General features: G+C 44.3%; 2 protein-coding genes across 4 annotated transcripts; both read right to left on the bottom strand.

The window, feature by feature from the left end:
• Window positions 1-24,154: 24,154 nt before the first annotated feature.
• Window positions 24,155-41,591, bottom strand: HTATSF1 (HIV-1 Tat specific factor 1). Of its 3 annotated transcripts, XM_045883161.1 has the most exons (10): window positions 41,355-41,591; window positions 40,893-41,150; window positions 38,987-39,167; window positions 38,290-38,337; window positions 37,330-37,484; window positions 34,800-34,963; window positions 33,766-33,865; window positions 28,257-28,346; window positions 27,017-27,154; window positions 24,155-26,424 (listed from the first exon to the last, which is right to left on the bottom strand). In XM_045883161.1, exons 2-10 carry the CDS (start codon window positions 41,076-41,078, stop codon window positions 25,183-25,185), a joined length of 2,304 nt encoding a protein of 767 aa, XP_045739117.1. In that variant the 5' UTR covers window positions 41,079-41,150; window positions 41,355-41,591; the 3' UTR covers window positions 24,155-25,182. The 3 variants fall into 3 exon arrangements, with proteins under 3 accessions (XP_045739117.1, XP_045739135.1, XP_045739126.1); XM_045883179.3 differs by lacking the exon at window positions 28,257-28,346 and having other exon boundaries at window positions 41,355-41,579; XM_045883170.2 differs by lacking the exon at window positions 41,355-41,591 and having other exon boundaries at window positions 40,893-41,218.
• Window positions 41,592-46,618: 5,027 nt separating this feature from the next.
• Window positions 46,619-51,281, bottom strand: BRS3 (bombesin receptor subtype 3). Its single transcript, XM_045869349.1, has 3 exons — window positions 50,848-51,281; window positions 48,627-48,978; window positions 46,619-47,032 (listed from the first exon to the last, which is right to left on the bottom strand). The coding sequence occupies exons 1-3, from the start codon at window positions 51,279-51,281 to the stop codon at window positions 46,619-46,621; spliced, it is 1,200 nt and encodes a 399-aa protein (XP_045725305.1).
• Between the last annotated feature and the right edge of the window lie 8,584 nt (window positions 51,282-59,865).

The following is a 59,865-nucleotide window of genomic DNA, read 5'->3' as shown; positions in this document are numbered from 1 at the left end:
ACCCTTCCTAAAAGGTCTCCTTTCAGACTCGTTCTGGCCGCAGCCATAACTGGGTCCTGCTGTCTACAGAAGCCTTCCACTGAGCACATCACTGTTTCCCCCGGTTGACAGCCATGCTAAGCATAACCAGGCACCACCTGAAAAACGAATCCATTGTATCCTTGTTCCAAAAGACATGCAAACAACCACTCTGTTGGGCAGGTTCTTATCAGGTGAAACACACGCTTACTCTGTGGCCCAGCAATCCCTACTTCTAGGCACAACCAAGAGAAACGAAAACGTACGTCCGCACAAAGACTCGTGCATGTGGTTCACAGCAACTTTATTTAAAATAGCCAAAAAGTGGAAACGAGCCAAATGCCCAGCATCGAGAGGAAGAATACACTAACTGTGACACTGTCATTCAGCAACAAAAAGGAACAAACTACCAATCTACACAGCAGCATGGATGATTCACAAAGACATTATTGTGGGTGGGAAAAAAAAGCCAGACACAAAAGACCACATATTATAGGATTCCACTTACACGGGACAGGCACAGATAACCTGTGGGGACAGAAATCAGAACAGTGGCTGGCTGTGGGCTGGAGATTGGGAAGGGGCGTGGGGAACCCCGGTGGTGTTGGAAATGTCCTGCACCTTGAGGAGGGTGAAGGTTATACGTGGATGGACACGTCTGCCAAAACTCATCAAATTGTACACTTAAGATCTGTGCATTTCGCTAAAGGTAAGTTATTCCTCGATTTTTAAAAAAAAGCACATGCTATATATTCAGATTCTCGGAGTTGTAGAAATAAATAAAGCAAAAGTATCCTTGAGCACATTATGAGGAGTCAGAGAAAGACAAGTACAGTTGGCCTTGAACACAGTCAAAAATCTGCATATAACTTGACTCCCCCAAAATTTAACCTACTAATAGCCTACTGTTGACCGGAAGTCTTCCCAACAACATAGTCAATTAACACATATTTTGTATATGTATGATATGCTGTATTCTTACAATAATGTAAGCTAGAGAAAAGAAATGCAAAGAAAATCCTAAGGAAGAGAAAATACATTTACAGCACCGCACTGTAAAAAATTCGCGTGAGTGGACCCGCGCAGTTCAAACCCACGGAGTTCGAGTCAACTGTACTTATAATATCAGTTAGGCGCAGAATTTTAAAAAGTCCAACTCCTAGAAACAGAGTAAAATGATGGTTACCAGGGGCTGGGGGGTGAGGGGACCGGGCCGGTGTTGTTCAGGGCACAAAGTTAGAAGCGGTAAATACGCCCTCGAGATCTAAGGCACAATATCATTAGCAGTCCTCCAACTTGAAGGAGACTAGGACTAAATTATTCCAGCTACTGAAAAGAAAGGATAATTGTGCGAGGTGATAGAGGTGCTAATTATCACCATAATGGCAATCATGTTACCATATATAAACATGTAACACCTTAAATTTACCCAGTCATCCGTCAAATCTATTTCCCAAACACAGCAAAAAAGAAAAAAGAAAGTGGAGGTGTTACAAATTATAAAGTCATGATAAATGTTGGAGCTAGCCCTTTTCCTAAGGCTTCGGTTTACAAAATACCGCCTCTGTGCCAGAAGCTCTGTGCATATTTTCTCTAGTCTTTGCAACTCTCAACAGAGGTCCTATGGTCCCCATTTTAGAGATGAGCAAATCGGGGCCCAGAAAGTGAAATGAACTGCCCATGCCACACAGCTAGGTGGGGGGCGAGTTGGGATTTGAACTCAGGGCTTCAATGTCTGTCCCTTCCCCACCGTCCCTTGCTGTCTACCCGGTGGGACTCACAGAACCCCTCTATGAACTTCAGTCTCCCCATTTATCAAATGTGAGGCCTTGACTTCTGATCTCTAGGGAGCCTTGAGCCGGGCCATAAGCCGGCCATCTGGTTTCCTTTAGGCAGCGCAGACAGAACATTTGTCCACTCCCTCCAGGCTTCTCCTGAGAGCCTCTACTTGCAAGAGCTGCTTAGCACCTTTGTAAGAGTCACGGCTTCAGCCCTGGAGATGCCAGCGGCCACTGCTCTAGGCTCAGGCTTGACACAGCTTGCAAATCTAGCTTTGCGGAGTCTCGCTGAAGCTATAAGGAAGGCAGCCGGCCAGACCCTCGGGACATCAGGGCCATGGAGCATGCTCCTAGTCTCCTCGGGTAAGGACCACAGAGCCCACAGGCCACTGGCCACAGCCAGGAAAGGTTCGAGAGGGAGAAAGTCAGAGGCCAGGTCTCATCCCCATCACCTTGGAGGGATCAGACCTTAGGCAAGCGGGATCCTGACTGGGGTACAAGTGCTACCTCTCCCCAAACACACGGACACACCTTTCAAAGGAGAACCATGGCTTACTTCTCTGGATCTAGCTCGCAAGCAATTCTCCGGGCTGCACTCAGACCTCAGCGGAGAGGACGTGCCTCTCGGGGATACTGAGATTCTGAGAACCGTTATTGGCTACAGCCTTTGCAGAGCTGCATCTCACTGCACCTCTGCAGAAACGTGGACAGTTCCCATCCCCAAGTGAGCCCTCTGCGAGGGGTCTCCTGATGCAGGCGTGAATTGGCTGAGGTCTGGCTTAGGAGAAGGGGCGCTGCAAAGCTGGAGCCCAGGGGACAGCCGTGAGGCGGAGGTGGGGGGGGGGGACTTTCCGGGAGAAGATGATCCCGTCCCAGTGCCTGGCTTGTAGTTAAAGCCTCTTGCAGACAAAACCCTAAGGTCAAGGTGTACCAGCTGTGCAGTTAGAATAGCAGAATTACAGAAGTACACTGCACCTTGCAACCTTTCCCCAATGCACAAACAATAAAAACACCTAGCGTTCCAATTCGACCTCAAAATGATGCCCAGACTTCTGCACAAATGTTCTAACACGGAATCCAATGCCCGCAGTTGGGCCTCAACTCTACCACAGTCTGCTTGTAAGGACACGGTTACCACCCTGCTGCAGAATGTTATCCAGCACCTCGGGAGAGGTTGTCACAGTGATCACTTGGAACGAAAGCCCCAAAAGGACCAGATTGTAGCGCGGTGAGCAAAGCATGTGATGCTCACCGCTCCCCCCTGCCCCGATTCCTGCCCAGTTGACTCTCCATCCCTCCTCGCCCCCCAGAAATCGCCAGCTTCTCCTACCTTAATTCCTGACCATCAACTGAGACAGCAAGATGCCAGAGCTGAGCAAAGGTGCGAAGTGATGGTCAGAGTTGCCTGGCCCACCTAGGAGCAGCTCAGTGCTTGCGGAAGCTGGGGCTGGGGATTTTGTACCCTCCCCTCGCTACGTTCTACCCCTCCAGCCCGGGCTATAAGAGGCATTTCCTGCTGGCTATCTATTAAGAATGCAGAAAATGCGCTCCAACAAGTCATTCGGGTTGGGCACCTGCAGGAATGAGGAAAATAGGTAGCTCTTTTTCATTTCTTTCTTTTTTGCATTAAAAAAAAAGCACTTAGTGATATTGTCTCTTAAAGTAGGCGGTCAGTTGTTTGCCGGAAACCACACACAGAGTCAATAATGTCTGAAACGTTGATGACACCTTCACTCTCAGGAACTGGGCAAGTCTGTTCGGCTCATCACAACTTTCTCCCTCTCTCGGCGTGGGAAGAGAAAGGGAGGGCAGACTCCTAGATTTCTGGACGTGTCGCGGCCTTCCGTGGGCCCCAGAGGGAGGGCGTGCGTCTCTGACCTGGGACAGAACGAAGCAGCTCAGGGACTGCAGCTGGAGGCTCGGAGCCCGCGGTCCCGACGCTCACCTGGAAAAATCTTCCCGATGGCCTCGGGCGGCGGCACCGTCATTCAGGTCCCAGACCTTGGGGCCATTCTTTGCTCCATTCATTTCTCCGTTTCAACAATATTTCACAAACTTTTTAGTAAACCCCTACTGTGTGCCGGGCACTGTTCTGGGAGTTCTGTTCTAGAGTGAATGAAACAGACCAAGTCTCTGCCTTCATGGAATAAACACGCACACCGCTTATATGCCTGGGTGTTCATATTACGGGTGTTCAGTGAATGCGTGGGTCAGATGGTAGTAAGTACGACAAAGAGGAACTGACCGGGAAAGTGAAGCAGGGAAGGGGGACATAGAGGACCACCGAGAAAGGCTTTTCTGGTAACGTGACATTTGAGCAAACCATGTTGGTATCTGCTTTCCTGATATCCGAAGGAATGCCAAATGCAGAAGGGGTCTCGGGCTTGGTCTGTTCCCACAGAAGGGCAAGGAAGCCAACATGGACAAAGGGGAAGGAGGGAGGGAGGGGAGACAGGCCTCACGGGCCCTGCCGAGGCTTCTGACTTTTGCTTGAAGTGAAAAGGAAACCCACTGGAGGGTCTGGAGAAACCCATCAACAAATCCCAAAAGTTCTACCTTCAAAATGCATTCCATCCTGTGCTTTCTCGCCACCTCCCCCGGGCTCGCCCTAGTCTGAGCGCCCATCATTTCTCCTCAGCACCACTCCAGAGCCTAATGGGGCTCCCTGCTTCAATCCGTTCACCTCAAGACAGCACCAGTGATCATTTTAAACATGCAGAGAATCCAGTCACTCCTTGTTTAAAAGCTTCTAATGGCTCCACTTCCCATGTCTGGGCTACAAGGCCCCAAAGGAATGACCTGCACCCACCCACCCCCCACCCGCCATCCTGATCTCACCACCCTCCCCTTCGCTCCACTCCAGCCCCACAGGGTTCCCGGCTGTTCCTTGAATAGGGTCAACATCCTCTAGTCTTGACCCTCCCATTTCCTCTCCCTGGGATGCCCATCCCCCACACGCCCTCTGGACTTGCCCTCTCGTTGCATTTACATCTGTGCTCCGCCCGCCGCTCCCAAAAGCCTTCTCTAACCGTCCCACCCAAGTCAGCAGCCTCCCATATAGTCTCTGCCCTATTACCCCGCTTCCCCTTCTTCACAGCACTTTTCACTGCTTGCCGTCATATTGCGTATTTATTTCTTTACAGTGTGTCGCCCCTTCTAAAACAATGCCTGGTATACAGTAGGGGGCTCAGTAAACATTTGTTGAGTGAATGAATGCATGAGTGGCGGGGAGAGAGAAATTATTCAGTCACACAAATAAACGTACAACGGCAATGGTACTAAGTCAGTGTCTGGTATTAGAAGAGCCTCTGATAAGAAGCTCTGACTTCCTCGGGGAAGACTGTCTTCCCTGCGGAAATAATGCTGAGCCTGAGGTCGGAGAGGCTGAGAAAGGGTTAACCACACAAAGAGGGGAAATAGCTAGTGCAAAGGCCCTGTGGTGGGAGGGGCCTGGCAAACAGGGTTGGGGAAAAAGAAGCAGTGCCGGAGTTGCAGACGCTAGAGGGAGCACTACATGAGGAATGAGCTAGAAAGCTGAGCCGGGGCCAGAGCCAGCCGGGCTTTGCAGGCCATATTGAGGCATTTTGTCTTTTTCCTAGGAATAAAAAGAAGCTACTAGAGGGCTTGCTGGGGTTCTGTGTGGAGGGGCGTGGGGAAGAGGAAGGGGAGGGAAGTGACCTAAGCAGATGTGTGCTGAAGCCATCAGTCTGGCTGTGGTGTAGAGAACGGATTGCGGGATCAAGGCCACGGCCACGTGCACAGACCAGTCCGAGTGCCGCTCCAGTAGTCTAGGGGAGAGATGAAGCTAGCTGCCTCCGGGGGCTGGCAGGGGAAGGGGGTGGATGTAGAGGGAAGCAGATGGATTCAAGACATATTCAGAAAATAAAGTACAAAGGTTTGGTGCTGAATCAGACCTAGGGGATGAGGGGTACCAAGGATAATGCTGGTTTGGGGGTTGCATAACTTGATCGATCAGTGAGTGTGCCTTTCACGGAGCTATGAAACTTTGCGAGGAGAGAAAATAACGTGTTGATTTTGAGGCATCCTCGAGCCATCTAAGAAGACGTGACAGCAGTCAGTGAGTAGAGAGAGAGGTCTGAGTTGGAGATCTAAATTCGGGAGCTGACAGTATATAGGGCTATCGAAGCCTTGAGCTCTAACTCACCCAGGGAGTGTAGAGAGTGAGACATAAAGAATTGAGCTACTTTTAAAAATGGGGGAAAAGAGAACTAAGACCAAGCCTTGTGTGACCACAACATTGACTGGCCAGGTAGACGTGACGAGCCAGCAAACCTTACCGAGAAGGAATGGGCAAGGAGGTGGGATAAAAGAGGGGAGGGTGTTAGCGTCCCAAAGCCCAAAGAAGAACAGGTTTCGCGAAGGAGGAGCTGGTCACCTGGGTCCAGTGCTGCTGAGAATTGGGAGAATCTGGTGCCTGAAAATGTTCTGTTGGATTGAGGGGCATGGAGGTCACACATGATCTTAATGAGGGATGTATCCTGGAGTGATGAGGCCAGAGGCAGATTCAGGTGGGGGTGGGGGGGGGGGAGGAAAGCACAATGGGGAGGGTACTTTGCAGGAGTTTGGAGGTGAAAAGGAGTAGAACATGGAACAGAGTCTGGGAGTGGGGGGAGGGGTCCAATAGTTTTGTTGTTCTTTTTTCTTTTCTTAAAGATTTTTTTTTTTTTTTAAGTAATCTCTACACCCAACATGGGGCTCGAACTTACAGCCCTGAGATCAAGAGTCACAGGCTCCGCAGACTGAGCCAGCCGGGTGCCCCTGTTGTTCCTTTTTCTTAAAGGGATAGATTTTGACATGATTAAAGGATCTAGTTAAAAGCAAGAGGTTGAATATGCTACAAAAAGAAGGTATTACTAATAATAGAAAATGCTGAGGAAAGCAGGAGAGGATGGGGTGAAGTCCGGGTGAAAAGATTGGCTTTGGATAGAAGGAGGGACTGTTCTGTTGCAAGGGAGGAAAGGGCACAAGATGGGCACAGATATATGAAGTTTCTAACCTTGGCGCTTCTGGTAGATACTTACTTACTTTTTTTTTTTTTAAAGATTTTATTTATTTATTTGAGAGAGAGAATGAGAGAGAGAGAGCATGAGAGGGGGGAGGGTCAGAGGGAGAAGCAGACTCCCTGCGGGGCAGGGAGCCCAATGCGGGACTCGATCCTGGGACTCCAGGATCATGACCTGAGCCAAAGGCAGTCGCTTAACCAACTGAGCCACCCAGGTGCCCCAACTTACTTATTTTTAGTGGTAGGGACATTGGACTAGGAAGGAAGGATCTGTCCCTCTAAATAGATCCGCAAACTTGGGGAAGGTATTTCTCATTTCTTTGCTCCTTTTTAAAGAGAGGGTACTCTGTTAGATGGTCTCCAAGGTTTCCTATAGCTATGCTATTCTAAGCAAACCAAGAATGTGAAATTCAAAATGGTAGAAAATTAACCACCTAGAATGCTCCTTTTTACCGTTTTCAAATGCAAGTGCTCACGTCCAGTTCAAGGTGATGGACAGAGTTCATGTATTTCATCTCATCTTCCTTCCCAAATCCCACTAAAATGCCAGAAGAAATATAAAAATAAGAACAAACCCAGAGTAGTGCTGGGAAACCAGGGAAGGTCTCACTAGCAGACCAGAGAAATGTAATGGCTGATAGTTATTCAGTGTTTCCAATGGGCCCTCCACAGCACTCAATGATTTGCATGTATTAAGCCATTTAAATAAGTCTACAAAATAGGTACTATTATTATCCAAATTGAAAGATGAGTAAACAGGGGGGGATGGGCGAAAAGGGGAAGAGGATTAAAAGATACAAACTTCCAGTTATAAAATAAGTAGCGTAGGGAATATAGTTAATAATATTGTAACAACACTGTGTGGTTAATGTATATAAATGTTGTACACCCGAAACTGATATATTGTTAGGTCAACTACAGTTCAACAAAAAAAGAAGAAGAAGAAACAAATGTTTGCTGATGCTAGGGCTAGCCCAATGGGGCAGTATCAACGAAATAAAATTTAACACTGTAAAAACAATTAGTAAATAGAGCCACAGAGAGATCAAAAGCTTGTCCAAGCCAAGCCGTGTGACTCTAGAGTCTGCGCTAAACTGCTGTTATGTGACCTTTAGAAAACAAGAAGAAGTTTCTGGAAATCATAATGTGGAACCCATACCCTGTTAGCACAGGAATAAGAGAAGGATATTGGAGGAATGATTACGGATCTTCCAAATAGAGCCCCAGAAAAAGCTCTGAATTAGTAGGGGCTAGAGTGAGTCATGGAGCAGAAAGCAGAGAAGTTAGTTAAAGGTCTGCCAAGGCAAATGGGCCTTTCTCCAACTCTGTGTACTGTGTCTTGCCACAGTTTTCACCCCCGGCTACCGCCAGTGAGAACAGCTTTCTAAATAAAGCACATCTTGTGCCCAGAGAGGGGGCCCCGCGTGGACTTTGTGGTAGGAGAGAGGAGGGAGTGCCCAGGTAATTGGGGGACCGGCCGTAAGAACGTAGAGACACCTTGGCAGAACAGTTAAATCCCCTAAAGCTCTATGCATCTGGTAAGACACTGACGCAACCTGTTCCCTATGCACGTTTCATAAATGGGAAGCCTCCCATGGGCACGCCCCCAACCATTCCCCTGCACAGCTCTGTCATGTTCCGAGAGAAAACCGTGACCTTCACAACCTCAGGGGACCCCAAACCACTCACCAAACCGTAGTGATCCAGTCCTTCCTATGAATGGCCAATCACCAGACACTTGAGCAAAACCAACAGCCCGGCAGCGAAAAACTAAGGTGAATAAGCAAAACCATTGACTTTTCAGGGAAAAGTTAATGTGGAAAATGTTTTAAAAATTCAAATCAGTATCTGGAGAGATGTCCAAGAGAATATTGCATCCACAGAACAAAATCAGTTGGCTATGAAAAAGAAGGAATCAAGAGAGTGAGACAGTGTTCTTACAAATTGGTAACATAATTGCTGAAATACGACAGGTGATTAGCAATGGACATAACCTGCAATCTGTCTTAGTAACTTGGAAGCCCAAGTCATGGAAGATCAGTGGAACAATCTGTAAAGTACACGGGGAAAAGTTCTTTTCTTTTCTTTTCTTTTTTTTTAAGAGGGGGGGGAGCAGGGTTGGAAGGGGCAGAGGGAGAGGGAGACAGAGAATCTCAGCCAGGTTCCACGCCCAGCACAGAGCCCAACTCGGGGCTCGATCTCACATCCCTGAAATCACGACCTGAGCCAAAACCAAGAGTCAGACGCTTAACCGACTGAGCCACCCAGGCACCCTGAAATTTTCATATTTTTAAGATTTCAAATCAGTAGGAAACAGATGGATTAATCAATTGATGATGCGGAGACAATAGCCAATTCACTTGGTAATGAATCAAGTTAGAAGCTTTTAACCCTCCGTTATCCCCTTTCTCTCCTGCTTCTATTTCTCCATCTCTACTGTTTCCGTCGTGGTTCAAATATGCCCACATATCTCCCATTTTTCTCAACCACCTGCTTCCACTTCCATTCCTCTGTTCCTCTTCAGCAACACTTCTTGAACTTGTTGTCCACGGCTGGTCACTATCTGCTTCCCCCCCTTCCTTTCACTCCTAAAACCTCCTTTTAGGGGAGACTGAACGCGTTTGCACACTGTTGCTCTGAGTGGTGGTGTGAGTTCTACACTTCCGGAGGGCAATTTGGCAGCATCAATCAAAATGTAAAATACACATGATTTATGATGCGGGAAAGCTACTTTATGAAGTCTATTTTAAAGGAATACTAAAAGATATGCAAAAATAAACTTGCATTTAACAAAAGCAGATTTTTGATTTTAATGTTTCATTTTTTCAAGGAGACTCCGTATCTAATATGGGGCTTGAACTTGCGACCCTGAGATTGAGTCGCACGCTCTACTAAGCCAGCCAGGTAACCCAAAAACAGATTTCAGATTTATAACAAGGTAATTGCAAGGCAACTGTGAGGTTTCAACATGAACACCGTTCATCTGCACGAAACTCCAGGGAGATTGATAACACTGTTGGTCTTTGCTTAATTTAAAAACAAGACAAAATTAGGGGCGCCTGGGTGGCTCAGTCGGTTAAGTGTCTGCCTTCGGCTCAGGTCATGATCCCGGGGTCCTGGGATTGAGTCCCACATCGGGCTCCCTGCTCACCAGGGAGCCTGCTTCTCCCTCTGCCTCTGCTGCTCCCCCTGCTTGTGTGTGCTCTCTCTCTCTTTCTGACAAATAAATAAAATCTTTAAAAAAAAAAGCAAGACAAAATTAAACCAAACTAAAGAATTTCAATCTATAAGGAGGTACAGCAAAACTATCTTCATCTGATGGGTAGAGTCTTTGGCTGTTGAATAAGGAAAGGTTTTCTGGAGGAGGTGAAGTGAAGATATTTATCTAAAGTATTTATTAAAATTTTATTATATTTAAAAAATTTTTTTTAATTCATTATATTTTATGGTAGGAAATGAAACATTCATGTTCCTCCCCCTTTCCTCTTTTTAAAATGATTTAGGGGGCGCCTGGCTGGCTTAGTCAGAAGAACATGTGACTCTTGATCCCGGGGTCATTAAGTTTGAGCCCCACATTGCATGCAGAGATTACTAAAAAAGAAAATACACTTTGGGGCACAAGGGTGACTCAGTCAGTTAAGCGTCTGCCTTTGGCTCAGGTCATGATCCCAGGATCCTGGGATAGAGCCCCACATTGGGCTCCCTACTCAGTGGGGACCTGCTTCTCCCTCCCTCTGCCCCCCACTCATGCTTGCTCTCTCTTTGTCTCTAGTGCTCTCTCTCTCAAATAAATAGAATATTTAAAAAGAAAATAAAAATAAATTTAAAAATAAACCAAAAAAATATACTTTAAAAAAAGGTGTTATAAATGAATTAGGATTCCCATAATCTAAATTCACCGTTCAGAAATAATCAAGGTCGGGCGCCTGGGTGGCTCAGTTGGTTAAGCGACTGCCTTCGGCTCAGGTCATGATCCTGGAGTCCCAGGATCGAGTCCCGCATCGGGCTCCCTGCTCGGCGGGGAGTCTGCTTCTCCCTCTGACCCTCCCCCCTCTCATGCTCTCTCTATCTCATTTTCTCTCTCTCAAATAAATAAATAAAATCTTTAAAAAAAAAAAAGAAAGAACCAAGGTCATTCAAATCTTCCCCCATCGTATCTATTTACTAAAACTAACACACGCATTAAGATTGCATTACCTGAAATCAGTATTTCCTTGGAATGGTCACCAGCACCGCAGATGCGTTCATTACATTTGTGTCAACAATCAATGTCAATGGCCACATGACCAATTTAGTTTCAGCTGCCAACGCCACAAAATAAATAAATAAATAAATAAACGCCCTTCAACTCCTCCTGGTGATGGCATGCCCCAAACTTCTACATTGTTGCAGCTCACATACCTCTCCTATGAAGTTCTTCTTGACCTCCTCCACAGAGAAGGCCTCTGTGCTTCTTGGGGCCCCACTGGTCCCAGGCCAGACTCTTATGAAGACCAGCTGCAGCACTGACACCTGAGAGATTGTCAGAAATGCAGAATCGCAGACTCTACCCCAGACCTACTGAACTGCAGTCTCTGGGGAGGGAGTTCAGTGTTCACTAGTCCTTTGGGTCTTACATGCTAATGCTTAAGAAGCGCCGACCTAAGAGCACTTCACCAGAGCCTCATCAGGCTCTGCACACAAATGAGGTCACGTTGACATTCGTGCTCGAATAATCTGAGCTCCCTTGATCAACGTACATTGGCAGGACTCCTAAGTCCTTTTCGGGTCTGCTTCTTCCTCCCAGAGTATTTCTGGGAGTCCCGAGGGTGTGCTCCTACATGCCCCACCACCGATGGGGGGCTGCTGTCCGCCTCTGTGGGGGGTGCCCGATCTCCACTGCTATTCAGTGAGCGACTTTTAAGCAGACAGTTCTGCACAATCCACTTAAAAGCTAGTCCGGTCCCCGAAGTGAGCGGAAGTACAAAATGTGTTTTGGCCTGGTAGGGTGAGATGAGAAAACTGCTGGACACAAGGCAGGGCTATACGTGATGTTGGCCACCAGACAACTCGCATGGATCAATGGAATTGCCCAGCCAAAGGCTACTGGACGGCATCCCTCCCGCTGAAATAGGCTACTCTAGGGCTTCAGCTTGGCCATTATCCTCTCCTCTCCTGCACATCCCTTCCTCCCTTCTGCAGCATCCCAGCAGCATACAACATGATTTAATATAATCCACCAAAAACAAAAACAAAAACAAAAAAAGACTCCCCGTGCTCGTCGGGGCAAGTAAAAAGCTTGCCAGCCTAACAAGCGGAGAGCTGAACAAACTGAAAAATCAACAACTCTTCTTAGAGATTCACTAGAGAAGTGAGGTCACAGAGCCAACTGCTGCCCCGAAAACTGGACAGCCAGACAGGCGAATACGGAGAGTCACAACTTACTGGAGCAGAAAGCTCCAAGGGAAGCCGCGCTGGGCAGGAAACCCTGCCGTGCAATTGACACGTTGCTGGAGGCTCAGCTCCAGAGAGACCAAAGACTCCAGGGGAACCCAGTCATCAGTGGGTCCCCAGTTTTGTGAGTTGTAGCTCTAGGAGCTTGATCAGGTTCTCAGGCTCAATAGTCGAGAAAAATCCCGCCTCCTGCTTCTGGCAGGGGGAGGGGGAAACGAACCACTTTGAACACATCAGAGCATTCTGGTTTTCTGTTTGTTTGTTTGCATTCTGGTTTTTCGTTACAAGGTCTGCCCTCAAGAGAAGCAAGTTGCTAGGGTTTTTATCAGAGCCTAACTGACCTGGGGGAAGGGAAAGTTGACTCTTGAACAACGTGGGTTTGAACTGCATGGATCCACTTATACATGGATTTTTTTTCAATAAATACAGTACATTATTGGAACTGTATTTTCCTTATGATTTTTTCTTTTTTCTTATGATTTTCTTAATGTTATTTTCTTCTCTCTAGCTTTACTTTATTTTAAGAATACAGTTTATAATATATATACCATACAAAATGCATGTTAATCGACTTTATTTTATTGGTAACGCTTTCAGTCAACAGGAGGCTATTAGTAGTTAAGTTTTGGGGGGAATCAGGGGCACCTGGCTGGCTTAGTCAGTGGAGCATGCAACTCTTGATCTCGGGGTTGTGGGTTTGAGCCCCACATTGGGTGTGGAGATGACTTAAGAAAATGAAATCTTTTAAAGAAGTAAAGACAAGAAGAAATTACAAGACATCTTAAAAGGCAAAAAACAGTTGGAAGAGACAAACAGAACCAGAGTCAGATATGGCAGGAATGTTGGAAGGCTGCAGACTCCTCGTCCAGGCCCCTGGCTTTAAATATCATGTCTTTGCTGATGTCACCAAATTTAAATCTCCAGCTCTGACTTCAACCCCAGAGCTTTAAAGGCATATCAAATTGCCTGTTTGGCATCTCATGCAGATGTCATATAGACATCTCAAACCATGTGGCCGGGACGGAAGCCATCGGTTGCTCCCCTCCTCCAACCTGTCCCTTCCCCAGGCTTCCCTACTACAGCTCGGAGCTCCAGCAGTCACTCACTTGGCCAGGACAAAATCCTAGAAAGTCATTCTTGATTCTTCTCTTGCTCTCAATCCCCATATCTGCTCCATCAGCGAATGCTGTCACCTCCACCTCCAAACTATGTGCAGAATGAATGCAATAGCTTCTCGCCATCTCTACTGCTATTTGTCTAGTCTGAACCACCATCACCTGTCACCTGGACTCCTGCCCTCTCCTCCACTGTTCTCCTTCTCTCCAGTCACAGTGATCTTTTATTTATTTATTTATATTTTATTTTATTAATTTTATCTTTTAAAAAGTAATTTCTACTCCCAATGTGGGGCTTGAACTCACGACCCCAAGATCCAGAGATGCATGCTCTACCAATTGAGCCAGCCAGGCACCCTACAATGATCCTTCTGAAGCATAAACCAGATCACATCACTCTTCTGCCTAAGAACACAAAAGACTTTCTCTTGTACAGTCTGTTCGCTACAGTGTGTGTTTCTTTGGTGGGAATTACCGACCAAGCGATAGGGGACTGATGTTGGTATGACATAGAAATTGTGTTGGTTCACATGCTGTTTTTCTAGCATGGCAACATTTGAAGAAATCTGTGGCAAATTTCCTCACCATTAAAAAGAAGGACTTAGCAATATAGGAAGACCCCAAGCAGAGAGCAGGAAATCTACAGAGCCCTTCCTTCAGCTACTAGTGTGGCTAGTTTAGTGGTATCAATAATGGCTATGGTCTTTTCTGTGGGAAGCTATCTCTCAAAGCTGTGAGTACAGATGAAGATGCTAGAAAGGCATTTTTCCTGTGTTAAAATGATGAAAAATAACAAAGCCTATGTCCTGGATTATTTATTTAATTTCTTTCTTTTTTTTTTAAGATTTTATTCATTTATTTGAGAGAGAGAGAATGAGAGAGAGCACATGAGAGGGGGGAGGGCCAGAGGGAGAAGCAGACCCTCTGCCGAGCAGGGAGCCCGATGCGGGACTCGATCCAGGGACTCCAGGATCATGACCTGAGCCGAAAGCAGTCGCTTAACCAACTGAGCCACCCAGGCGCCCCTATTTATTTAATTTCAATGAAAATGGTCTCTATTAGAAGGGAGTGCCCTCCGGGACTCCCTTCATGGAGGAGGAAGCTGACCCCAGGGTTGAAGGCTGCAAAGGATTAACTGGCTGGGATATAGGGGACAAATGCCATCAGCAGTGTAACTCTAGCAGAGATATTACTATTATTGGAATTGGTGTTGCTCTTCTTAATGCTTTGGTTACAATGTTCTATGGGTTTTGAAGTAGTTTACCTTAACCCTACATTTCCCCCAAACCCTATTATTTCTAGCACACGCATTAGCAGAATTCGAAGTTTTTCAGAATCGTCATTATAATAGAAACACCTGTACTTACAAAACCCAAACTTCTTAACGTCCTCATCCCCCACGCTATACCTACCTCCAGAATATGTCCTGAACCCAAGCATTTCTCACCACTTCCATAGCTACGACCCTAGTCCAAATCACCATCTCTACTTGCCTGGACTACCAAGATAGCCTCCTTTCTACTCTTTCTTATAGTTCGTTCTCTACACAGCAGTTAAAAAGATCCCTTTGAAACAGAAACCAGGTTGCATTACCATTCTGTTTACAAATCAACTCTTGGGGCACCTGGGTGGCTCAGTGGGTTAAGCATCCAACTCTTGATTTTGGCCCAGGTCACGATGTCAGGGTTGTGAGATGGAGCCCCGCATTGGGCTCCATGCCCAGAGTGGAGCCCGATTAAGGTTCTCTCCCTCCCTCTCCGTCTGCCCCTTCCCTCTCCCCCTCTAAAAAGTAAATAAATAAAAATTAATTAATTAATTAATTAAATATCAACTCTCTAATAGCCTCCCATGCCATTCCAAATAAACCCATGCCGTTTCCATGGCTCTCAAGCTGTGCCTCAGAGTCCTTCTGCTTGTTATTCCCTCTGTATGGAACAGTCTTCCCCAGCTCTTCACCTGGCAGGTTGTTTCTCATCATTTGGGTGCTGTCTTAAATGTCACCTCCTCTGCAACCTACCCTTCTTAGCACCCTAAGGAATGTTCTCCTTCTACCAAATCATCTGTAGAAAATCACCCTGATTAGACTTGTTCCCAGCACTATCTGAATTTATCTTTTTTTAAAGATTTTATTTATTTATGTATTTGAGAGAGAGAGAGCATGAGCAGGGGGAGGGGGAGTGAGAGAGGGAGAAGCAGGCTTCCCTCCGGGCAGGGAGCCCGAGGCGGGGCTCGATCCCAGCGCTCTGGGATCATGACCTGAGCTGAAGGCAGACGCTTAACGACTGAGCCACCCAGGCGCCCCTGAATTTATCTTTTAAAGATAAAGGGGTGGGTGGCTCAGTCGTTAGGCATCTGCCTTCAGCTCAGGTCATGATCCCAGAGCCCTGGGATCAAGCCCCACGTCGGGCTCCCTGCCCGGAGGGAAGCCTGCTTCTCCCTCTCCCATTCCCCCTCCCTCACTGTGTCTCTCTCTGTCAAACAAATAAATAAAATGTTTAAAAAATATATATGACCGATGTCAAAGAGGTTACTGCCTATGTTCTCCTCTAGGATTTTGATGGATTCCTGCCTCACATGGAGGTCTTTCAACCATTTTGAGTAACTTCTTTCAAGATACATCTCCAAAGGCTAGTGAAACAAAAGCAAAAATGAACTTTTGGGACTTCATCAAGATAAAAATTTCTGCACAGCAAAGGAAACAGTCCACAAAACAAAGAGGCAGCCCACAGAATGGGAGAAGATATTTGCAAATGACACTACAGATAAAGGGCTGGTATCCAAGATCTATAAAGAACTTCTCAAACTCAACACCCAAAAAACAAATAATCAAGTCAAAAAATGGGCAGAAGACATGAACAGACACTTCTCCAAAGAAGACATACAAATGGCTAACAGACACATGAAAAAATGTTCATCATCATTAGCCATCAGGGACATTCAAATCAAAACCACACTCAGATACCACCTTACACCAGTTAGAATGGCAAAAATGGACAAGGCAAGAAACAACAAATGTTGGAGAGGTTGTGGAGAAAGGGGAACTCTCTTACACTGTTGGTGGGAATGCAAGTTGGTACAGCCACTTTGGAAAACAGTGGAGGTGCCTCAAAAAGTTAAAAATAGAGCTACCTTATGACCCAGCAATTGCATTCCTGGGTATTGACCCCAAAGACACAGATGTAGTGAAAAGAAGGGCCATATGCACCCCAATGTTCATAGCAGCAATGTCCGCAATAGCCAAACTGTGGAAAGAGCCGAGATGCCCTTCAACAGATGAATGGATAAAGAAGATGTGGTCCATATCTACAATGGAATATTACTCAGCCATCAGAAAGGAGGAATACCCAACTTTCCCATCAACATGGATGGGACTGGAGGAGATTATGCTAAGTGAAATAAGTCAAGCAGAGAAAGTCAATTATTATAAGGTTTCACTTATTTGTGGAACATAAGGAATAGCATGGAGGACATTAGGAGAAGGAAGGGAAAAATGAAGGGGGGGGAATTGGAGGGAGAGCTGAACCATGAGAGACTATGGACTCTGAGAAACAAACTGAGGGTTTTAGAGGGGAGGGGGGTGAGGGGATGGGTTAGCCCTGTGATGGGTATTAAGGAGGGCACATACTGCATGGAGCACTGGGTGTTATATGAAAACAATGGGATCGTAGATCACCACATCAAAAACTAATGATGTATTGTATGGTGACTAACATAACAAAATAAAATTTAAAAAATAAATTAAAAAAATTTTAAAAATATGAGTATTGTCTATTTCTCCCCCAATTCTCTCTGGTTAATCCCTGTGTTCCCAGACCTAAAAAAATGTCTGGCCCATAGTTTGGATTCATTGAATGAATGAGCAGATGAACTAATACTTCAGAAAGGTTTTTTTTTTTTTTTTTCCAAGTAATCTTTACATCTAATGTGGAGTTGGAACTCAATCCCGAGATCAAGAGTCACATGCTCCACCAACTGAGCCAGCCAGGTGCCCCACTTCAGAAAGTTTTATAGACAAACTCCCAATTGCATGGGACTCAGATATAAAAAGTCTAAGATTTGTAGACCCATTCTTGTATTCCATGCATGGACTTGTACACTCCCACTCATTCATTTGAAGAGGTTTACCGACTTCACCATTATCCCTGTCATCATTCTGGGTGACTTCAACATCGAGGTGGAGCTGGAGATGAAGTTCACTGCCTTGGTATTAAGACAGTGAATTTGTAACAGAAATATCCATAAATATATAAATGAAATACAGTGTTCTTGCCAACTGGTCCAAATCCCTACAGTTGTGTTGGCATCTGTATCTGAATCTCGGGCTCTCATTTCTTCATTGTCATCAAAGATGAAGATAGTTCTAGTGGTTAATGATAACATGTCTAGTCAGACTGGAAGGGACCCAAGCAAGTTTGTAAAGTCACAGAATTTTAGTAAAATTTTCTGGTTTGCAGAGCAGGTAGAGAGAATAAATGACAGGGAAGAAGAGTGTAAGAAGTCAGAGAGTCAAGTCATTTTATTATTTTTTTTCAAAGATTCCATCTATTCATTTGAGAGAGAGAGAAAGAGCGAGAGAGAGAGAGAGCACAAGCAGGGGGCAGTGCAAGAGGGAGAAGCAGACTCCCGGCTGAGCAGGGAGCCCCTTGTGGGGCTCGATCCCAGGACCCTGGGATCATGACCTGAGCCAAAGGCAGACGCTCAAGTGACTGAGCCACCCAGGCACCCCGAATGAAGTCATTTTAGAAATCAAATAAAATTATTTTCCAAAGGAAATTTTACATAATTCATTTAAGAAAGATGTTCTGTATCCAGTAAGATTTCCAGAAATGTGGATTCCATAAGCTCCCCTCTGAGAGGTCCTAGTTATAGGAAGCTTAACATATCTTACCAAGACCTTTTACTATAATTCAAAGCCAGTTCCCCATGAAGAAAATGAACAAGAATATAATAAAACTGTAATAATATAATCTTTATGTCCCCAAATAGTGATTAACTCTACCAGTGAGCCTTGCGTTTTCAAAATCTTATCTCACTGGTTTAATATTATAGATAATTGTAATTACTCCCCTTCCTTTGCCCTACTTGAAGTTTTGCACATTCCTCTAAAAAATGTGGAGCTCCTCGCAGAATACAACACATTCCAGATGATTATTCCCAACCCTGGGAAGGCATTTGTTTGTCTATGATGTGCCAGTCACTGCTGTAAGCACGGGAGAGACAGCAGGGGCCCGGAGAAAGCCGGGCTGTTATGGAGCTCGCATACTGCTAGGGTGAGGGGAGGAGGGCACCAGACAAGTAAACACATCAACCAGATAGTGTTCGAGTGTATAATTACTCTGAAAAGGGTTCCACCGTGGAGGCACGGAGGGGGAGCTGCCTGGGGAGGAGGGGCGGGGTACCATAGATAGGATGGTCAGGAATTCTAAGTAGGTGAGACTTAAGCGGTCTGAAGGATGACAAAGATGCAGCTTGGCTGGGGAAACTGCATCCCAGGCCAAGGCACGTGCAAAGGTCCTGAGATCAGGATGAGAAACAGCTAATGCCCGTGTGACTGAAGAGTGGTGTGCTAGGGAGAGTCACACTGCAATGAGTCTGGAGGAGAGGGCCAGCAAGACCACACTGAACTACGTGGGCAGGCCACAGTAAGGAGTTTGGATTCTATTCTAAGAGCTACTATTTTAGTTGCCCTAGAAATTAAGGAAATTCCTGGAAGGGGACAAGGGTGCAAACGGGGAACCAAGCTCAGAAGCTCTCTGAGGGCTTGAGGGTGCTTCGTACTATTGCGGTAGGAGGGGGCATGGGGAGAAGTATTCAGATTCTGGCTGTATTTGGACTTAGAAGCCCCAGCGGGGCTTGGATGTGGGGGGTGAAGGAGACCAAGAAATCAAAGATGATTCCTAGAGTTTTGGTTTACACAGCTGGGCTGCTGAGGCGGGAAGACTGGGGAGAAGAACAGCATCGTTTACTTCAACACTGAAACCACCAAGAATGGTAACAAGGTAATAGTGAAGCCAATGAGCTTCTTCACTGGTGATGAATGAGAGTATGCAAGTATATCCATAGCATAAATGAGTTCATTCAGCAACTATTTGTTGAGCGTCTATTATGTGGCAGGCACTGTTCTCGGCTCTGGAAACGATACTGCTGGATCAACGCCACATTTGGGGGGACTGCCTTGTCTCAAATAGATTACAACTGCCATTTGAGGAGGGTCCGTGCTTACTGCTGCCTTTATCCCCACCACCCTACCTCTTCTAGCATACCAATGCGCACACAATAGCCTGATCTCTACTTGCTAATTGACTGAACCAAATTATATTAAACAGATGCTTATAGTAAGTGTAAATACACTAAATCAATAGTCTAACACTACTAGTCTCTCAGTATGATAATCAATATATTTCCAGCGAAGAGTGATATCAAAAGCATTGAGGTAATAGATTTTTGAGACCCTAATCTATACTTTCTTTCTTTTTTTCTTTTTTTTAAAGATTTTATTTATTTGACAGAGAGAGACACAGCGAGAGAGGGAACACAAGCAGGGGGAGTGGGAGAGGGAGAAGCAGGCTTCCCGCGGAGCAGGGAGCCGGATGCGGGGCTCGATCCCAGGACCCTGGGATCATGACCCGAGCCGAAGGCAGACGCTTAACGACTGAGCCACCCAGGCGCCCCTAATCTATACTTTCTAAGAATCACCAGTACACCGGGGCACCTGGGTGGCTCAGATGGTAGAGCATGCAACTCTTGACCCCGGGGTCCTGAGTTCGAGCCCCACATTGGGTGTAGATTACTTAAAGAAAACAAAAACAAACAAACAAAAAACCCCCAAGGCTTACATTGCTTAAAAGCAGTATAAAATACTTTAAGAAAAAAAGAGGTCAAGATATCACATTTTCAACTTTAGACATATAGTGGCATCTAGAAATTTGACATTGATGCTGCAGGTTTATCATCACTATCATTTAAATCTAATTTCTTTTTTAAATTTAATTTTATTATGTTATGTTAGTCACCATACAATACATCATTAGTGTTTGATGTGGTGATCCACGATTCACTGTTTGCATATAACACCCAGTGCTCCATGCAGTACGTGCCCTCCTTAATACCCATCACCGGGCTAACCCATCCCCCCTCCCCCCTCCCCTCTAGAACCCTCAGTTTGTCTCTCAGAGTCCATAGTCTCTCATGGTTCATCTCTCCCTCCGATTCCCCCCCCCTTCATTTTTCCCTTCCTTCTCCTAATGTCCTCCATGCTATTCCTTATGTTCCACAAATAAGTGAAACCATATGATAATTGACTTTCTCTGCTTGACTTATTTCACTTAGCATAATCTCCTCCAGTCCCATCCATGTTGATGGGAAAGTTGGGTATTCCTCCTTTCTGATGGCTGAGTAATATTCCATTGTAGATATGGACCACATCTTCTTTATCCATTCATCTGTTGAAGGGCATCTCGGCTCTTTCCACAGTTTGGCTATTGCGGACATTGCTGCTATGAACATTGGGGTGCATATGGCCCTTCTTTTCACTACATCTGTGTCTTTGGGGTCAATACCCAGGAGTGCAATTGCTGGGTCATAGGGTAGCTCTATTTTTAAATTTTTGAGGCACCTCCACACTGTTTTCCAAAGTGGCTGTACCAACTTGCATTCCCACCAACAGTGTAAGAGGGTTCCCCTTTCTCCACAACCTCTCCAACATTTGTTGTTTCTTGCCTTGTCCATTTTTGCCGTTCTAACTTGTGTAAGGTGGTATCTCAGTGTGGTTTTGGTTTGAATGTCCCTGAAGGCTAATGATGATGAACATTTTTTCATGTGTCTGTTTTCTATGAAAAAGTTGGAAATGGCAGATCAAAAAAATGCTTTATTTCTCAGCAGATTAAAAAAAATTTTTTTAGTAACCTTTACACCCAGTGTGGGGCTCGAACTCATGACCCCCCAGATCGAGTCACATGCCTCCCCCCGCAACTGAGCCAGTCAGGCATCCCCAGGTTTTATTTTTCTTTTTTCATTCCAGTATAGTGAGCATACAGTGTAATGTGAGTTTCAGGTGTACAATATAGTGATTCAACACTTCCATATATCACCCGGTGCTCATCACAAGTGCTCTCCTTAATCCCCCCCCCCACACACACCCACCTCCCCTCTGGTAACCATCGGTTCTCTATAGTTAAGAGTCTGTTTCTTGCTTTGTCTTTTTTTTGCTCTTTTGTTTCTCCAACATGAGTGGCATCATATGGTATTTGTCTTTGTCTAATTTTGATTAGCATTACACTCTCCAGCTGCATCCGTGTCATTGCAAATGGCAAGATTCATTCCTTTTTATGGCTGAAGAATATCCCATTGTATATATATGCTATATATATACATACCACCTCTTCTTTATCCCTTCATCAATCGATGGCCACTTGGGCTGCTTCCATATCTTGGCCATTGTAGATAATGCTGCCAGAAACATAGGGGTGCACGGATCCCTTTGAATGAGTGTTTTTCTATTCTTTGGGTCAATACCCAGGAGTGTGATTGTTGGGTCACAAGGTAGCCCTATTTTTCACTTTTGTGAGGAGCCTCCATACTGTTGTCCACGGTGGGGCTTGCCTTCCCACCCACAGGGCAGAAGGGTTCCTTTTCTCCACAGCCTCGCCAACACCTGTTGTTTCTCACCTTTCTGACAGGTGTGCAGAAATGCTGTCTGCTTAGAGCCTTGCTCCTCTCACCTCGCCATTGCTATTTCAGCAGAAGCATTAGGAAGTGGTAGAAATGCTGGTGGCGGCAAAGCCACCTTCGTGCTGCCGCTGGCCTCGCTCTCCTTACCCAGCCCGGCGCCCCTTACCGCCGCAGTCTGGCCATTCTGCGGGGACCTGGGCTCCTAACACAAGCTGCCCTGTTCTAGCTCTCTCTGTGCGTGTAAAGCTCCGGACATCCCACGACATCGGAATCCTCTCGATTCCAAATGACAAGTAAGACAAATCTGTGGGACAAACTTTAAACCACGAGGTATTTCTCTCAAGCAATTGATCCCTGTGATAACTGGTGTCCAGGATTTTAGGCTGTTTGCAGTTCCCGATTTGTGATTTTATAAAGGGCTAATTGTAACTTTGTTTTCTTACACCAGGCTAGTATTTTACTTAGGGATGAACAAGCCAGTCATGTAAATGAGGTGTGGTAAGAGGCAAAAATCATCTGAGCGGTCTGGTATTAAATGAAATGACTGTCTTAAAACACACACACACACACAAACAAAACACCACCAAAACGGCATGCAGTTTTATATGTGAGACTCCATAAGGAAAAAATAATCTCTAAGAATACTGGCAAATACAAGGGGCACATTTTAAATTTTTTTTTAAGATTTTATTTATTTATTTGACAGAGACACAGTGAGAGAGGGAACACAAGCAGGGGGAGGGGGAGAGGGAGAAGCAGGCTTCCCGCGGAGCAGGGAGCCGGATGCGGGGCTCGATCCCAGGACCCTGGGATCATGACCTGAGCTGAAGGCAGACGCTTGACAACTGAGCGGCCCAGGTGCCCCACAAGGGGCGCATTTAAACGCCTCTTCCTATTCTCCAAGCCCTGGCTTTGTTCAAACGAATTAAGAGCACTTCTTGGCATTACATTGAAATGTTTGGTTTAAAGATGCACATTATTTGAGAAAGGCGTATTCAGAAAATCAGCTAACTCCTACCATTTCTCCAAGCCTCAGAACACCCAAATAATTTATACCAGAAAAATAGATTCTGCTCTTAAAAGGAAGAGGCAGCAGCTTCCAAATGGACTGGAATTGGCCACTCAGGGCTTCAGAAAGAGCCCAGGGTTATCACAAATGGAGGAGGAGAACAGAGACCTTCGCAACAAATTACTCCAAATTTGCCCTGTCCGGTTGCTTTTGTAGAAAGCAGGAGTAACTTCAAATATCTCGTGAACATTGCAAGGCCAGTATGATCTCTCTCTCCTCACCTGGAGTTTCGAGTTTACTCCTATGCAAGGTACTTGTGGACTCAAGAGAGCAGGCCACTCAGGCCATGTGAAGGCATCCCCTCTGGTTCATGCCTTTGGGGTGGAATACATTATTTGATATTTATGTAAGCAACATAGTTTTAAGGAACATCAAGCTTAGACTTTGTCAGGTAATTGTTGAGCATCACTGTGCCTAAAACCCACCCCTGTACTGTTCTTTTCTTTTGCTACCAGGACATATTGTTGCCTCACAATAAACTCCATCGTTGGGACCAGTAAGACCCAACTACTTAGTAAACGGGTGACTGTGTGTGTGTGTGTGCGCTTCATGACTCTTGATGTCTGTTTGCTAATATCACCTCCCAAATCATTTACCATTTGACAGCTATTTGTGACCTTCGCTTCCAGGTGTTCATATAAAAAGAGCATGAGTATTTCATATCAGCCGAAGTAATGAGCAGGGGAGAAAAGTCAGAAAGAAAAGAGCCCCCTTCTAACGGTCTTGGAGCTTGTCTGTGTTGTAGTTATGCGTTCCAAGCATTGCGTATGGAAGAGAAGCAGCAGCCTGTCCCTCAGGAAACCAATCCTCCAATCAATGGAATGTTCAAATGCTTCTGGCTTACCTTTAAAGGGAACCTGAGTTTGGTCTGCAACTTTCCTATATTTACCCTTCTGTAGCTCTTTTATGGATTTGTCTCTGGTGAAAATCCCGAGATTTTAAGAAATCCCAGACATCAACCACTAAATTCTCAGCTTTGGCTTGAAGTACAAGAACTTTTTTTTTTTTTTTTGTCTGAAGAGGGTAATGATTACACTTACAGACGGTATAATGAAAAAGCACCAATGCAGTTTATTTTAATGCTTCTAATTCACGAGAGTCACTTCTTAATGCTACAGCAGAAGTCAATTCACCAATACTTAATTTGGAAAGCACAATCAAGAAAGACTCCAATTTTTATTGGGACTACACAACTCAGCACAGTACTAGGCACCATGAATCTAGAACAAAATTCCGAAGTACGCATGATACAAGTAGATCTTAAACTCCAGAGGATCCATGAACCTCTGAAAAGTGTATATACACAAAAGCTGTGTAGTGTGTGCATACATTTTTCTGGGGGAAGGTCCCATGACTTCAATCAGCTTCTCAAGGGGCCCAAACAGTACACAGGAGAATTCTAATCTCCTCCGTATTTCCAATAAGGGAAGCTATGGACCTCGGAAAGTTCACTTTCGCACATCTCAGAGTCCGTTTTCGTGGAAAGAGGGTGGAAAAGAAAACAAATGAACGTAGCTCGCAAGGACTAGGCAGGGAAAAACTCCAGAGTGTTATTTACTTTGTAAGTTTAGTAACATGTTCTGGGTTAGGGAGGGGAAGTGGGGATGTAAGTGCTAAGGGAAGCTGGAAGCAAGAAGACTCCTACGAGCTTTATCAAGTCCTCACAAACACCACACACTTTAGTATGAATAAAGCAACAGCAAGAATTTAAAATGCAATGTAACGCAAGTCCAATTTTTCAGTTTCGGCATATTAACAACTTATTTTTATTTTTGAATTATCACAAACTTCAATCAGAATACTTTAAAAAATATTATTCTGCATGCGTTTAACAAATCTGACAAAGGACAAGTACCCAGCTGACTTGCATTATACTATGAAGTTTTACCTGAACGGCCGGCCAATTAACACAGATTTAAAATCATTAAGTACAGGTAACAGTGAAAACTTCAATGCATTATTCTGCTGGCATCCTACCACTAGGCACACGTTCATGTAACAACACTACTAGCAATTACCCTGGAGCACGGGCAGAATGCGGATGGAGGAAGCTCCCTACCAAGCAAGTTTAAGGGACTAAATGTCCTCGACGTCGTCATCGCTACTGAGGACAAAGCTGCTGCCTGTGGAGAGGGGCCCTTCATCTTTCACATTCCCCACGCCCCTCACTGTCCCTCTCTCGTCAGAGTCGTCAAACAGCTTCTCACTGGAATCCTCGTCGTCGAACAGCTTCCCGTTGGAATCATCCTCTTCGAACATCTTTTCGTCCACGTCTTCATCTTCCTTGACCTCTACTCCTTCTTCCTCGTCCTCTTTGTCATCCGAGTCTTCGAACATCTTCTCGTCAGCGTCTTCGAGCCCCTTTTCATCTGCGTAGTCTTCGTCCTCTTTGTCGTCTGACTCGTCATCAAACACCTTTTCGTATGTGTCTTCCCCTTCTTCCTTGTCATCGGACTCTTCGTCAAACTCTCTCTCGGAGACTTCCTCCTCAAACACTCTTTCGGAGCTGCTATCTCCAAATTCCGATTTGTCAGAGTCATTGTCTTCAAACTCCCTCCCGAGAATGTTTTCACCAAACTCCCTGTCGGAGCCGTCCTCGTCAAAATCCTTCTCGAGGCCGTTCTCTTCAAATTCTTTCTCGGAGCCGTCGTCAAACTGCTTTTCGGAGCAGTCTTCTTCGGATTCCCTTTCCGAGTCGTCTTCGTCAGACTCCTTTTGGGGGCTCTCGTCCTCCTCATACTCCCTGCTGGGGCCATCTTGGTCAGATTCCTTTTCAAGGCCATTCTCTTCATAATCATTTTTGAGCCTCTTCTTTTTGGATTCCCGTTCGGGGCCATTCTCTTTAGACTCTGTTTTAGGACCACCCTCTTCGAACTCTTTCTCAGGACTGCCTTCCCCGGACTCTCTCTCAGGGTAGTCTTCTTCACGCTCTCTTTTGGGGCAGCCTTCCTCAGACTCTGTTTTGAGGCGGCCTTCTTCAGATTCTTTTTGGGGGTAGCCTTCTTCAGCCTCCTTCTCGGGGCCACTCTCTTTGGCATCTTTTTCAGAAGCGTCTCCTTCAAATTCTCCCCCATCTTCGGTTTTTTCAAACTTCTTTTCATCGATAGGTTCTTCGAATGCCATTTCATTTGTGGCTTCTTGTGCATTCATTTTAGATGTGCTAGGGTGCTCTGAAAAATGCCTTACTCTAGAAGGCCCTGCCCTTTCCAAAGCACAAACGGAATTCGAACGCCGGAGGCCTCTGTTGGCCTCGGGAGCATTGAGGAAAGCCTCCCATCCTCTCAGCCGTTCCTCCCTTTCTCTTGTGGTCTCTTCCACCTGTGGAGAAATGGGCATTGCCATTAAAATAAGTCTGAGGCACAAAGAAGTAACAATCTCAGTTAGAGAGTCCGATGGACCTGGGTTTCAATCTCTAGCCCTCACTCACAGGCTGTGTGACCCACCTCAACACTTCACCCTCTCTGGGCTGTGTTGCCTCCTCCGTGAAGTGAGGACATTAATACCCCTTGACACAAGTACCTGATCTCATAAGGCATCTCTTCTCAGGAAATCAGAGCATTTCGCTAGCTTCAGTTTTCAAAACTTTACATCTCGATCCACTAGAGTGGATCTTAAAATCATTTAAATAAATGCCCAACACCACAGTCCTGCTGAAATGTTTCATCAGTGAAAAAGTTAACATCTGAACTCTCTCCGTACTTACCACTCTTCTGAGCACGCCTCAAAATTCCACGCTGAGAAACCGAAAGACTAAAACATTTTTCTTTCTAGGCTCTGAATGCAAAGTATTATTTGGAAGAAGTATCGTTACATTGTTAAACTGAACCCGAAACTCATCTTGAAGGACCACTAGATCGGTATTTGTTGGTAATGATACAATTTATGTGCCCTCGACAGCTGCAGAATTTACCTGATAATCTGTAGTTCCATCCCACGCCTGGGCAGTGATTTGACGGCCACCAAACCACCTTCCATCGAGAGTCTGAATACAATAATCAGCTTCCTCTGGATCCCTGAAGGACACAGAAGCCACACCATCTGGGTGTCTCTAGAAAGGGAAGAAAAAGAAGGAATGAATGAGAAAACTAAAAATAAAACATACACTTTGACAAAAGAGGTATGCAGTAGTATTCTTTCTGATGATTTAAGCTTCAAGGTTTTATGTAAGAAGCAATTCTTCCTTTTTACCCCTTGAAGCTAGCTGCTTCTTGTTTTTTAAAGATTTTATTTATTTGAGAGAGATAGCGAGAGAGCGCACGAGCGGGGGGGGGGGGCAGAGGGAGAAGCAGACACCCCGCTGAGCAGGGAGCCTGATGCAGAGCTTGATCCCAGGACCCCACGATCATGACCCAAGCAGAAGGCAGTCGCTTAACCAACTGAGCCACCCAGGCGCCCCAAAGCTAGCTGCTTCTTTAGCTTAATCTTGTCTATCAAGAACCAAGCACGATGTCCTTGGAAATGTTTCTGCTGACAACACCGTCTAAAGAGAGGCAAGATGGTATAGTTGTTAATGAGTGTGGACTCCCAAGTCAAATAGCCCTGGGATTAAATTCTGGCTCTGCCACTTAACAGCTGAATGACCTTGAGCAAGGAGCTCGCTCAATCTCTAAACTTCCAGCTTCCTCATCTGTAAAATGGGTATAATAGTATCCACCTACCTCAAACGATCATGAGGATTAAATGAGGTAACATATAAAGTAGCTCATATGCAATCAATAAACGGCGACTCTTTTAATTATTGTGTGTCGATCTTGGAAGTACAAAGAGTAAGAAGGGGAACATACAGAAAAATATCTTGCTTGATCGTTCTTCTTCAAACACGGAGGAGGAGAATAATTCACGAAGATAGGGAAAGGTGGGCAAACAGGGAACCACAAGGTCTCACACATCTTTCTTGTACTTCCTTTCATCTGATTGTATACTCCAGAGTGATAATAAAGGGAAATCACCAAGGCATACCAAGTCCACCAAAGCCCTGACTGCCGATCCACGTTCATCTAATTATTGCTAACAGATGACTACCACAAGATAGCAGACCTACCATACAAAAACATGAATCCAAAATTTGGGACATACGGCCATCTGGGAATGACTTATCAAATGGAAAGAACAATTGCTTTAGGGATCATTTGTCTAAGCCACAAACTTACATCAAAGAGAAGGAGCTTCCTAATTTGTCCAAACTTTGAACACTCTACTCGAAGGTCTTCTCTGATTTCATTCAGCACCAATGGGTCATCCTGCAAACATACACACGATTAAAACAGATCTGCCCCCTTCTTTAAACACAAACCCTGAGAAATCAAATTTCTTGCTTTGACAACAAACCAACGTACAGAAAAAGGTTTTACTTAAAAGTAGTTACTCTTGTCTGCAGTCTACAGAATTTTAAAAAGTCAAAACCAAAGGACGTTGGACTAGCAAGGCTGCAGCTGCTACCCCAGCTGGAGGAAATGGCTAAGCATGGCAGGCAGCAGCGGGACCGCGCTGGGGCAGCGGGGAGGGGGCAGCGAAGGGGGGGCTGGAAATCCCAAAGCACAGCAGTTGGAAGGGCAGGAAAGGTCCTCTGGCACACCGGAAGTCAGACACTGCTAATTCCTCTGTTCTGCACGGGCATCCTGACTGTAGTGACCAGAGCCCTCTGCTTTGGGTTTTGCATAGATTCCCATTTACAGAAATGCTGTAATGGGGAGCGACATATCCCTTTCAGTGACTAAGATAGTTCTTTGTGCCTCCAAGATTCTATTTTAACTCACAGGGTAAACCTCCCTTTTAAGGATTCCTGTTCATCTTGTCTCCTACCACACTGCAACAGAACCACACAAATAAAAGAGCTGCTAAGAAGCACACAATAAAATACATTCTCGGGGCGCCTGGGTGGCTCAGTGGGTGAAGCGTCTGCCTTCGGCTCGGGTCATGATCTCGGGGTCCTGGGATGGAGCCCCGCATCGGGCTCCCTGCCCAGCAGGGAGTCTGCTTCTCCCTCTCCCTCTGTCCCTACCCCACTCCACCTCCCATCCCCACTTGTGTGCTCTCTCTCTCTCAAATAAAGAAATAAAATCTTAAAAAAAAAAAGTACATCCTTAGCTGTTGCTTTCTTGCAACTGTGAGTCTATTAAGGGCACTCAAGTGTTGCTGCTTCTGGTGGTCTTGAGTGCGGGGGCGGGGGGCCTCTCCACCCCACAACAAAAGGGTGTAAGATTACCTGTAGGGATTAACAAATCTTTCCCCAAGTCCCAGTGTATGAAAGGGGCTCATCAAATGTTACATTATCAACTTGAATTTCAACTACATACACATATAAACAAAACATCCTATAGATGAACTTCTACTAAAGTAGACTTACGCTTTTTAGGAAACACTTAACTTCACCTTGCTCACGGGTTTTTATTTTCCTCACCAACTAAAGAAGAACTGCAAAGAACAAAAAAAAAGTGCCTTTTCCCTCCTAAAGTTCTCTCAAAAAGCAAAAATAAAGAGCTGGTAGGCAAGGCAGTTACTGACATCAAATTTAAAATAAAAGAATATCCTATAAATCTGAGCCTTCTAAAAGTACAGCTGGATTGCCCCCACTTATAAAAGCTCATTTTGGAGAAGATGCTGTTTGTTTTATATAGATTTGTCAGCCCTGAGAGGAATGGGAACCAGAGCATAAAAGGCACATGGTGGCCTTGAGGGGTGTGTGTGTGCGCGTGTGCATGCGTGTGTGTGTGTGTGTGGTCGGCTCCTATCAGACTGTGTGCTTTCCGAAGGCAGGAATCTGGTCTGAATGTTTCGTCTGCCGCACAGAACCCAGCACAGGTGTTTCCACATGGTGAATAGCCAATAAAAAGCCTTTTCACAGTTAGAAAAACAATTCCCAATACCTTAACTTTATTCACCAAGGGAAATCAGGATTATAGTAAAAACATACAAAAGTGTTTCAAAATATTTAACAAATTTAAGTGTGACTCCACTGTGGGGCGGGGGCACCACTCTCTTCATTTCTATAGCAAAGTCTCAGTGTTATTCCTACAAGCATATCAGATTTTAGCCAAAATCTTCCTACACTTCCGTTTTCATTTATACCAACTTGAAAAACTAATATAGCCTCACTGCTGTTTAGTAGCCTGAGGCTTAACAATAACAATCCCCTCCTCTAGGAAAACTCTTTAACATAGCTAAGAATGGAAAATTGCTCACCACAACACTTGGCAAGCGATAGACTTGAGATGAAAATCAGACAGATGCACTGAAACCTCCTGCTCAATACTCCTCATTTCTTTTTCGGGGTGGTGTTCTGCTTTCCCAGAAGGAAATAAACCGTATTTCTCACTCCTTTCCAATCTAAACCTACACTGGCCACGACGGTGGCCACTAACCGCATGTGGCCACTGAGCACTTAAAATGTGGCTAGTCCCAATTGAGGTGTGTTCCAGGTGTGACATGAACACCAGATTTTGAAGATTTAGTACCAAAGTGGGGGGGGGGAACAACGTAACTCGTTAATGTTTTTATATCACACGCTGAAATTAAAACTATTTTGGATCTGTTGGGTTAAAGTTCATTATTAAAATTAATTTCCCCTATTTCGGGTTCTAGTTTAACTGTGGCTCCCAGAAAAACTTAAACTACCCGTGTGGCTCACATTCGCTTTCTGTTGGCCAGTGCTGGTGGACAGAATGAGAAGCCTACCTTTGCAAGACAGTCCTGGTTCTTCACCTCCTAGTATTCAAACTGGCCAGGCATGCACTTTTATTTACTTATTTTGTAAAGTTTATTGATTTTTTTTTTAATAGTAATCTCTATACCCCACGTAGGGCTCGAACCCACAACCCCGAGATCAAGAGTCATACACTCTGCTGCCCGAGCCAGCCAGGTGCCCCCAGGCATGCCTTTTTAAATAAGGCTTTGAATTAAATACTGAAAACCCTCTGAAGTTACATTAACAATATTAGCCTTCGCATTGTTCACCCTGACACCAAAGAGTTCTTTTAGGTATTTTGCTTCTCACACGGGTCAACTGTTTGTGGAGTAAAAATATATTCCACCCCCCACCCCCAAAATCTGGTTTCTTTCTGACACCCTGGGGAACCTGACAATTCAGTTTTTGTTTTCCACTACAAAGCTCAATGCTGATGACTATTCTTTCGATTCACATGGAATCTTTCGTCAAATCAAACACTCCCCCAAAACGTCCAACAGCACGTTTTCTGGCTGCACACCTTGGTGACGAGTCATATAGCGTATACACCAGCGGTGCCCAACAGGACTTGCTGTGGTGACAAATGAGTATCTGCATTATCCAATACAGAGGGCTGGTACGACTAAGGAATTCCATTTTTAGTTTTCTTTCATTTCAGTTAAATAACCCCATGTGGCTGCAGTCTACCCTACTAGATAGTCTACTATGGTGGACAGATTCATACTGACACACTTTGAAGTTCAGGCCCACAGAGACCCGGAACAACAGCTAAGTTCTTTCCCTTTCTCCCTCTCCCTCTGCCCTCCCCCCCCACCCCCCACCCCCCTGCGCACGCTCGCTCTTCTAAAGTAAATAAATAAATCTTAAAAAAAAACCCCAAACACATAACGAGATCCCTCTGTCTGACAGGCGAACAAGGACAGCACCCGGGGGTTTCTCCGGCCATAAGCTCTGAAGCCCATCCCTGTCCTCTCAGCTTCTGAAAAGAACACTTTCCTTCATTTGCAAAGATGCTCAAGAGAAAACGTGTTATCCGCGGAGTGAAGCAAAGGACTCTGCCTTGTAACAGGACTCTCATTCAATCATTCTTTCACTTTTTCTTCATATAAATATTGAGGGTCTGTAAAATAAATACATATTGAGAGTCTACTGTATGCCAGGCAGAATTCTAACCACTGGGAATATAAGAGCAAACGAGGGAGCTCCTGGCTCTCACGGAGCTCACATTCTAGTAGAGGAGATCCGATTATTTCGGATAATAATAAACGTTATGAACAGTTTTTCAAACTGGTATAAAAGAAAATGGAAGTCTAAGAGGACTTTGGCTAAACAGGGTAATTTAAAGCCTCTATAACTCCAAAGTAAAGTTTACACTAAACCAGTAAGAGCGTTTGAAAAAAGAACAGAGAATTTATAAGCATGAACCTTCTGTCCTTAAAATGATCCACGGGAGGGAATTCGTAGGGGTCAAAATCAAGTAAATGTGGCGTTCTGGAGGAAAGGATAGTCATTAAGCTCGGAAAAATGAAGTCTGCACAGTGTGATCGCCAGATTCAAATTAGGTGGTCAGTGAGCAAAGCAGGGGGCAAAACACAAACACATATGCAATTACACAACAGGCTTCTACTTACCGAGGTTCCAGGTAATTTGAATTAAGTTTGCATTAATATTCACATTCAAGCGTTACAAGTATGAAATGCGTGCATCAAGGATGTCAGGTCATAGACATTCACAGGTCATGTAATTTTAAAAAGCCCGTTATTTACATGGGGGATAAAAGGAGATGAACTGTAAGAAATCTGGAGTTGTACCTAGTAGGCCAGATACCCTGATCCAGCTATGTATTCCTTTCAAATCCCTACCTGGCAGGAAGAATGTTTCAAAAAGTGTTTTAAGATTCTTCAGAATTCTACTCAGAAGAGACATCAGATGTTACAAATTGACCACATGTATCTCTCAAAATTGACCTCAAAAGATACACAGACCCCACGGTGCACCGTGAACCCTTATCACATCACTATTGTCTGGGACGGAGCTCCACAGATCACTCTGGGGTCCTCTCCAAAGGGGCTACAATGAAACTGCTGTTCTCACTGTTTCAATGCACAGAAGGAGTAAGAGGGGCTTCAGGTGCAACTAGATCACTTATAAACCTGGAGTTGTACAGTACATTTTTTTTTCTCATGTAACTTGTTATCTTTATGGTTACTTGTTGCCTTTCTCTATCTCCTGTGTAGCTGGTGATCATTAATTTCAGATTCCAGGCAGAGAATAAAGCCTTGTTCTTCCAAAAATGCTGCCATGGGTCTGTGGGAAAGACCGACAAGAACAAGAGGCAGGAGGCAATACAAGGTGCTGTGGCAGTGGTCTAGGCCTCGTACGCCTCTCGCACCTCTCCAGCTCTTCGTCCTCTAGTCACTTTTACTTGATGTTCTTAGATTTTTAACATGGACAGTAAGTATTATAAAGTCCTCCCAATAGCCACGAAGGCACTGTGTGCAAGTCAGATCTCGAAAAGCTACCGTCACCAATTAAACATTGGGAGCTGTATTTCTTGAACCTGGGTTTTTTTTTTTAAGGATCAGGTCTGTAGCACCAAAATGAAGTTCTCATTTGCAAGTGTGAAATGACTCCCCACCGAAACCAGCCCATTCTTGTGGAAATGCACTCAGAATCCACAAGCAGTGCCCAGAAATCGTTCAGTGATTATATTTTTAATGATTTCTTCAAGTAGCTGCCGTTTGCGGCCACGGTGTGGGTGTTAACAGTGTTCCCTAGGGAACAACAAGAACCCTGGGCTAAACACGGGAAAATCCAAACGCTTCGATGGACTCTTACTTAGCTCTATTCTCCTACCTTGCCAGCTACGTGGATGTGTAGGATGTGACAGGAGAAAACACGAGGCGAGGCAAGCTTTGGGCTCCCTTGAAAGAAAGCACATCAACGTTTCCATCAGCGGGAATATCACCTCCTACCTCAAAATCCATCGGATGGAACATATTTTTGATGATGACAACTCGCTCGTGGCGCATTCGGGATGGGCCGGCTCGTCTCTCAGGTCTCCAGTCCAACTGCCTAATGCGATAAAACAGGAACAAGAGACTGAATTTTGTTTCATACTTGTGGGAGAGGAGAAAAGGAGTTGTTACAATCATCCTCTGTCAGGTACTTAATGATACTAATTATCTAGTTTAGTCACAGTACCCACTGGGAGACTTTCGGAAGTAGTAACGTTACTGGGTGGGTGAAAGACAGACCCCGTGTCTGAAATCCCCAGAATGGATCTTTTTTCAGAACTGCGGTCTGGTTACAAACATTCCAGTGAGACTCCCGTAAAGTGCCAGTTATTCAGTATTTATGACTATCTGGTATGTACAACTACACTTTGAGGGCAAAAAGTAAGTTCAAATTGTATTGGTTTTTAGGCATTTTATGATCACAAAGAACAAATTGCATTGAAATATGTAAAACTACTGTTACACAATCTTAAATTTTATTGCTAGGTGTCTACATGAAATTGGTAGGTATCTAGTCTAACTATTCCTGTAAAAACTATAGGACATCACAATTCAACTCTTTTATGATCACTGTATCACTGGTTTGAGCACAGTGTTAGAAACGTTATTACAACTCACTCTGATAAAAAAAGTACTTAACGCTTTAGCTCCCCGTGTAGCTGACGTCAATTCACATCAAAAATGAACTAACGGCTCTGGTATACAAGCCTAAACTATTTTATTTAATCTGCTGTTCAACTCCTTCCAAAGAGATGGCCTTCTCATCTCACTGAAGCCCATGTTATATTACAAATACACACTCCAGAAAAGAAAAACACTGCCACTGGCAGATCATCCTACGGTGCAGATTGATGAAGGTTTCTGATGATCTAACGAAATTCTTTGAAAACAATTTATACGTACATTTGATGGAACAAAACTAGGGGGCTATCCCAAAACACACTCTAGGATATTTATACGAAATCTTTCAAAAAGGGAAAAACAACACAAACTTCTGTTGCAGAGACAGCTTTTTCTTGTAGTCTTTGCACTTCTTCTTCTTCTTTGAGGCATCATATTCCCCCTTCAGTTGAAACTTTGCCACTTCAACATGTAATTTGTAGCCTCTAATTTCATCTTCATCCAAGAGTTTTAACGCAAGATCCACAGATTCCCTCTTTATAAAGGTAAAATGAGACAGTCAGGAATTTACATGCTGAAATGAAACTTTGGGAGGTTTTTTTAGACGAACGATGACTATACATACAATAAAGATTTCATCATAACTACCTCCTTTGAGATAAAGAACTCTAGGCTGCCTTATCAGGAAACCTGCACTCTAGACACAGCTGTCCTCAACCAGCTTTGTGAACTTGGGCAAGTTATTCAATTTCTTCATCTGTAAAATGGGAAGAGAAATGCCTTCTTTGCAGGGTTCTTGACAAAATCAAATGAAAGAATGCACATAAAGGATAGAGACTGGCATACAGTAGGTGCTCAATAGATTACATTATTATTGGAATAGTAGTATTGCCTCTTGGAGTCTCAATTTCTCAACGAGGCAAATGGACTTGTGTGACTTCTAAGGTACATTCCAGTTTAAAATTCTAAAGTATTCCTACTCAAAAGACTAGATGACTCGAGGAACTGGGAATAGCATAGCCAGCCTTTAATTTTTTTGTTCACCAATTAAAATGTAGGTCTGTGATATAGTGTGAAGATGATTATCTCACGACTTGTACATTAAATACATCTGTGGATTCTGGGTTCTACACAAAGAGGGCAGTTGTCAGCCCTATGCAGAGTCAAAGATCTGAGAACCTGAGGAAAACAAAAAATAACTGAACTTAGCTGCACAATCAAATATGGATCTTAGAACAATTATATATTTTTAAAAGATTTTATTTAGAGAGAGAGCGCGTGTGCACTCGAGCATGTGAGCATGAGTGGGGGGGAGGAGGAGCAGCGGAGGAGAACAGAGGAGGAGGAGGAGTAGAGGGGGAGGGAGAGGGAGGACTCCACACTGAGCATAGAGCCCGATGCGGGGCCCCATCTCACAACCCTGAGATCATGACCTGATCCGAAACCAAGGGTCAGATGCTTAACTGACTGAGCCACCCAGGAGCCCCTTAATTATATTTTTTTGGAACTTGATTTACTGGTTGGCCAATCTTGCACTTTTTATCAAGTTACTCAAAACCCCACTTTTCTCTTTTAACAAATTAGAAAATCCAATCAAACTCCCTAAGAATCTGTTCACAGATTTTTTAATAACCCTTGAAGAACTTGTAAAACTCTCCAATCTCCTTGTATTTGAAAATTCATAACTACCTATAACGGCCATTCTCACGGATGGCCCATTCACATTCAAGAACCAGATTCAAAACGTATCTTCCCAAGAGCTGTCAGCTTAACTCTACCCCTTTCCGACTTCACTGAAACGTTTTACACTCACAACACACCTGTGGTGTTGGTACTGTTGTTTTTTTTTTTAAAGAGTTTATTTATTTACTTGAGAGAGAGAGAACACATGAGAGGGGATAGGGTCAGAGGATGAAGCAGACTCCCCGCCGAGCAGGGAGCCCGACGCGGGACTCGATCCTGGGACTCCAGGATCATGACCTGAGCCGAAGGCAGTCGCCTAACCGACTGAGCCACCCAGGCGCCCGGTACTGTTGTTTAATCACTTTGATTTTACTCTGTAATTATTTTCACCTTCCGTGACATAGGTACACGTCATCGCTGTGCACATTTCTTCTGTATTCTGCAATAATGCATAAAACATGCTCCTAAGGTGGGAGATGTTCCAGAAATGGTGACTGCCTTTGACACTGAGCTTTCCCTGTGCAATTAACTGATGGCACCATGAATACGTAAAGTTCTGCAAATTTCTATTAATAGCAACAATCTCTCTTCTCTCCCATTCACAATACATTTCAAAGCAGTAAGCATAGCTACCATCTCCTTTATGGTCTAATTCAGGGCTCAGAAAACTTTTGTCAAGGGCCAGTTAGTAAGTATTTTAGGCTTTGTGGGCCACGTGGTGCGTGCTGCAGCCACTCAACTCCACTGCTGAAACACAAAAGCAGCCATAGACAAATGAGTAAATGAATGAATGAATGAATGTGGCTGGGTTCGATAAAGCCGTATTTACAAAAACAGGCAGTGGGCTGGAGTTTGCCAAATCCCGGTCTAATTCATTCCAGTGGGTAAATAAAATGTTGCCGGCTTTCTTTTCTTTGTGGATTTTTAAAATGTGTTCTGAGTCCTCAAGAGATCTCTGCAGTGAGAAGTCTTTTAAGACACAAGAAGCGCTTCAGTCATGTAACTTACATAATACCTTGGCCTGATAACATATTTGCCTACAACAAGTAAATAACCTCACCAATGCGATACACACAGGCACAATCTGAAATTTTAGTTTTCCTCATATCCTGTTTTGAATAGTTCTCAGTCTTGGCTATCATCTATATGAAATTACAGCCCTGGTTCTTGAGCTAAAAAATGAAAATACAAGAAACTTATTTGACCACGTTAACTAACCTTCAAATAACAGCAAAGACCATCTCCTTTAAGATTTCCTTGATTATCTTTGTAAAGTTTGACCTTAAATTCTTCCGTTTGAGGATCTCTCATAATAATGCCAAACTTGGACATGAGCTGTATAAATTCATCCACTGTAATGTCTGGAGGCAAACCTGTAACATTAGGGAAGAAAATTATAAAAGCATGTACAGTAACAGTGAAGGTTACTTAAGCATTCTACCAATTAGAAATCTACAACTTAGGGGCGCCTGGGTGGCTCAGTCGTTAAGTGTCTGCCTTCAGCTCAGGTCATGATCCCAGGGTCCTGGGATCGAGCCCCGCATCCGGCTCCCTGCTCCGTGGGAAGCCTGCTTCTCCCTCTCCCACTCCCCCTGCTCGTGTTCCTGCTCTCGCTATGTCTCCGTCAAATAAATAAATAAATAAAATCTTAAAAAAAAAAAGAAATCTACAATTTAGATGAGCACAAGTTTGATTTTCTAAATATATGTAAAAAATCTCACACCTATAGAATTGAGGAAATTTCATGTTTTAATATATTCAAATATACATTAAAATCATGCTTTGCTTAAGCCTTTTATCACTGTGGGAGCAAACTGCCATAAGTTACCTAAAGCAGACAGAATGGATGGCATACAAAGTTACACACTCACAATGTTTCTTAGTTTTGTTAGTAAACAAAAATGTATCCATTACAAATGTCAATAGCTGAACAAAAAAATGACACAATGATAAAACACAGACTTTAGAGAAGCTGAAAAGTAAAAATCACTTCGTGAAAAACCTCAAAATCAAATATTTTCTACTCTAAATTTGTTTAAGAGGTGGGGGCGTGCCTGCCTGGCTCAGTTGGCAGAGTGCAACTCTTGATCTCAGGGTGGGGAGTTCAAGCCCCACGTTGGCTGTGGAGCCTACTTAAAATAAACAAACAAATAAATAAAAATAAGAGAGTATACGTACCAGACACATATACATTTGTATTTCTGTCTTCTTCAACGTGAAACCATCCTAAAAATCAAAATTAAAAAAAAAAAAAACACATGCAAGAAAAGGTAAGAGTCCCATTATGAAATCTTGACAATGTACCAGTTTCTTGAAACTTCCAGGACTCTTTTCTTACCCTTAGAACAAGAGAGACTAACTCAAATCACTGTCCAGCTTTCAAAGTATTCGGATCTTTGGACACTTAATTAGTTTCAGAGCCTTATCTAAAAAAGGAGAGCTAGTTATCTTGGTTCTTTATGATTCTGCAACTACCTTAAAAAAAAAACTCATCCTTGCACTGTCTTTAGGCCCTGCATGCATAAGTTGCCTCTGACTCCAATCTACTGTGTTAGACATGGCCAAGCAGAGGCAAAACTGCCTTGAGTTCAATTTAATTAAACTCAAAAACCTGTAAGAAAATTACCTTACAAACAGAACTTTTGATAATAGCTCTATTTTGCAAAGGAAGAAACTGAGGCACAGAATTGAAACAGCCTACCCAATGCCCACAAATTAGTGCGGGAGCCAACATATGAACCCAAATAATAATTTAAAAAGCCCCTCATCTTATGATTCCTTCAAAACTATTGTAATTCTCCAAATAGTAACCATATACACACACACTAACATTTAAAATTTTTACATTCATGTTTTGCAAGCTAAATCCACTTGCCTGATTCGGCCTTTCTCTTTTCTCCCCTCTTTTTGGGATCACTGGGTTCAGGGGTTTTTCTTTGCGGAGGTTCTTCTGCAGTCCTAGCACTGACTTCTTGTACGTTTGCAGTAGAGCTAGATGCCCCATCATTAGAAAAGCCATAATTGGCCTGATATGTAGCAATGAAATCTTCAGTGATCTAAACAAAAAATTCAGCACACACACATATAGAAATTCAAAACTGATTTCTTCCCATAAAGAGTTTACACTGTGTTCAATTTCAGCATATTTGGTTATACAATGGAACACAGAAGTGTTTCTGCAGATAACGGTTGTAGTAAATAGTGTAAATGCAACAACAGTCACCCTACACAGAAAATGTGCATAAAATGATTAAAAAAAAAAAGACATGGGTATTTGGGTTATCAAACACAAAATTCTAAGATACTACTGGCATTTTAAGTGATGTTGGCGAGTTTTCTAGTTGTTTCATTTATAAATCGCTACCTCTCTACAGTCTACTCGACTAAGGCTACAAGTACATACAACAAAGGATGTCAGATAACAATAAAACAGAACAAAAACCAACAGTCAACTAATAATCTAACACCAGAACCAATTTTTCTTTTGCTATAGAGATACACAAAAGTATACACACACTAAATATTTGAGTATCTGTATGCAGAGAGCACGCAGAATGGAACTGATTTGGTATATAGAGAATAGGGCTAACAACTGTAAAACTAAATGCTTATTTTACCTCCATCACTAGTTAAATCACACTATCATTTAGTGTCAGAAGAAACTAAGAACAAATTCAACTCACATCTATATTCCCCGCTTTTAGGGGGGGGGGGGGAAAAGCACAGTTGCACAATGAAAGAAACGGGAGTTCTTCCTTTATTCTGGTCAATGTTACACACACCCAGGAGTGGGGAAAATTTTAAACTCAAAAGTTTCAAGAGGTATGGGCTTCCATAGCATAAAAAGATAAGCGTCACAAATGAATCCATTATCAGACTGTTGTTAAAAGTCCTCAGAAACCAAATCTGCTCTGGAGCTGGCACGACCAGTACAAGCAAAATAATAAATTTAACAATGTGGACGGAGTGGGGCATACACACAAATACAAAATGGAAAATAAAAAAGTTGAAATAAATAATTTTTAAAGGTAACAGTCGAATTACGCAATGGAGACATGGTTTATATTACCAGCTTGCGAGTCGATTAGTGTGCTACTAGTATCTTTTCCCACCCACATGAGACTTTGATTAACAGGGTACTTTTACCAAAAAGTTTACAGAACCAAGTTAACACCGGTTACGCTACTTTCAAGCTGGAATAAAATAGTTAACAATTTCCAAGCACTCTAAACAAATATACATAGATCTTTTCCACGCCATATTCTGTGCCTGTGGTTATATGGTTCAAACACACATGCCCAGGGACAAAATTGGATAGGAAAGAGAGGTGCAAGACAAAGTTCAATCCGTAAAGAGATACACATGGCTACTCTTTTTCAAACAGAGAAGCTGCCTTTTGCACAAAGTATATAAGCTAAACAAGTATCAGAATTCCTAGGATAAGTGAGGTTGGCTATCTGAGATTAACAGCTACTAAATTTGCTCCTGGTGTTTTTCCTCTTTGCAATAAAAAGCAGTCATCAATGCAATAACCAACTGTGACCTTCACAGACAAAATTAATAAGGCATAGACAAGACTTCAGAATTAAATTACATTTAAGACATCTCCGTAAAGATTTATGTTTCTCTACACATCGGATCTGCAACAGAAACAACAAAAAGAAACGTCACTATCCATGGGGCTCTAACTCAGGACCTCAGCAAAGAAAACGGAAAAGGGGCGCCTCGCGAGGCTGGCCAGGCGGGCCCGCTCTGCAGTGGCGCCCGCGCCACTCTCCTACCTTGGGGAACCAAGCCTTCTTGTCCAGGTCCCACTCGTACGGGGTGTCAGCCGGCTGCTGCCCGAAAGAATCGGGTTCTCCACTGGGATCCTGCTGGGTGTCGCCGTCCTTGGCGTCGCCGTACAATTCTTGCATTCGCAACTGCTCATCAAACTCGTCGTTCCCATCCAAGTTGTTGCCGCTCATGTTGCCGACTTAGGCAAGGGACAGGGTCCGCGCGAGCAAATAGGAGCAAAGAGGCCGAGATGCAGCCGGAGACTACAGAGAAAGGGAGGTCAGCCGCAGTCGGCCCGCGCCCCGCCGCCCCCCGGCACGCCTCCCCGCGGCGCCCCAGCAGCCCCCGGGAGGTCGGGGCCGCCCGGCGCCCGCGCCGCCCCCCGCTCCGCCCGCCCTCCTGCCGCGCGCGCGCGCGCCCGCACCCGCGCGCGCCCCAGCTTGCAGCCCGGCCGCGCCGCCGCCCACCTGGCTGGCTCCACCGGGCTTCAGCGCAGCTGCTCGAGCCAGGGCGTGGCGGGAGCGCGCACGCGCGCCGCCGCCGCCGACCGGGTTTGAGACGCCTGCAGCCCCCGCGGCTCCCGCGGCCCCCACGGCCCTCGCGGCAACGTCAGGAGATTGCTGGAAAACTGAGGCCCGCTCAGGCTGACGCAGTCGCCATTGTCGGCACGTCGCGACGTCGCTGGTCGCGCCGACACGCCTCCAGTGGCGTCAACAAGCGCCGACGCGGCCTGGCGGGAGGGCGGGCGGGCGGTGCGGGGTCCTATGGGCGGGGCGTCGGGGGGGGGCGCGCTGCTATCGCGCGCCGCTGTCACGCGCCGCTGCCCACCCGGGCCTCCTGGGCGGGACGGGGCGGGGTGCGCGGGGCCCGCGGCGCCTGGGGACCTTGGGTTCCGCGGGGGCTGCGGCAGGCGGCAGCCGGCAGCCGGGGGCGTGGGAATGTTCCCACTCGGCGGGCGCCATCTTGGGGGAGCGGATGGGGCGGGCGGGATGGGTTTGTGTTGCCGAGAAAAAGCTGGGCCTCCTTTCCCGGTTCCGCATGGGAAACGCGACTTTGGCTTGTTTCTTTATGATTTCCCGAGGATCGGCGCCGGCTCTTGTTCATCCTCTTGGCCTAAGCTCCGAGCACAGGGTGTGGTGTCTAGTGCGGAGTGAGTGAGTGAGTGAGTGAGTGAGTGAGTGAGTGAATGAATGAACGAACGAACGATGGGTGGGGACCAACCTTCTTTTCCCAGCCTCAGGCCCCTCCTTTATCTCTCTGATACCTTCCCAGGCTGGAGATCCACTCTGGAAAGGCGTGGGGGGGGGCGGGGCAGCAGTTGCCTTTCTCTGGTACACCATGATTCAGAGGTGCTCAACCTCCAAACCAGAAACTTAAAACATCCAAGTATAAACACCACCTTTACTGGCCCAGTAACTTCGGGTTTTTTGTCTTTCTTTTAGAAAAGCACAGAATATTTTTCTTCTACACAGCTTTTCCCCAAATTACATATTTATGGTAGAAAATAAAGAGGTCTGTATTTTTTTTTTTTTAATCGGGCAGATACTTATTGAGCAACCAAGTGCCAGGGACTGTGCAAGGCTCTGGCGAGCCAGCAGTCAACAAGACAGGCACAGCTCAAGGGAGACACACTTGTTTATGTAGATGATTCTTACCAATACTTGTTGCACCAAAAGGAACCGCTTAAAAGTTTTTGTTAATTCCTTTAAAAATAACAATAGTAAACCCATTAGGTATAAAGGTAAAATTTTAAATTTAAACCAGACTTGAGGGTGGGGAAAAACTTACCAGAAGAAATTCTGCTATTCCAGTGACCTTTTGCTTCTAAATATAGCAGTTGCCTACGGGCTCTAGAAAATCTTAACTCCCCAAATACCAGCTGTGAGAATATGGTTTCAACCCTAACAGTGATTTTTAAATAGTAGCTTGGGTTTGAGTTTTGTTTTTTGGTTTTTTTCAATTACGTTTCTTTTTCGTGAAGTTCTTGTTCTGTTGCAGGCTATCAGAGAACTGAACTCGCGTGCATTTTTATGATATCGATAACATGAGTTTTGTTAGGCTCGCTTATTTAAGCATTGCTAAGAATTTCTTCCTGGATCCCAAAATAGTGTACAGCTGTTTTCAGCAATGTGTTCTTGGGCTCCCATTTCATTCCTGGGTGAGTTCACAGAATAGGTGGTAATATGCTACACAGCCCGACTGCTGCACGTGACCCACTGAATGCCTGCTGTATCCACAGGCCCCTCTGAACAGGTGGCCAAAAAGGTTCCTTATGCCTGGGTCCCATGTGACCCAGCCACCGCGGCCCACGGGCTGCCCAGAGGCCTGTGAGGTGACCTGATAGGGTAGCCCTGCATTCTAGACTGAATTGGGCTATATGAGCCAATAAAGCACGTTTCCCAGGGACAGGAGTGAGCATGGAATGCGCAGGGACATGGTTAGAGTGGCACAGAGGCAGGGAGGCCCACGTAGGCAAGGTAATAAGCAGAACAGAGGCCTGCTGTGGAGAAGTTCCCCAGGGGTGAGAGGAGAAGCTGGGGCAGTGACGGGGCGGGGGGGGGGGGGGGAAGAGGGGGGGAGGTCACTGAATCACCATAATAGTGGAGCAGCGGAATTGGGAGCTAAGCACACTTGTACCTACAGTCGCGTTCGGTTTGGCCATGAGACCTGACAGTTGTTTCGCTTTGACAGTGCTATTGTCTCTTTGAGGCCTGGTTCCTGTGTGTTGTTATTTCTCTGTGTACTCATAGAATTAACTCCCTAGTAACTGAGGTAATCTGTAGGCATCTCTGTCTTTGTAACCTGTCTTTTTCAGGATTTTTTGCAAGTCACAGAAACACTCAAGGCAACAAGCAAAAAATTATATATTTATCATTATAATGATGGGAATAGCACCTGCAATTCCAGGATGGGAATGTAGATGGGTCTCATGAGGAGCTGCAGGACCCAGGAAGCCGAACCAGTTCTCAGGACCCAGACAGGCAGCTTCTCTCTGAATATTTTCCTCTTTCTCTCTTTGATCTCTGTTAGGGGTGATATGTGCTATACTCCTGGCCTAATAGGCCATGGCCTTCTTGGCGGATAAAAGTACATTAACTTGTAAAAGCAGACACTCCTTGACCAGAGAAGTCTCCTGCCTGGCTTAGGAACTCTGGAAAATTACTGAACTATACCGAAATAGATTTTTTTTTTTTAATGGCCTTTTCAAGCTCACTCTGTTCAGGAATTTTCCTGTCCCCACTTCCTGTAATCTCAACACTTAGTGGAAACAAAAGTAACTCCTTTTGACAAAAAGATTGATGGATCCCTGACCTAAGATGGTTGAAACTGCAGACATTCTTTAAACCCAAATTTGCTACTTTCAGTGGGTACACCAGTGTTAAAATGTTTCCTAACACTTACAACTTCAGTGACAAAGACTTGCCCATTACACATTTTGGTTATATCTCAGTCTGTGACTTTGTTTTCCCGCTTTGTAGCATCTTATTATGGTCCTTTATTCTAAGTCTTGGGTCAGGGTGGACCCTGAGCAAAATTAGGAAGTGTACGGAGTTTGTTTTTCAGGTACCAGCCTTTTCCCCACAATAGGCAGTGTGAAAGAAATTGCAGATATTGGGCCCTATTTATAAGGTTAGCTCCAATTAGGATCATCTGTTAAAAAAAGAGAGAGAGAGAGACCACCCCCTCCAAAAAAAAAAAAAAAAAATCACAACAAAGCCATGGATTTTAATCCTAAATTGGGGGGGAGGGTGATGCCCTATAAAACCATTTAGGGAATTATTTTATGTCAGATCCCCAAGTCACCTAGGGATTACTAAGAGTGAGGAAAATGAAAGTTCTTTGAGTTCTAGTTTTATCAACGGCTAAACAGCTTTCTTGGCTTTTGTTATCTGGTACTTTTATCAGTTATTTCTAAAATGCTATGCTTAGGAGCATAAAGATGTAGTTTTTACTTAGAGTGAGGAAATAGTAAAATCTCTGGGAGATTTGTGACTTGAAAATAACTTAGGGGTGCCTAGGTGGCTGGCTCTTGATTTCGGCTCAGGTCATGATCTTGGGGTCCTCGGATCGAGCCCTGTGTCAGGCTCAGTGCTCAGCGGGGAGTCTGCTTGAGATTCTCTCCCTCTCCCTCTGGCCCTCCCCTCCTTTGCCCCCCCCCCCCACTAGCATGCACACTCACTCTCTCTAAATTTTTTTTAAAAAACGAAAAGAACTTAAATTTTATTATTACAATGGGTTCTCAGTTATATTCTGTCACAACTATTGTTTTTAGAATATAAGGTTACAGAAAATCATTTAAAGCTTTATTTCATATTTATTTGTTTCCCACCACTTATTACAATGTCCAACCTAATACTAATGGAATATTGGCACCCCCACTTTCGGTAAAACAGTTTTACAGAAATGTAAAGTTTAGTGTTAATATATATTCCTTTTTGAGCCACATCATTAGCAAAAGTTCACAACTACACAAGCCATTTAAGGAAAGCTCAAAACTACCAAAAGCACGCTCCAAAATCACATTTTTGGAAATACGAATTTAACTATAGTGCCAAACATATACTTTAATTTGCCCCAAGAAAACATTTTCTAAAACAACAAATCTAAATTTGACGCATCTATTGACAACAGTTGGTTTGAAATCACAATTATTAAGCTTACAGCGTTAGCAAGTAGGAGCAGAGGATAGAAAATCAGAACCTTCCATCTGATTTCCAAGGGCAGAGATTAGTTAGGTCACACTCTTACAGGACTTAGGCACCCATCGGGTTTAAAGAAGTCAAGCAGGAGGATGATCTGGTAACAACTGCACACCCAGAGGTTAGGGATCTCATGTGGTATTTCTCCATTTTTTAGAAAGAGGGCACTGCTTACCAGAAAGAAATGGATTTCCTTGAAGGAAGAATTTCAGACACTGGCAGGTTCACAGATTTTTCAACAGGGGTCCTTCTCTGGGGCTTTCAAAATGACAATAAACGTGGCCACTTAGTCTGCCTGTGAGCAAGGCGAGTTCTTCACGATATTTGTGAAAGGTAACTTTACTCAGTTATCAATCAATAGTAGTCATAAGTAGAACTACATTAAGTCAGTAAGGGTTGACCCAGTAAGGCAAACACCCTGCCCCAGATCCTTACTCAGTACTTTATACTTGCTGACCCCAAAACATTTTCATTGTAATTGCAGAGCTTTACAATGGAATAGAGATTAATGAGAAAGAGCAGTCAAAAAAAAACCCTGCGAAGGTTTATTTTTTAGGACTTAGTTTCTTAAGAAACCTGCAGAAGAGATGTTTTATCTCTTCTTGATCCCCTTTTCATATGCAAAGTATACTCTCTAGATTTACACCACATAATAAACACAAACACAGTTTTATGCAAATCGCAGGAGTATAGAAGAAATTAGAAGCATAGATGTGATGGGAACAAATTAGATTTTCCAGTGTCATCTTGTTTATTTCACCTTCTCTCCTAGTCAACCTCCCGTAGGACCCACTGACATACAGACGTGTCTTTCTACACCTAGTGGGGCTTCATTTTATTTAGAAAGCCCGATAACAATGTTTGTACGTTGACAAAAAAATCATGGTTTGTCTTTTACTTTATAAGGATCTTTCACTCCTAAGATTTCAGCACAATTCACAAACAACAAAAATCCTGACACCATACACCCACGCACAGCTCAGAGTCGGATACACATGCTGGGAGGAAAAATACGATTTTTAATTGAAAAGCTAGACTCTGTCATCTTCCTTCTTCGCATTGCACCCAGTGAACAAGGTCACACTGATTTCAGACACCTGCGAGCTTCCAGCGCCTGGGACCCTTCCCATCACAGCCAGGTTGTTAAGGGGGGTATCGGCGGGAGGAGGGTCAGGCAGCTCTGCCTTGCAACAGAATAACTGAGCTTTAAAATGCTGCTGGAAGGTTTTGCTCAGCCAGTAAAGAGCAAAGGGGTTTACACAAGAATTGCTGAAAGCCAGAACCCGAGAGAAAATGGTGACAATAAAATGAATGGCAGAGGGGTCCACGTAGGTTTGATAGGTGAATGAGTGGTAGAGGTACAAGAGGTGATTCGGCAACCAGCAGAGAGCAAACAGAGCCACCAGCACCAGTACGGTTTTGGCAATTCTCTTCCGGGATTCGATCTAGAGCGGGGAGGGGGAAGAAAAATGGCCACAAAAACAATCATTTAGCTGGCAGAGATTTTTAAAAGCCATTCTCTAGATTTACATAGAAATTTACAGTGAACAGGCTGGAGTCCCTTTGAGCATGCGTCTGAAAGAACTGCTTGGGAGGTGTGGGAAGGCATGGTAATTGGCATGGTAACCCACGATCTTGGTCTCATTAGCTCTAATGCAGACTCCCAGCCCTGGTTTTGAGAGACTCTAGGATGCCTCCAATTATCTCAAGGAGTGTTGTGGAATTCTTGAAATATTAATTTAATTAGAAATAGAGAGATGCTGGGCGCCTGGGTGGCTCAGTTGGTTAAGCGACTGCCTTCGGCTCGGGTCACGATCCCGGAGTCCCGGGATCGAGTCCCGCATCGGGCTTCCTGCTCGGCAGGCAGGGGTCTGCTTCGTCCTCTGACCCTATCCCCTCTCAGGTGTTCTCTCTCTCTCTCAAATAAATAAATAAAATCTTAAAAAAAAAAAAAAAAGAAATAGAGAGATGCTATACCAAACTGCTTTCACTGTATCAGCAGAGGCTGACTAGGTTAGAATGTTCTTCCGGGCTTTCTGGAAGTTGCCAAGTCGGTACCCAAGGTGGTTTCTAATCTATGGGAATTCTGACCATACAGTCGAAGGAATAAAAACCAATGTGTCATCCTGCCTACACCTATGCAAATAATCCTGCCCGCACCTCTTCGTGAGAGAAATGAACCAGGTTAAGTGAAGACATTGCCTATGGTCACAGAGCAAAGAGAACAGTTCACATGGGCACTAAGTATGCCACTTCAGCCTCATGAGCACCCCTGCTGAACTCACTGAAGGGACTGGTCAAGAGGTCAATGGAAGCATCTCCCCCCGCCCCCAAGAAAGATAGAACTCCTGTTTTGTTTGTTTGTTTGTTTGTTTTTATCAAATGGAACAACGTTTTGGCAAAATTCTTTTTTTCTCTTCATATTTATGGAAGGAGGGCACACCTGGCTCTTGCAATGGTCTTAATCAATCTTCTGTGAGTCACTGTGTTCTCCGGCCACTGGCACTTACCTTATCCCTTGAGCCCTCGGTTTGCTCATGTATGTATAAGTGGTTTGCACTGAATAATGTTAGGGCGTCCTGCCAGTTCTATCATCCCGTGTCTATCATTCTGTTACACTTTCTAAAACAAAAGATGCTTCCCTTCAGAGTCTCACCTTGAGTGCTGTTCCTCACTAGTCCACAGGGTAAATCATTTTCGCTGCTCCCAAACTTCAGCTGTCCCCTTTCTAGCAATAGCAGCCCTAGCATGCATTGAATGCTTACTGTGCACCAGGAACCATGTCGAGCCTTTCATATATATCCCCCAGTCCCCATCTTCATTTTACAGATAGGGAAACAGGCTCAGAGAGGTTAAGTAACTTGCCCAAGATTGCTCAGCTAATATGTGGTAGAGCCAGAATGAAATCCCGGGTCTGACACACTCCAGAGCCCATGACCCGAACAAAAATACTGTACCTGCTATTGCATTTATTGCTCACAGGTGCACAAGTAGGAATTTCATTTCTAAATTCATGCACGGGTCCTGATTAATACATACCTGCTTGCGGGCATGGCTTTGTTCCTCAGTAGGGATGTTCAAGGTGCTTTTGTAAAGAGTCCTAGCAATCAGAGAATAATAGACAGAGATAATCGAGAGTGGGATAATATAGAACACCAAGAAGCACAGCAGAGAATGTATCTCTTGCATGAGCTTCTCAGAAACAGGATAAGAGGTACACGCTTCAAGTGTCATATTTTTGTTGGGATCTTGAAGAGTATATACATTTGAAAATATAGCCTCTGGCAGAGCAATTATCATAGACACGATCCAGACGCAGCCAGCTTTGGCACAGGTCTTCAGGATGGCGTTGGAGGGCTGTCGCTCCAGTGGCTTCACAATCGCCTTGTATCTAGAAACACATAACCATAGGCAAAGGTCAAAATAAATATCACAACTATGGACTCTTAGGGTTAGAAGTGACCTTAGTGGTCATCCAGTTCTGCCTCCTATCCACATGCATATAACCAAGTCAACATTAACCAACTGGAATCAGTTATGATTTCAAATATATAATACATCCCAGTGCTTGATATTTATGCTAATCATCCTTTTCTCTTATTCACTAATAGGAAATAGTTCAGATTTGCCATTTTATAACTTTGTGTGTAGATCCTCTATTTAGGATGAATAAATTTTTTTCAGCATGATTTTTTGTATGATTGGGAGTAATTCATTACCTGTATATTACCTTACATGTTCTAAAAGACTTCCTTTTTGTATAAGTGACTGATTTTATTTTATTTTATTTTTATTTTTATTTTTTTAAGATTTTATTTATTTATTTGAGGGAGAGAGAGAGAGCACATGAGAGGGGGGAGGGTCAGAAGGAGAAGCAGACTCCCTGCCGAGCAGGGAGCCCGATGCGGGACTCGATTCAGGGACTCCAGGATCATGACCTGAGCCGAAGGCAGTCGCTTAACCAACTGAGCCACCCAGGCACCCTAAGTGACTGATTTTAAACCTAATTCTCCTTCCTTCATGAGTGAGCAGTCATCAACCATCCTGGAAAAGATTTCCCTGAGTTTGTGCAGTGAAGAAAAGAGGGTTAATTTCTTCCCTGTTCATAAGCGCTACTTTGTTGCCCAAGCTGCTCTGTAGGTAGATTTAGAGCAAGGCAAGGGTGAAACCGGACACCCTATGCCCACGCAAAGGTGCCTCCTTATTCTGACAAATTCACCTTAAAATCTACAGCCTTTAACTAAATCTGCCCTCAAAGAGAATATAAAACCAGCCAAAGCAAAAATCCATGAAAGACACAGGGGAAGGTTTTCCTGCTCTCAGATTCCAGAATCTGAAGAAGCTATTCCTTCTGGTCCTGCCAGGCATTGATTACTTAAAGGCTTCTTGCAGGCTTTTTTAAGCATCACTTTTAACATTTGGAGCCTCAATCCGCCCCCCCACCCCGCCCGCCGCCGCTTTCACAGTCATCCTACAATAGGAACACAGAAAAACACAGTACTTATAGACTGAAAATATCCTAACAGAGCCTGAATACACAGACTGCCAGAGGTTCTCACACGCTCTATCCATAGAGCTCTAAAAGTCAACCAGATTAATTTATTTCTCCGGGAACAAGACTGTCATTGAATGCCTATAGAGAAAACACAGACAATTAAGTGATGACATTACACTGAGTTACCAGGCAGCTGAAAACCTCACCGTTTTTCTGCCACTGGTTAATCGGATGAATTTCAAATAAATTAGATGCATGCATCTTCTTACCATCCTTCCGGTTGACAGTAATGTATATGTGGTCAATTTCACACCTATGCTGATGTTCTAATGTTAACAATATTGCACCACTAGGCTGCACTAATGTATAAAGCATGAATTGTTTTTCTTTTACACCTGGAACGATTTGCCTTAATAAATAAACGGGGAGGGGGGAGAACACCGTTCAGAATTCTTTCAAGCAAACAATTACACTTCAAAGAGAATAAATTATTCCTAAAGCGTACAATTTCAGCCTTTCCTCTGATGCTAACACAGGAATCTTAACATTCTTACACCAACTTTTATTTTCAATGCCCCCCTCCTCTGATTTTCTAATCTTACATCCAGGTTACAGACTGTAAGAAAAGCAGAACAGTAGCCCGTAAATGCCAAGTACAAGCTTTCCTTTCTTTTTTCTTTTTTTTCTTTTTCTTTCTTTCTTTTTTTTTTTTTTTTTTTGCCTAATTTCACATCCTGGCAAATAAAACTGAGAAAAGAAACCCACCTGTCAGCACTGAGAATTGTTAACGTGAACACTGATACACCAACAGAAGTGAGCCGGATAAAAGAAAGCACCTTACAGCCAATTCTCCCGAACAGCCATCCTTCTGCAAGGTAGTGGGTTGCATCCACTGGCACACAAGTTAGCAGAAGTAGCAGATCTCCAAAAGCCAGGCTGGTGATGAAAATATTTGGAACGGTTTGCATGGATTTGGTCTTGAAAAAGACTTTGATGAGAATAGCATTTCCAAGGATGCCCACTGAAATGATCACAGCATAAGTGATGTAGATGGCACACAAAGCTTCTATTCCTGGAGAGTTGTCTCCGGTCCGTCCTTTATTTGTGGTATCATTAGGAACGAGAGAGCTTGATGATTCTGTGTCATTTGTGATTGGAATTAAAGTCTCATTAGGTGACTGTGGCTGTCTTTGAGACATTTCTTCTGAAGACTCTGCCTTTAATATTTCTTCTGCTCAGTTTAAATGTAGTTGATTGTCACGTCTAAAGCCTACGTCTAGTAACGAGATGGTGGAACAGAACAGAATGGCAAGCAAATTCAAGACACCCGGATACTCCTTTCCTTCAGTTGTTCTGTGTCTCCCAGCATGCTTGGCTAAATGCTTACCGATCTGGCATGGAAGGATGGGAGGTGGAGGAGTTTTATTGGTGTTTCTGTGACAGAGGGAGGGGGGTTTGGGAAATGCTCTGCAGTTGCTTGTTCTTCCCTGTTGGGGATCCTTATGAATAACTAGTTATTATCAAATAACACATTGTTTATTACAATCGCTCTGTTTCCTTGTCTGGCCACGAAAATCTGTATAGGTCTTGTCCATTTTTTCCCCCGAACTCATTCGTGTCTCTGCCATCAGGGGATGGTCTAATGCATTTTCTTTTACATGATCAATAAGTATGTGTGTCCCCTGAAGCACAAACTTGAATCCACTTCTCAAGATTTAATACCAGAGAGGCGCTGAAGCAACAAATCATTCACACTTTGACAGGGCTGATGTCACTCCTAAGGGGGAATAATTCAGGTGACCCTAGGCTTATCACCTCGCTCTGATACGGTAATTCCCCACTCTGTGCACGTTACCGGGGCCGTGCTGCAGAATGGCAAAGCAACCTCTAAGAAACTAAAAAATCCAGGCAAACCACCAGTTGCTTTGTCTCTAAATGTCCCAATCAAGCAGTTTTTACTGTTTGGCTGTCTGTTTTAACGCCATATACATTTTTAAATGCTGTTTCGGGTTTCTCTCCTCAGCAATGGTTAAAATGAACCTGCTTTGTTCCAAAACAAAATAATACAGGACCCTGCTCAGAGGTCCCAACACAAAAGGACTTGTAAGAATGAAAGTCATGCTTTTCAAATGAAGGAATGCCGTAGGTTACTCCAGAGAGGACGGCACATAGAAGGTGTTTACAGCAAGTGGAGGAAGGAGAAACGTAAGGCAATCACCTTAGTAGCAGCAAGAAAAGCCCCTTGTCGCAGAGAATGTAAGTATGTGATTTCTGTGCGTGTCTCTGGGGTGTGTGTGGGTGGGGGGGGGTTGCTTGGGAGTGAGAGGCCCGCAGTCTGAAGGCATTTAATAATATAACCTGCTAAGAAATAGTCCCTGAAATGATCAAATTCAAAGGATGATCTCTCAGCTAGGAGAAACTCTGTGTAGGGAGGTTTTTTATAAATATGTCCATATCAGAGTTAGTCTGGGAAGTGAAATGAAAAACAGCAAAGTATTTGGCTAACCAGTGAACAGAAGTAGCAAGCAAGGATTACTCTTTCTACCTGACAGAGTACGTGCGGTAAACGCTACAGGGAAAGGGAATGGGATGAAGTGAATCAATTATTTGGTTAATTCGAGCCCCCCCCACCCCACTGCAAACCACACCCTTCCCCACCCTTGTGAAACTACCCCCCCACACACACACACTTGAATTACTACTCAGCCAAATAACTGTTCTTGATGGGAATGGGGAGGGGATGTGTTTGGATAAACCCAACTCCCTTAGCTTTCAAGTATCCACACAAATAATTTCATGCACTGGGCTGGCTCTTTAAGATCATTCTCTCCAGAGAACGGCTCTCTATAGAGTTCCTATCTTGTTCTCACAAGCCAATGATAAAATCTCTCTGGGATTCCTGTGTGTCATGTAGCAAAGAGCAAACAGTATCTTCCAATTCACACCTCGGCGGATGGCCACACAGCACTGTTTCGTAAGAAACAAACTCTTGCGTATGAGTTCCAAAATTATCTGAATTCCGAAGATCTCAGGCATGCTTTCATGAAGCTGCAGCCCCCCTAGCGTGCCTTTCTTCCTCCCCGCTCCTCCTGGGCAGAGACAGCAGTGGTATGGGGCTGCTGCTTGAGCAGTGGGCTTCTTGGATCTCTGGAATTCCAGAATTCCAGAATATCAGAGATGGAAGTGAACTTAGAGATGCTGAAGGCAAATCCTCTATTTTTCTCAGAGGCAGAAATGAGGTTCAGAGAGGGGGTAAGTATCTCAGGCAAGGTCACACAAGTTACTCAGTAGCAGAGCTGAGATGAAACAGGTTCTCTTTGAATTCTGAAAGGTTAAAAATCAGTAGCAAGAGTGAACAACACTCAGTTCCTGACAATGAGCCATATTTGCTCATGTGGCATCAGGGACTTCGGTTTTCTGCGTGTTCTGTTAATCAAAGGACAAGGGCTTTCCAGGCTAACAAGCAAACGATGATAGATATAGATAATGTCAGTGCATTTGCCCCTCTCTCTACTTATTTTACCTTATAACTCACCCACGAAACATAACAATGTCTTGTTAATTGTTCCTAGTTAAAGTTGCAGGGCACTTGGCCTAGACAGAAGGATGAAATCCTTTGTTGTTCATGTTTAGCGCATAACTGGTCAGTATTATCATCCCAGTTTTTCAAAACCAACTATTCCTTAGAGATTAAGCAATCGTAATATGATCCTAATGTAGCCTTTTAACTCCAACTACGAGTTGGATGTTGAACAAATAAACTGCCAGTTTTCTGAGGTTGGGTTTCCTGGTTAGGTCCCATTCAGTGTTGCTAAAATCTTTTTTAAGATTTTAAAGGAGCTGGGGCTCTAAGCGGGCTGCAGAGCGCTTCTCTGCCTCTGAGGTGGGGGGGACGAGGGGGATTAGAAAGCAGTTGCTAGAGATTTGGCGCCAACGTTCTCAGCCATCAGTGAAGCAGAACAGTGGTTCCCAAAGTTTGGCTTGTGTCCGAATCACCAGGAAGGCTTATCAGAGCAGATCGCTGGATCTCACCTCCAGAGATTCTGATTTGGGTAGGTCTGGGGTGGGGCCCCAACATTTACATTGTTGTTGTTGTTGTTTTAAGATTTTATTTTATTTTATTTTTTTAAGATTTCATTTTGAAGTCATCTCTACACCCAACGTGGGTCTTGAACTCACAACCCCAAGATCAAGAGTCACACGCTCTACCACTGAGCCAGCCAGGTGCCCCCAAATCTTTTTTTTTTTAAAGTAAGCTCTACACCCAATGTGGGGCTCGAACTCACGACCCCAAGATCAAGAGTTGCATGCTGGACTGACTGAGCCAGACAGGTGCCCCAAACATTTGCATTTCTAGCAAGTTCCCAGGGGATACTGACGCTGCTGGTCAGGGACTACACTCTGAGAACCACTGATGCAGGACAAGAATAATCCACCTGTTCAAGAGAAGCATGGCTTTTCCTGATATTGAGATCAAAGAGATATTTCTGTGGGTCTTCATTAAAGGCAAGGGAATTGATGTGATGAATACTTCAAACATCCTGCCTATATCTCTCAGTCCCTGGTAAGCCCTATTTCCAAGTCACCCAAGGGGCTTGGGGTGATCTTTCCAATGGGAGAAAGATGACGTGGTTAAGCTTTTTGCCTACTACTCAAGCACAGTTTGTATATTTGAAAACTGACGAATGAATGAAAAGCCAGAATTCTCAATCTGTAAGTCTCTAATTACAGAGGTTCCTTTTCAAAAAAATAGTCTTACGCTGGAAAACAGGATGGATTTCTTTGTTATTAACTAACTGGGCTAGATCAATGGTGAGACGACACAATTTGACTTGTGGGCATATTTGGATCTGTGTAATAGTGATTCCTGTTGTCACGGTTCTCTGTTCTCCCTCACAATTTCTTGTTTCAAAACTTGACTGGTAGAGTTTCATATTTCCAGGGGAGACTGCTATTCAGAATGACCTCTGCAGAGACCAGGGAGAGTAAAAAACCAACTATGCTAAGAGTAGAAATTCTAATCGACTCTTCTAAGTGGAATTTTTTGGTTAAAGCTAATTCTTGCCATGATTACACCTAATGGCTCCCTAAAAGCAGACGTCCCGATCACTGTACTTGTCCACACACACGTGCCCGATGGTGTGTGCTCTGGTCTGTGTGACGTTCCACAATTTTGCGAGATTGAGGCAGTTTTGCATCAGATAAGATGTTTAGACTTCCTGAATATTGAGGTATCAATTATGAAGTAAATGACGTTATCTCTTAGTGCATTTCTACCTCTTTTCTCAGTGATTCCCCTTTTCCTAAAATTCTATTGCATCCCCCCTAATCATGTGTCCCATCCCCATGGGGCTTAGTTTCAGCCTCCTACAGGTTAATCCCTGCCACAATGCTTCAGATCAATGGAGACCAGGTGACCCCGCAGTTCCACTCCTACGTATCTACCCAAGATAAATGAACACCTGTGTCCCCCCACAAGACTTGTACGCAAACGCACATGGAAGCATTATTCACACACAAAAAATGGGAAACAACCAAAACGTCCATCACTTAGCAATTGGGTAAACAAAATGGGGCTTCTCACCACAGTGGAATACTACTCAGCAATAAAAAAGAACAAACTATTTTTTTTAAATCCAGTTCATTGGTTATCAATTTTACTCTTTTTATGAGACATAAATATTAGCATTTTGTGTCTAGTTAGCTAGCAATATGAATCCCTTTCGTGATCTATCATTTGTAGTGGGAATTGTTCTAAATAAGAACGATGACTTGCAAAATTAGAAGTCACAGATTATCAGAGACACAAATGATTAAATGCATTTTTGTTATTCCCCTCTCAGCTTCACTGTACGATTGGAATAGCTTGAGGAGGCTGGTTTTCCTACATATTAACACTAAACTTTTATGAGTTCAGACTGGTCATTAATCCCAAGTAAGAACAAACTATTGATACAGGTTACAACCTGGATGAATCTCCAACATATGCAATGAAAGACACCACATCCTCTGTATGATTCCTTAATATGACATTTCTAGAAAAGGCCAAATGCTAGTCATGGAAGGCACGTCAGTGGTCGCTGGGTTTGGAGGTTGGAGCCAGGGTGACCGCTAAGGAGCACAAGGGAAAATTGGGGGATAATGGAAGTGTTCTTTTTTTTTTTTAAGATCTTATTTATTTATTTGACAGAGGGAGACACAGCGAGAGAGGGAACACGAGCAGGAGGAGTGGAAGAGGGAGAAGCAGGCTTCCTGCCAAGCAGGGAGCCCGATGCGGGGCTCGATCCCAGGACCCTGAGATCATGACCTGAGCTGAAGGCAGACGCCCAATGACTGAGCCACCCAGGCGCCCCTAGAAGTGTTCTAAAATGATGTGGTGATGAGGGTCGCATGACGGCATAAATTTATTAAAAGTCAAACTGTACACTTAAAATGGATGAACTCATCGTAGGTAGATTATACCTCACCTGAAGAAAGCTGAAAAATGAGCAAACAAACAGTAAGGCTAGATGCTGTTAAGGGATAGAGCTGAGGAAGACGTTTCTCACCCCAGGCATGGTGGAGTGGGGTGGTCTCTCCGGTGCTCGGAACAGTCTGACTCTGCCCCCCAGCATTCTGCCAGGACTAGTGCTCATGCTTCGGGGGGATACCAAGATGAACAGAACTCAGCGTTTGTCCTCGAAGAACTTAATGAGAGAGATAACGGGAGGACAAAAATAACCGAGAAATCCAAATTTCTCTGGCTCCTACACATAGTTGTTCACACAGGATCTTTAGCTTCTTGGGACGTCCTTTATTTATCTCAAGCCCTTCTGGCAGCCCCTGAATCTGGGCAGATTCAGATAATAGCCATCATGTTGTACCCCAACTTACTGCTTCCTACTTCAGACTTGGGTTTTTATCTCAAGCCCTTCTGGCCTCATTTGGGACTATCCCAGGCCATTAGACATTGTTTATGCCTTTGGACCTCAGCGGACTGGGGGTCTTACTTGTCGTTGGAGACTAAGGTTGTGCTAGAGTCAGTGGCCATTGGTTAATCCAAGTCTTTCGTAGGGTCTGTGCTCTTGAACACATATATTCCCACCCAGACAATCGCTGCTGTGGGGGCCCCACACTCTGCCTTGCAGTTCCACATCACTCTGCTGGGCCTTGTAGTTTTCCCCAGTATCCCACCACAGCATTCCCTCTCCAGGGACCACCACTTGTATCCTGGACGATGCCGGTGTGACAGGGTATGGTAAGCCTGCCAAGGAAAAATAAGGTCTCCTTAAATCTTAAAAGTTCCTATTGCAAGAAAAAAAGTGTTTTGTTTTTTGGTTTTTTAAAAGATTTTATTTATTTATTTAAGACAGAGAATGAGAGAGAGCACATGAGAGGGGTTAGGGTCAGAGGGAGAAGCAGACTCCCCGCCGAGCAGGGAGCCCGATGCGGGACTCGATCCCGGGACTCCAGCATCATGACCTGAGCCGAAGGCAGTCGCCCAACCGACTGAGCCACCCAGGCGCCCGAAAAAAAGTTTTTTTTGTAACTATGTGTGGTGACAAATGTTAACTAGACTTTTTTTTTTCTTTTTATTAGCACCACGCTCTAACCAACTGAGCTAACCGGCCAACTCATAGACTTTTTTTTTTTCTTTTTAAAAATATTTTCCCTCTTACTTACTTACTTTGTTTTCTTGTTGAAGTCTAGGTGACACACAATGTTACATTAGTTTCAGGTGTACCTCGTAGTGATTGGACAAGTCTATACATTATGCTGTGCTCAGTGCAAGTGTAGCTTCCATCTGGCCCCCATGCAACATTGTTACAATACCATTGACTGGATTCCCTGTGCTGTAACTTTCATCCCCGTGACTTGGTCATTCCATTAGACTTTCTGTGGTGGTCATTTTACAATACGTACAAATACTGAATCATTATGTCGTATACCTGAAGCTTCCATAATGCTTTCTGTCAATGATACCTCAATACAAAGCCTCTTATCTTTCAGTATCCAACTTACAATGGCATGGAGGATACCCCTATACACACCCATTGTTTCTAGGAAGAATTTTAACAGTTCTCCTCCTTAAACAGACCCAAGAATCTCTCGGATTGCTTCCCCATAGGCCCGAATCTGTCTTTTATTTGTTCAATCCAATCTGCTGGGTTATTGGCAACTTAATCTTGCCTCTTGAAATGAACTTCACAACTGGTAACATCAGTGTGGTCCTGCTTGCAGGTCTCAGTTGACTGATTCAATTATCCCTGCTTACAGATGAGGAAGCTGTTGAACCCAGGTAGCTGGTTCTAGAGTCAGCACTCCGAACCACTACCCCCTTTAAACAGAGATGGCTCCCACCAAGCCGTTAGCTCTGATTGGTTCCAGCTTAGAATGCTGACTCCATCCATCCTCATTAAGATGGTTTTTCAAGGTGTCATCTCCATTCTGTCAGACTCAGAGCAGAAGTGTCCTAAAGAAAGACTGCCCGGGCCCCTAAGTGTTCTAACTGTTCAGCGGCTTAGATACAGTTCTTTCCTTTGGGGATGACTGCATGTCCTGAACCAGACCCTCTTCTAGTGACCTGGACTCTGATTATCAGTGTGGATCGCCCATCCACATTCTCTTTCAATGGAAGGGCTCCTCTCAGAGTCCCCACCTTGGTCCCTCTCTGCAATTTGGCCTCATTTGGGACTATCCCAGGCCATTAGACATTGTTTATGCCTTTGGACCTCAGTGGGCTGTATTATGAAGAGGGGGTCAGGATCTCGTTCCTTTTGCCACCATGAGAATCCTTCCTGGATGTAAATAGGTGCCTGGATAGGACTCAGACATGCATCTAGGGGGGCTGGGCTGGGGCAGATTCAGATAATAGCCATCATGTTGTACCCCAACTTACTGCTTCCTACTTCAGACTTGGGTTTTGTGCCTGATCAACTCTGTCATGCTTTATGATTTCCTCCCCTCAGGAGGATTTTTTAATTTTTAATTTTATTTTAAAAAAGATTTTATTTATTTATTTGAGAGAGAGAATGAAAGGAAGAGAGAGAGAGCGCGAGTGGGGTGAGGGGCAGAGGGAGAAGCAGACTCCCCACTGAGCAGGGAACCCGACGCAAGTCTCAATCCTGGGACTCTGGGATCATGACCTGAACCGAAGGCAGATGCTTAAGCGACTGAACAACCCAGGTGCCCCAGGAGGATTTTTTTTTTAATTTTTAAATTCTTTTTTATTTTTAAAGATTTATTTATTTATTTGATAGACAGCATGAGCTGGGGGGGGGCAGAGGGATAGAGAGTGAATCTCAAGTAGGCTCCCCACTGAGCACAGAGCCCGACACGGAGCTCCATCTCATGACTGAGACCATGACCTGAGCCGAAATCAAGAATCGGACGCTTAAGCGACTGAGCCACCCAGGAGGGTTTATCTCCTCACCACTGTTCCAGATGGCCGAGTATGTCTGAGCCCCAGCAAGGGTCACAACCGCAGCTCAAACTAGAACCCATGTCACAAGTGAGGTAGAAAGTAAATTCTATCATGGTTCAGAGGGAAGAGCGATCACATAAAGTTGGGGGAGACTCTGACGGATTTCAGTAGGTAGAGACAGGGGACAGGAAAGAAGTCATACATAAAAATAAACAGCGAAGACACAGGGGTGGAAGTGTTTGGGGGCACGTTCCGGGACTAAACAGTCCAGTTTGGCTGAAGTGTGGCTGTGAATAGAGAAACAAGGCAGAATACCCTGGCAAGGCAGGCTGAGGTTAACCTGCAGAAAACATCTCAAGGCTGTGGGCTGAGACTGCACT

This window comes from Mirounga angustirostris, unplaced genomic scaffold, assembly GCF_029215605.1.
Source record: "Mirounga angustirostris isolate CCGP_5_RB_7025 unplaced genomic scaffold, mMirAng1.0.hap1 SCAF_11, whole genome shotgun sequence".
Taxonomy (NCBI): domain Eukaryota; kingdom Metazoa; phylum Chordata; class Mammalia; order Carnivora; family Phocidae; genus Mirounga; species Mirounga angustirostris.
Note: the sequence above shows the minus strand (reverse complement) of the source record. Positions and strands in the feature narration are given on the sequence as shown.

Excerpts from the sequence above, each read along its gene's own strand:
- HTATSF1 (XM_045883161.1), bottom strand. The coding sequence starts at position 41,078 with ATGAGCGGCAACAACTTGGATGGGAACGACGAGTTTGATGAGCAGTTG. Across the intron at positions 37,485-38,289 it reads TACAAATGTATATGTGTCTG|GTTTGCCTCCAGACATTACA; the intron begins GTACGTATACTC and ends CTAATGTTACAG. Across the intron at positions 27,155-28,256 it reads GGAAGCTCCTTCTCTTTGAT|AGACACCCAGATGGTGTGGC; the intron begins GTAAGTTTGTGG and ends TTCCCTTTCTAG.
- BRS3 (XM_045869349.1), bottom strand. The coding sequence starts at position 51,281 with ATGTCTCAAAGACAGCCACAGTCACCTAATGAGACTTTAATTCCAATC. Across the intron at positions 48,979-50,847 it reads ACAATTCTCAGTGCTGACAG|ATACAAGGCGATTGTGAAGC; the intron begins GTGGGTTTCTTT and ends ATGTGTTTCTAG. Across the intron at positions 47,033-48,626 it reads AAAGCCATGCCCGCAAGCAG|ATCGAATCCCGGAAGAGAAT; the intron begins GTATGTATTAAT and ends TCCCCGCTCTAG.